Source organism: Callithrix jacchus, chromosome 8 (assembly GCF_049354715.1).
Source record: "Callithrix jacchus isolate 240 chromosome 8, calJac240_pri, whole genome shotgun sequence".
NCBI classification, from domain to species: domain Eukaryota; kingdom Metazoa; phylum Chordata; class Mammalia; order Primates; family Cebidae; genus Callithrix; species Callithrix jacchus.
In genome coordinates this window covers 78,418,501-78,490,589 of record NC_133509.1, presented here as the reverse complement: position 1 = coordinate 78,490,589, position 72,089 = coordinate 78,418,501, and positions in this window count along the sequence as shown.

Below are 72,089 nucleotides of genomic sequence, written 5' to 3'. Positions count from 1 at the left end.
TGGCAAAAGAATAATATCTGGAATATACAGGGAACTCAACTCAAGAAGAAAAATTCAAATAGCCCCATTAAAAACTGGATGAAGGATGTGAACAGACATTTCTCAAAAGCAGCCAACAGACACATTTAAAATGATCAACATAATTAATCATCAGTGAAATGCAAATTAAAACCACACTGAGATCTCATCTTATTAATACATCAGTCAGAATGGCTTTTATTAAAAAGGCAAAAAACCCCAATAAATGTTAACGTAGAGGTGGGGAAAAGAGAATGTTCATACACTATTGGTGGGAATGTAAATTATTACCACCTCTGTGGAAAACAGTATGGAGATACCTCAAAGAACTAAAAACTGAACTACAATTTGACCCAGCAATTCCGCTACTGGGTGACTACTCAAAGGAAAATAAATCATTATAAGAAAGACACCTGCAATTTTATGTTTATAATAGCACTACTTATGATAGCCAAGTCATTGAAAAAACCTAAGCATGTTTGCTTTTGTCTTCTCTGATGCCTTTATGCTTCCCTAAGTACTCCTTCTTAGATAGAGTCAATGTCTTCCAGCTCTTCCAGCTATAATTCACTGTTAATAATTGATTCCCATGGTGGATGTGGTGAGATGGCAGAGAGAGACCATGCTATAAATGTAAGAAGATTATATGTCAGTTAAGTTTATGTGCGTCTGTTTCTCTGGACTGTGGCCTTCCCAACTATTTCTTAGCTTTCACACTCCTAAAGGTGATACAGGAAGACTAGAAGGTTCTGGAGACAAAGAAATTCCCTTATCTCAGGTGCGATGAGGCTCTGATAAAATCTCCCTACACTTCTTTCCCAGAGTAAAATTGTGTAAAAATTTGTGGTGTAAAAAGCTGTAGGTATATTTCACAATGGCCATTCTTCCTTTCCCCCTTCCAGTACCATAAGGAGAGTTTTCTTGGTTCTTCATGATAATGAACCTGATAAGGTTCTTGAAAAATAAAACTAACCAAAGAACTGGGTCCCCCCTTTAATAGTAATCTGCAGGAGTTTCTCATTCTAATTCTAGTCTGTAGTCAGTCTCCAGATGTTATTGAAAATAACTAACTCTGGAAACTAACATGTTATCTTATTCAAGCTCTTCTAGCTATAGCCATTAGCAATAGTAGTGCCTAAATGACATTTTCAAAATTTTTTTTTTGCAATAACTCAGTCTATTATTGCTACATTTTTTCCTCCTAGAAACTACAAAATTTTCAAATAGCACTTGAATATGTGGAGCTATTTAATGAAAGATGTGTTCAAGATATTAATTTATTTTATATTATTGTAATAAAAGAATATAACAAAATATCAGCAATAATTATCTTAAATTTCCTTTTAAATTTATATTTATGAGCTGGAATAAACTTCCTATAATCTCTGAGTCAAGTATAGGTAATAAAGAATTTAAATGTAGGGGTTTTAATGTTGCATCTTAGTGTAAAAATACAACCTATCAAACCTTACCTAGCCTGGCTGTGTCACCCAGGCTGGAGTGCAGTGGCTCCATCTCGGCTCACTGCAACCTCCACCTCCTGTGTTCAAGTGATTCTCCTGTCTCAACTTCTCAAGTAGCTTGGATTGTAGGCGCTTGCCATTATGCCTGACTAATATTTGTATCTTCTTTGTAGAGATGGGGTTTCACCATGTTGGCCAGGCTAGTCTCAAACTCCTAACCTAGTGATCCACCTGCCTCAGCCTCTGAAAGTGCTGGGATTACAGGCCTGAGCCAAAGTACCCAGTCCTGAATTGTAATTCTTATTAGCTATTGTTGGAAAAAGAGCTATTTAAGATTTGTGTCAGCAATTTTCTTTTATTACAATGAGGATTACAACATACCTTATAGGATTTTCAAAGATAAATTCACATAATCACTACACAATTATAAACTGCCAACTCCGTACCAAGCCCTATTTTAGATCCTAGATACATACCTATAAAGAAAATAGATAATCCCTACTCTTTTAGAGTTGAAATAATAGTGAAAATAGGTAAATAATAAATATACATGTAGCATCCAAGCCACTAGTACATACTGTACAAAAGAATAAAGCAAGGTAAAGGGACTAAAACTAAATGGGGCTGCTACATTAGATGCAGTTATCATGGGACATCTTCCTTTTAAAAAGAGACCAGAAAGTGTGTGCAAATATCTTGATGCAGGAGTGTGCTTAACTATTTAAAGATTAGCAAGGAGGCAAAAGTGGCTGGATCAGAGTTGGCAAAGAGAGAGTTGTTGAAGATTACCTAAGAAAGGTAACAGGGGAAAGTGCCAAGCCTTATAAAGGGATCATATGGAGTTTTCATTTTACTCTTAATCAGGAAGAGAAGTATTTTAAGAATTTTACTCTAGAAAGATAACATGATTTGCCTTGAGATTTTAAGGAATTGTTCCTTTGGTTGCTTGAGGAAAGAACTATAGAACAAGGGTAGGTGCAGCAAGATCAAATGGGAAACAATAAGAATGGTCCAGGAGGGACATAATTGTAGCTTAGACTAAGCTGCTGGAAGTAGAGGTGATAAGTACTGGATTCTGAATATATGTTGAAATAGAGCACATATGATTTGTTTAAAAATGGCTCTGAGAATTTTTACCTGAGTAACTATAAGAATTGACTTGACATTTAGTAAGATACAAGAGATCGGGGCAAAGAATAGGACTTTGAATGAGGAGGGATATGCACAGTCTGGGGATGAAACATGGAAAGTACCCAGACACGACCTGTCTCATAGAAAGGATAAAATAATTATCAGCAATTCTTTTCAGACCAGACATGTTATTTCCATTCTTGTGTAACTTTAACTTTGCTCTTGCTCCTTGCCATATCAAATTCTTCATTTTGGAAAAAGTCAATTTTAAATTCATTTCTAATCTTACCCAAATAAGTTTATTTTCTTTCTATGAAGACCTTAAATATATGTAATCTGCACAGATTTTCTCACATGTGATTCTGTGTTGCTTCTGTTTTATTCTCATTCAAGGTATTATACATTGTGAATGTGTGTGGGTGAGTGTAGAAAGGCATATCTCATGCCTCTAAAACTTTTGGAGGGTTGGTATCAGGCACAACAACAATTAAAGCCAAAAGCAGAACAAGGGAGCCATCATCATTTTCATAACAGAATTTGTTTCCCTTTGGGAACACTTGCAGATGTTTAAATGTCAGCTGTGGTGATAGCTATGGATTCAAATATCCACTAAACAGTGCTCTAAGGTAAGATGGAAAAGGATGATTCTCTCTGTAGGAATATTTGTTAGATATTTCTGATATATATACATTTATATATGTAATTCTTACATGTTGTGAGTTTATTGCCTCTTCCAGCTTAGATGTTCTCTGGTTAAAACTCATATATATGATTCAAGATGATCACACCATTGTCCACTCTCACACCTACACCCATAACTGCAGGGCCCTGGACAGGCAGTCAGTTCATTTGCTGCTATTACGACTACTCTTGGAACCAGCTATTTCAGGTGTACAGGCTGGGCCTTGCATGCAAGTGTCTTCCTGGCCAGGAATAAGAAAGGAAGTGTTAGAATGAAACAGGGAAGGAGGGAAAGCTAACTCAAGGTACATCATTGAGCTAGTTAACTTCTATCATTTTCCTAGTTTGTAAAATTAAAATTCTGTTTCTGTTATCTGCATTTCAGTGAGACAGCTGTCTCCTAAAGCTCATTTCTTAGTGTTTTACTGATTATCAGGATGGCTAGTGAGTAAGTGGATTAAGGTTTTAAAAGTACAATTATCATAGCTGACTTAGTATTCTGTGTGTCATTAAAGTTTGTTTTAGCAGGAATGGTCTATGTCAGCACATTGGAATTGAAGTCATTTCTTTTACTTTGAAGAGATATGTAATTGGCTGCATAGGCTGGTGATTTTAGAAGGATTTAGAGAACCATGAGTTTACTTTCCCAAGAGTTCCCCCATATTTTCAAGCCCTAAATTCTATCATTGAGATTTTTTTGTAACCTAAGTCTTTTATCCTCTATTACAATGTAAATAATATATTCTTTATACCCTAATGAATTTGTGCTAATTAGGTACTCCATTCAAATCAAGTTTTAATGTTGACAAGAAAGGATGAGGCTGTGCATGAGATGACCTGGTATCATAATCATTCCATTGATTATGGAAAATGACTGCTGATGTTTCAGTGTTTCCTAGAGCTCCCATTAAAGAAAGGGAATACTTCCTTCATCTCTTGAGAAACTAGAACAAATGGCTCTTACAAGGGAAGAGAAAAATGAAAAAAAACAAAACAAAAACAAAACCTTCTGATGGTGGTTCAGTAATTAACCTAAAAATAGAGTACTTTAAAGAGAAAAATCTAATTCTTAGTTTCCTGACTTATCCTACCAAAAGAATTTATTGTTTTATTGAGCACCAGATTTAAACACAAGACAGGTTTGGAACAAGAAGAAGCAACAATGAATGTTACACATTTGCCAGCAGGAAACCATGTATCACAAGTTCCTTTTTCCATTGGCTAAAATATCTTTCAGAACCAAATCAAACATACTCTAAGTCTATTCTTGTTTACAATTCTTCAAAAGAGCTTTGTAGATGATTTTTTGTTGTTTGTTTGTTTGTTTTTTTAGACCAATTATCACTCTGTCACCTAGGCTGGAGTGCATTGGTGCAATCTTGGGTCATTGCAATCTCTGCCTCCTGGGTTCAAGCTATTCTCTTGACTCAGCCTCCTGAGTAGCTGGGATTACAGGTGTGCACCACCATGTCCAGCTAATTTTCATATTTATAGTAGAGACAGGATTTCACCATGTTGGCCAGGCTGGTCTTAGACTCTGGCCTCAGGTGATTCACCTGCCTTGGCCTCCCAAAGTGCTGTAATTAGGTTTTTAAATTGTATCTTTTCAGTACATTCAAAACCTCTTAAGGCAGGGCTTACATTTTATATTCTTAAATCTTGAGAGATAGTGCTAAGGCTGGTACATATTATATACTTGACAAAAATTTTTATGAAAAAATGAATCAATGAATAAATGAAAGTAAAAGAGGAATGGGTGAATTATTTGTTTTAAGATAGAATAGCACAGAATAATTGTGAATCGTTTAAAGCTACACATTGATTGACTGGAAGAAGAAAAACATTGATTATTGTTTAAGTAGTAAACCAGAATGCCTGTGCATTTTATGAAGTTCTGTAAAAACCTTTGAAATGAGGTTAACATTGTCCCAGAATTCCTGGTTTCTACTTTGTAAAATTGGCAACATTTTACCTATAATAGAGGATTGTTATCAAAACAAATTAAATGGTAATGTGAAAGCTCTTAAGGTATTATGTGATTTGCAGTAAGTGCATAAAAACATTTATATTAAAAACATTTATTTTAGCATTAGATTTTACAGTTAAGTCTTTATCTCAAGTTGATTTTTGTATGTGGTGGAAGGAAGGGACCCAGTTTCAATCTTCTGCATATGGCTGCTCAGTTATCCCAGGAGCATTTATTGAATAGGAAGTTCTTTTTCCATTGCTTGTTTTCATTGACTTTGTTGATGCCCAGATGGTTGTAGGTGTGCAGTTTTATTGTTGGGTTCTCTAGCCTGTTCCATTGGTCTATGTTTCTGCTTTTGTACCAGTACTATGGCATTTTGTTTAGTGTAGCCTTGTAGTATAGTATAATTTGAAGTTGGGTAGTGTGTGCGTGGTTTTTTTTTTTTTAGTTTGAATTTGAATTCTTTAATAGGCTCAAAATAAGTGTCATACAGAGTGTTTATTCACAGGCTTGAATGAGAATTGAAGAAATTTTGACAAATTTAATACCCATCTGTGATTAAGTCTGGCAAAATACAGGTCCTTGAAACAGACATTTTGAGTTTTATAAAACCGTACAATTCTTCCAAGTGATCATAATCCAATTTCTCGTTATAGGTACTTTAAAGCAACTTTAAAAAAGTCACACAATTACACCTTTAAGATTACAGTGTTTAATATAAACTTACATTTCTACAGCTAGCAGGATAACAAATGAGTTAATGGGACTCAGACTGCATCCAGGAGAATGTTATTGGGCGATACCCTTATTATTTTTGCTTAAGATTGCTTTGGTTATTCAAGCTCTTTTTTTGGTTCCATATAAATTTTAGATTTTTTTCCCCTAATTCTTTGAAAAATGTTATTGGTAGTTTGCTAGGGATAGCATTGAATCTGTACATTGCTTTGGGCAGTATTGCCATTTTATTGATGTTGATTGTTCCTATCCATGACCATGGAATGTTTTTTCACATATTTGTTATCTCTGATGTTTTTGAGTAACGTTTTGAAATTTTTGTTTCGGAGGTCTTTTACCACCCTGGCTAGCTGCATTCTTAGGTATTTTATATTTTGTATGTGTGACTATTGTGAATGGGACTGTGTTCTTGATTTGGCTGTCAGCTTAGATATTGTTTGTTGGTATATAGAAAAGCTATTTATTTTTTGAACATTAAAACCCTACAGGATAACATAGGAAATTCCATTCTGGACATAAGGTGGGATGAAGATTTTATGAGGATGAAGCCAAAAGCAATTGCAATGAAAACACAATTTGATAAGTGGGATCTAGTTAAACTAAAGAGTTTCTGCACCCCAAAAGAAACTATCAACAGAGTAAACAGACAACCTACAGACAGGGAGAAAATATTTGCAATTTATGCATCCAACAAAAGTTTAACATGCAGAATCTATAGGGAACTTAAACAAATCAATAAGCAAAAATCAAACAACTTCATTAAAATGTGAGCAAAAGGCATGAACAGACACTTCTCAAAAGAACACATACACTTAACCAAGAAGCATATGAAAAAATACTCAATAACACTAATTATTAGAAAAATGCAAGTAAAAACTACAATGAAATACCATCTCACACAAATTCGAATGAATATTATTAAAATGTCAAAACATAATAGGTGCTGGTGAAGTTTTGGGGAAAAGAGAATGCTTTCACCGATAGTGGAAATATAAACTAATTCAGCGACTATGGAAAGATGTTTGGAGATTTCTTAAAGACCTAAAAACAGAGATACCATTTGTCCCAGAACTCCAATTATTGGGTATATACCAAAGGAATATAAATCATTATACCATAAAGACATATGCACACATGTGTTCATCACAGCACTCTTGACAGTAGCATAGAAATGGAATCAACCTAAAGGCCCATTAACAATAGACTGGATAAAGAAAATCTGACAGATATATACCATGGAATACTAAGCATCCCTAAACAGAATGAAATCATGTCATTTAAAACAAAATGGATGTAGCTGGAGGTCATTATCCTACGTGAATTAATGCAGAAACAGAAAATCAAACACCTCATGTTCTCACTTATAAGTGGGGGTTAAGCCCTGAGTGCACATGGACTTAAAGAAGAAAACAACAGACACTAGGGATGACTTGAGGGTGGAGGTAGGGAGGAGGGTGAGGATTGTAAAACTACCTGTTTAGTGCTATGTTTATTACTTGGGTGATGAAATAATCTGTACACCAAACCCCTACAACACACAATTTACCTACATAATAAACCCACACATGTATCCCTTATACCTAAAATAAAAGTCGAAAGAAAAAAATTGTATTCATATAGTTTAAGTAGTCACTGTTTTTATGTTATATAAACATTTAATAGGAATTATTCCTGATTATGTATAGTTTCAAGTTGAAACTTGGAGGGTCTTTTAGTCTAGAAATAATTATCTTTCTTCATTTCTGGAAAACTTTGCCTGGAAAACATAAGCATAGGCTTATGTATAATGTATTCTAATATTTGTTCAAAAATTAAAAGCTATTTAAATGATCTCTCTATTTGATTTGATATTCTCCTGTCTATTAAGTGGTGGTAACATATTTAAAAGGTCATATATATCAAGTGTCTAGTTTTTTTTTTAATTTTTTTAGGGTAAGTATAGTTCAAATACATGACTCATTTAATAGAATTTACTTTATTAAGAACCTCAGATTTCTATAATAGAAGATGTATTCTGGCAATGACAATTGTAAGAGCAAGAAAGAAATTGTGCTTCCAACTGCATTTTTAGAATTCTTTCAGGTACGCTTATGCTCTCAGTGTCTGTGGACCATGAGTAGTTGTATAGGTATGTGGGAAGAAAAAAAAATGTTAGAAGAAAGCTGTAAGTGGAAATGAAACCTTATTGATCCTCAGCAAGATTCTTTTTATTACAAACTTTTCAACTCTTCTGAAAATCTGGGCCAGTTGAAGTGAATTCAGAAACATCTCTGGTGGGTTTGCTTTGTTCAATAAGAATAACAAGTGAAAGCATTTCTCCCACCTAAGATAAAGAATGACATACTACCTTTTGTTGATATTGTGTTTTTAGTTAGCACTGGAGATAAGCATTATCTTATACTTCAAGGGATATAATAGAAACATATATGCTGGATGTGAAAAAATAAAATACCGTAATGTTCATTCAAAAATATTTATCAAACATCTATTATGTGTATCACTTTATGAGCCAGGAGTCTGAGGGAATATGAAGCTATAAAATCATAATCCTCAGCTTCAAGAGCTTACATTAAATTAGAATTGACAAGGAACAATGGAAAAGGAACAGTAAAGGGCTACTGATGAAATGTTTGTAGAAGCAGTGAGATTACTGTTTTCTGAGAAATCTATGGATGGATTAATGAAAAATTATGTAGATGTAGATCATATGAACTCAAAAAAATTTTAAAAAGTATAACTGCTTGCAGTGTTTCTACTGTAAGAATTGCAGTTTTATAATATGTATTTTCAGAAAATATACTGCGTAATATTTTACATTAATAAGATATTAATTAATTAATTAATAATGTTAATATGATTAACAATTTGTATGTTAAAGTTATTTACTGCATCATAATATTTTCAGTATGCTATCATGTTTAAGTGACACTGATCACTGTGCCTGTGTGACTGGCATTTTTTTCCCTCCCTTTCTTTACAAGTAAGGAAAATGAAACTCAGTGAAGTCACATTCACAAAGCAGGAAAAAGCATATGTGTCTCTTTATGCCCAATCCAGCATAATAGAACTGCTATGTGACCTTAGTTATGTTGCCAATTTCTTTAATGACTAAATTTTCTTAGTTATTAAAAAAGACTAAGGGGATAAAAACAGTAGTTGCCTCACAAAACAGTATGTCAGTTACAGTACTTTCAACTACTAATACCAGAATGGTGGTTCAGCTAACATAGACATTGATCATTTTTCACTCAGATGTTTAAAGATATATGGTTCTAGGTTTAGCTCATCGAAGTTCCAGAGTTATTTTGTCTGTTCACTGTGCCATTATCAGGGTGTTTATGACATCTTCTAGTCGGCCCACATACCTCGTATAAGCATCATGCCGTATACCTTGTAGGTAAGGGCTGTACTATATATCATCCACTTGCTCTTCCAGATCTTTTTTTTTTTTTTTTTTTTTTTGAGACAGAATCTAACTCTGCCATCCAGAATGGAGTGCAGTGGCACAATCTTGGCTTACTGCAGCCTCCGCCTCCTGGGTTCAAGCAATTGTCCCATGTCAGCTTCCCAAATAGCTGGGACTATAGGAGCACCCCTACATGCCTGGCTATTTTTTTTTGTATTTTTAATAGAGATGGGGTTTCACCATGTTGACAAGACTGGTCTTGAACTTCTGGGCTCAAGAAATCCACCAACTCAGGCTCCAAAATGCTGAGATTACAGGCCTGCGCTACCTCACCCAGCCCCAGATCCTCTCTTGACCCTTCTCTACTCATTCTGTCCCACAGGAGGGTGAATGGAATGGCCTACTTCTAACTGTGACTGATTTCTGATTCATTTTAGCTAATGAAATCAGGAGTTTAAAAGTAGAAACGCAAGTGATGTTGGGATATTTATTTCTCATTGCTTCCTCCTTACAGATCATGTGGCTTGGATGTTAATAGCACCAACATAGCTATTCTTACCAGGAACTAAACACTGGGACCTCCTTTGCTGCTTCACAGAAGCTCTTCTCTTGAAAACCTCCAGTTACTTCACTCTCTCTTGTTCATAATAGATTACTTAGAGAACTACAGTACTTACTATGCCAATAACTTTGTACTACCTATTCTGGGCTGTTGATGCTCTGTATCTATGTAGTCTTAGAGGCTATTACTCAAGCAATTTTTTCTCAAATAATGTATGATTAGGAAGACTTACCTAAATTCTCATAAAATAGCCATGAATAGACTTAAGACAATTTTGCACCACCAAAAGCAGTAACAGGCAATCAAATTATAGAACCAGAGAAAATTAACTATGACATAGATAATTAACTATGACATAGATTTATTCTAGATATACAGATAGATATAGATCTATCATTATCTTTCTACCAAAACCAAGATACCGAGGTAACTCCTGAAGTGTGTACTTCATGATATAAAATAAAAACTACCTAAAATGCAAAATAAACTAACGTTATCCACCATTAGCCCTGTGATTCAAATCTTTAGGTCCTAAACAAATTTAAAACTGGATTGCCCACCAACTTTTGTGAAAAGTAGCTTTATAGACTACTATTTACTTCATTCTAGTTGCCTTAAAAACCGGTAGCAACGTACTTTTCTGTCTGTTTTAAGCACTACTATTACAAGGCAAAAGCAACTTAGCAATTTGCTTTAAACAACTGTTGTTCTTAGAAGACTGGGAAAATAACTAAAGTAGCATATTTTTTAAAATACAAATAACTTGCTTATCATCAAAACTTGCTTCAAGACTCACCTTGCCATACCCACTAGGTTACAAGTAATGTCTTGTAAATTTCTTAATGTTATACCTTGCAAAATCCACCTTAAAGTCTTTCACCCCAGTCTTTAAGTCCCCTTAAATGTATGTCCCTGACCTTACTCCTCTTCGGCATGACTAAGATCAGTCAATGTAGTGTTCTCTCTCACTGCAGTACGCCTAATAAACTTCGTTTTTTTTTTTTTTTCTGGTAAATTTTTGTGTGTGTTTGTGGGTCAATATTTGACAGCCTTCTCCTTACCCTAAGCTCTGCTACCATCTTACTCCACCAAGATGGAGAATGTAAATCCTAGAATAAAAGCACATAAGAAGTAAGGACTTTGAGGAGTTGGATCAATACATTCTGTGGTTTTAGATTTTTGTGAGTGGGTCAAGTATAGTAGGGAGTGTTGATTAGAAAAAGGACCAGTGTAGCAGTTTACATGTGTTTGAAAGTACAGGTTTTCATGTATTAACATTGTCTCAGAGCATCAAACCAACAAGAGCTCAAGGATAGGATAAAAATGCAACTGTAGTATATTTTACTAGAAAAGGAGAATTAGACTAAGATATGTGTACCTCAACCTGACTTCAAAGTGTAGATCTAAAAAAGGTACCAACCTACCCACTGAGTGTTGTATAAACAGAGCAATCTGCAATTCTCTCACACTTTTCTGCCAAATACCTATTGAGCTTAGATAAACATTAGTTAAAAATAGAGGAGAAAAATCAAACACTGAATTTTTAAAAATGGTGTTATTTTCAGAAAAGATTAGCATATCAACACTGAAATCACCCAGGAAGTTTAAAAAATGTAACAAACCCTGTGGTTTATATTATAACTTCATTAATCTGGTTTAGGTCCTACTTGCAATATGCAGCTAGGATGGAGAACTCCAGAGCTGGAACAGAGGTCAGCAAACTATAGTTTGTCGGGCCAAATCTACCCTATCACCTGTTTTTGCACAGCTCATCAGCAAATAATATTTTTAAAAACTATAATGTATTGAATAACACTGTAAAGACTATTTCAGGAACACACAAATATTATAAGAAATTCAAAGTTTAGTGTCAATAAATAGAGTTTTTTGAGGATGTAACCACTTTCATTTGTTTACCTATTGTTACAACAGAGTTGAATAGTTGTGACAGAGACTGTATAGTCTGCAAAGCCTAAAATATATAAGCTAGACCTTAACAGAAAATGTTTGCCGATCTAGAAGATTCAGAGGAAATGCAAATTTCTAGGGAAGATCTACTGCATAATTGAGAGTAAAATATTAGAAACTCATTGATGTATTAGCACAGTATTACTTAACTTATAAATTGATAATAAAATTATGTGGAGAAAGAACACTAATTCATTATCAAAAGGCACAAATAAGAAATAAAAATAAAGTTGAATCCAATAAGAAAGGCAAGTAAGTAAAATGCAATAGAGAAGATTGACATATTTCTGTCCATGCTTGTACATTGGCAAATCAAAATTTTACTTTTCTTCACTGTGGTTTCTGTTTTACAGCAATGGAAGTATAGAATGAGAAAACAAACAGCAAAGGCACCTATATCCAGCTGGCAAAAAAACAGGTATTTTCTGATAAACTTGCTTCTGTTCAAGGTTCCAACATTCTGGAAGCTGCATCCAATGCATTCACATTCCTTGGATCACTTACCTTATCCAACCACACCAATTTGTATTTTGTGTGATCTGCATTAAAGTAATGTTATTAACTCTGTACATCATTGCAGTTCTAAGCCATCATTTCAGCAGTGAACATGAATGCATTAGGGTGTCGAGGACCAGTTTTCCCCAGCAACTCTATGTGTCCCCAACAGAAACAATGGCAGTGATTAGCAGGTCATGCTACAGAGTAGATTAGATGTCTGTCCTCTTCACATTTAGAAATAGATGTTCTAATTTGGTAATAAGCCTGCAAGTATGTGGACAATTTGAAGGTGGTGAGAGGCAAGAGACCTTAGCAAACAGTAGACTTGCTCTTATTATATAGAAATGTAACTTAAAGCAAATAATTTTTTAAATGAAAAATATACAGCTATATTTATATATGTTACTTCAATTGATAATTTATATATGCCATGCTATATTATATAGTTTTTTTTTCTATTTATCTTTTCTTCTGCTGTTAGGAAAAAAAGACTTAAATGAATATATAAAACACACATCTTTTGTAAATGTGTTTATGGATTGTTAAAATACAAACAGATTTTATCTATAAAAAGGTATAGTTTGAGACAAAACTATATATTTGATTTGATTAAATTTGTAAGCTAATTGTTTTAAAAAGTTTAGGGTTACATTATACTTTTTTTTCTGTCTGACTTCGTTAAATGCCAATGTTGTATTTGCTTGTCAGCTATAATAATGAAATGCATGAAAAGTGGAAAATATATATTTGATAAATCACAATGACTTCCTGATTAGGAAACTATACAGACTGAATTAACGTATTTCAAAAACCAATATTCTGTGGAATATTGCCATGGAAAAGAAAGGAATGATTGTCAGAGAAAGTTGGTATGACATTTTGTATAACTTTAGGTGACCTTTCAAAGAAAGTCTTACAAAGACTTTTATTCTAACACTAATTACTACTCACAATTATCAAATTTTGTAAAGTTCCACATGAATATAGGCTAAAAAAACCTGACTCTACAGGGGGTGAAATCAACTTACCACTATAATATTATGTCTTCTTCCTGCAATGAAGAAAAGCTTCTGTTGTTACTTTTTATTTTTATTTTAAGTGCAGGATCAAGTACAGGTTTGTTATATAGGTAAAATTGTGTCATGAGGATTTGTTGTACAGACTCTCTTACCAGCCAGGTATTAAGCCTAGTACTCATCAGTTGTTTTTCTGGATTCTTTCCCTCCTCCCACCCTCCACCCTACAAAAGGCCACACTGCGTTGTTTCCATCTATGTGTGCTCACCATTTAACTCCCACCTAAAGTAAGAACATGCAGCATTTTGTTTTCTGTTCCTGTGTTAGTTTTCTGAGGATAATGGCCTCCAGCTCCATTCATGTTCCTGCAAATGACATGATCTTGTTTTTTAAGGCTGCATAGTATGCCATGTGGTATAGGTATCACATTTTCTTTATCCAGTCTATAACTGATGGACATTTAGGTGGATTTCATGTCTTTGCTATTATGAATAGTGCTGCCATAGACAAATATGTGCATGTGTCTTTATGCTAGAAGGATTTCTATTCCTTTGGATATATATTCAATAATGGGATTGCTGGGTCCAATGGTAGTTATGTCTTTAGATCTATGAGAATTTCCAAACTAACTTCTACAATGGATGAACTAATTTGCACTCCCTCCAACAGTGTACAAGAGTTCTGTTTTCTCCACAACCTCCCCAGCATCTGTTGCTTTTTGACTTTTTAATAAAAGCCATTCTGACTAGTGTGAAATAGTATCACATTATGGTTTTGATTTGCATTTCTCCAATGATGAGTGACGTGCTTTTTTAAAATGTTTGTTGACCATGCATTCATCTTTTAGAAAGTGCCTGTTCATGTCTCTTGCCGACTTTTTAATGTGGTTTTTTAAATATAAATATGTTTAAGTGTCTTACAGATTCTGGATATTAGATCTTTGTTGGATGAATGGTTTGCAAAATTTTTCTCCCATTCTGTAGGTTTTCTGTTTACTATGTTGATAGTTTCTTTTGCAGTGCAGAAGCTGTTTTGTTTAATTAGATCCCATTTGTCAATTTTTGCTTTTATTGCAATTGCTTTCAGAGTCTTCACTATGATATCTTTGCCCATGAATACATCCTGAATGTTATTACCTAGGTTGTCTTCCAGGGTTTTTATAGTTTTAAGTTTTACATTTATGTGTTTAGTTGATTTTTGTATATGGTGTAAGGAAGGGTTGCAGTTTCAATCTTGTGTATATGGTTAGCCAGTTATCCCATCACCATTCATTAAATAGGGAACTCTTTTCCAATTGCTTGCTTTTGTCAGATTTGTCAAGGATCAGATAGTGTAGGTGTGCAGTCTTATTTCTGGGTTCTCTATTCTTTCCATTGGTCTATGTGTCTGTTCTTGTGCCAGTACCACAGAGTTTTGGTTCTATACGAATTTATAAATAGTATGTTCAAAAATAGTATGTTCTAGTACTGTGAAGAATGTGAATGGTAGTTTAATGGGAATAGCATTGAATCTATAAATTGTTTTGGGCAGTATGACCATTTTAATGATAATGATTCTTCCTATCCAGTAGCATGGATTTTTTTCCGTGTCTTTGTGTCTTCTCTGATTTCTTTGAGCGCTGGTTTGTAATTCTCCTTGTAGAAATCTTTCATGTCTTTAGTTAGCTGAATTACAAGGTATCTTATTCTTTTTCACAGAAATTGTGAGTGGGAATTTATTCCTTATTTGGCTCTTGGTTTTACTATTATTGGTGTATAGGAATGCTAGTAATTTTTGCACATTGAGTTTGGATCCTGAGAGTTGCTGAATTTATTTATCAGTTTAAGAAGCTTTTGGGCTGAAATGATGTGGTTTTCTACATAGAGTGTCATGTCATCTGAAAACAGAGATAGTTTGACTTCTTCTTTTTCTGTTTGAATGCCCTGTATTTCTCCTGTTGACTGATTGCCCTGACCAGAACTTCTAATACTATGTTGAATTGGAGTAGTGAGAGACGGCATCTTTGTCTTGTGCCAGTCTTCAAATGGAATGCTCCTACCTTTTTCCCATTTAGTGTAATATTGGTTGTGGGTTTATCATTGGTGGCTCTTGTTATTCTGAAGTAGGTTTCCTCAATACCTAGGTTATTGAGATTTTTTAAAATGAATAAATGTTGATTTTATAGAATGGCTTCTCTCTAATTATTGAGAAAATCATGTTATTTTTGTCTTTAGTTCTGTTTATGTGCTAAATCACATTTAATGATTTGAGTATGTTGAACCCGCCTTGCCTCCAGGGCCTAAAGCCTACTTGATCATGGTAGATAGTTTTTAAATGTTTTTCTGGATTTGGCTTACCAGTATTTGGTTGGTGTTTTTTCATAGATGTTCATAAAGGATATTGGCTTAAAGTTTTATTTTTGTATTGTATGTCTGCCACATTTTGGTATCACGACGAACCTGGCCTCATAGAATGAGTTAGTAAGGAGTCCCTTTTCCACAATATTTTGGAATACTTTCAGTAGGAATGGTATCAGCTCTTTGTACATCTGGTAGATTTCAGTTGTGAATCCATCTGGTCCTGGGCTTTTTTTGGTTGGTAGGCTATTTATTAGTGCCTCAATTTCAGAATTTATGATTGGTCTATTGAGGGATTCAATTTCTTTCTTGTTCAGTCAAGTGAGGTTGTGTGTGTCCAGGAATTTATCCATTTCTTCTCAGTTGTCTAATTTATGTGCATGCAGGTGTTCATAATATTTTCTGTTGGTTGTTTGCATTTCTGTGGTGTCAGTGGTAATATCTCCCTTACCATTTTTGATTGTGTTTGTAACATAGCATTAAATGTAATTAAACATTAATGGCAATTATCAATAAAAATAATATAAATGTCTTAGACTTTTTGCTACTGGATTGTATTTAAGCTTTGGTGCCAATATATTTTACAAATATAAGCCTTGAAGTCGAAGACAATTCCAATAAAATAATTAAAAAATTCACAACCTTAGAATATCACTCAAGTAATTAGTATCAAAAGTAGGTGGGATAAAGAAGAAAAATCTGGCTGTCATTTATATGTGTAAAAACATAAGAAGTTTTAAAACGTATTCTTAAGTTAAATTTCACTGCTTTTAGAAGATAGTCCTCTAAACTGAAAATAATATCCGTGAATATCTTTAGCCAAATTTTGGTGTTTAAATCTTAAATTGCAGAGTAAACATATAATTTATTTATTTGTTTGTTTGCTTGTTTGTTTATTGGGGGTAAATCCTTACATTCTATTTTCAAAGACAGGTTTATAAGTGAGTCTTTTGTCTTTTACAACTTTTGCTGACCTTATTCTTTCCATTTGTGGGCATTTAAACATTAATATTTCATAATACCAAAGTGTAAAATATTTAAACTGCTTCATTTCACACAACTATTTTTTAAGATCCTTCAGAAAAACTCTGGTGCTAATGTTTCCTGGAATGCTCATTTCATATATAGAACTGGTGCGTTAAATAGATTATTGAGAATTCACTTTGATCATATAAATTACACACATTTCATTATACAATTTTAAGTTAAATGTTTTAGAAGTTAAGTTATCCTGAATGCAATCTGTAATATGCTGTAAAATTATCACTACAAATCCTAAAATAGTTCACATATTTATGATATTTTGTGAAATCTAACTTGTAGTCTATAAGAAAGGCCATTCATTTATGTATCGCAAAGAATAATAAATGTATCTATTGTATATGAATCAAGAATATAAAAATCTACCATTTATAGAGATGTTAAAAGTAAAAAAAATCCATCTTAAAATTTTAACAATAAAAATAAAATATTTTATCAATATTTTAGTTACATATGATCTACTTAGCTGAAAAATATAGTCTTCAATATTTGTTTAGCAACTTTATTTTTTAATTCATGTGTTTTATTTTTTGTTTTGAATTTTTGATTAGTATTATATATTACTTCTTATACCTTAAAGCAAGCTCATATTTTCTTCAGCTCTACCACAATAATCAGTTTTTTTGAAGAGGCCTTTTATTGACAGAAATGACAGGTTTATTCTTTAGTTAGAACTGTGTTCATGTATCTGATAAATTTATGCAATGGTAAAGCAAGAGACTTTCTATGAGATTCATGCTATATTTAAAACACACTAAGTGTGACTGGCTTCAAGATAAAGCAGATGCTTTTCTTTTTCAAGATTATTAGTCCTTAAAGATATTTTGAATAGAGGCTTTAAGTATTACTCAAATTGGCCCCCTCTAAAAGTAAAGTTCTGATAAGAAGACAGCATTAACCATATAAAATGTATTTCATTTGGTTATAAATGGAGTAGCATCCAGACATGATTTAACCTTTTTGTCAGCAGCATAGTAACTATATCCTTTCTGTGTTATACCCAGAAGGGCAATTTGTTCTCTAAAGTCAGATGAAATAATTATTGACAACTTTTGGGTATTCCAAATGGAGAGATCTGACAAATATGTATGTGCATTCATAACTTATAAAACACTGTGCTGCTAAAACTAGATTCTCCAACGTCATGGAGCTTACAAATATATAAGATGGAGAGGATTTTGAAAGAACGATGAGAGAAGGAAATTGAAATTTTCTGGAAAAGAAAATCATTTTGGGAAGTGATAGGCTATTATCTTCCAGGGGTAGACGGGGTGAAGAGAGAGAATCCAACTGGGTTTTATCTTATAGTAATGATTAGAAGTTTTTGACCATGAAGTTGAAACAAAAGGAGGTGTTTGGGAAGATGGCAATGTTTAAGAAAACTATGAACTATTGTGTGGTTCAGGTCTAAGATAATGAATTTGGAATAAGGAAGTAGAGATGAAGGAAAAGAAAAAGCTTAATGTAATAGGTATTTGAAAAAAGCATTGTAGGATTTTAAGAAAAGTAAATTATATTAAGACACTCTAATATATTATTTGATGAGGTAGTCAATAGATATTTATATAATTTATCCTGGTTTGCCATTTTTTTCACAATCCACAGCAAAATTCTTATTGAGATACATAAGCTTTTCTTTTGAATTGTTGGAGTGAAGAACAGTTACAATATAGTCTGCATTTTTATATTTCTAAAAGGTATCTCAGTATCTTTTATTTGTAATTTCACTACAATTTTAAAGATATAAATATTATTCTGTGATAAATTTATTGACAAAACAGCTTATGGCTTGCGATAAAAATTTAGAGTAAGCATAAGACAAAATTATGTCTGGTCTGGGAGCTAAAAATGCCACTTGTGTTATACAAAGTTGAGAATTTAAAGCAAGCTTGACTCATGTAATATCTTTAAACTATGAGTAGTGGTGATGAGGATGTCAGTGGAAAAGACTAGCACATATAAAAATATGCCTGCTTCAATATTATATCTATTGTCAAATGAGATTTATAAAAATGTTCACTTATGACCAATTGCTTACAAATCACGCCTTCTTGGTAAAATAGCAACTAACATTTTCATTAACCAATGACTAAATCAGAATTAGAACTAAAATCCATTTGCATTTTTCTAATCATATTGGGGTAGTTCATCTGATGGCCGCAAACAAACCCCAAATCTTTCTAGCTCAAAACAGGGGTATACTTCTTGCTCACACTGAAATTCATCTTGACTTTGTTGGTGTTCTGTTTTATGTTAAGCTCACTCATGGAAGCAGACTGAGTCATCATAAACAGCAGCTGTCATTATGGAAGTTGGAAAGAGCAGAAGAATCATGCACTGGTTCCTAAAAACTTCTTTCTAAAAATGACACCTATCAAATCCACATGCAGCTCTTGCCTAAAATCAGAGCAAGATCCAGGGCACAGCATATTCATTCTCCATTAATAGCACACAACACGTACGGGTCTTAGAGTACAGACAACTTGAGTTAGATCTGTTATATAAATGGCCTAAAGATGGCCGATTCATATTAGTCCCTATGTTGTACTTCTTCACAGCAATCGAAGACTGTGAGCACAAAGCCAGCCAGCACCCAACTCAAATCCCTGCTTTAAATATAGTCCCATTTAAAATGTGTTTATCCATTTAGCACCTGTCTTCTTTTTATAACCTGTGAAACTGCACCCAATCTGCTGACCATAGATTTGATAAAATCTGTAGCTATAAATGACCCCAAACCACTGCAACCTTTCAGAACTCTCTGATCCAGAGACTCCTGACCTTGCTGCTGAATGGCATGGCCTGTCTCCCTTCCCCAGGGAGTTGTCCTCTCCACGTCCCCTTCAGGATGGTGGCCCCATTCCACTCTCTCTGAACGGTCTCCCAACAAAGCATGGGTAAGATAATGTTATTTTGTGTGTATTTTCCTTGATCATCCCCAAACACTCAATACTCAAGCTTATCACAAGATCCTCTGACTTTGCTCTGAAATTTAGGCACCCCTTGCATGCCTGAGTCACAGTGGATCTCTCTCTCAGATCTTCTGCCACATCCCTTGTGTGCCTGCTCCTTGATATCAGATCTGCAGTAGTCCTCCAACAACCTCCTGTGTCAACCCCACTAGGGGCTGGCACTCTGGGACATGTAAGAGGCCAGCCTGTTGCCCATGGAGCAGCTCGGTTCCTCTCCTCCACATGTGCATGTTAGCTCTTGCCGCCTGCTCAGAGATCTCAGACCCACAGTATAATTCCATCGACATCCTACACTGGCATTGCTTGGAGCTGGAACTCCAGGACATGCAAGAGGTTAGCCTGTGACCCAAGCAGTCAGTGGAAGACTGTGTAAGAGATTTGGCAAGCAGGTACAAAGTCTCCTTGTTTCTGATACCTCAGGAATTTTAAACTTTCATACTAGCCTCTGCCTCTACTTCATCTTTAAGAATGCTTACAATTCCTCCTTGTTTGTCTCTATGTGGCTGTCTCTTCCTTTCATACTATACCAAAGTGAAACAATCTATATGACTGATTTCAGTGAAGAGAAGCATGGCACCTTTTGAATTCCATTTAATTAGTTTGCTTTGTTTTCTCAGCTCTCTCATGGATTAAACAAATATAATTTTATAGATTATTCAAGTTTTTCTTGTTATGGTTATTAATATTTGATTTTTCTCTACTTCCAAAGAAGTAAAAGTGATTCTAGATTTTTAATTTGATTTAGTAGTTGCAATGACTGTGTTTCTATGACTGTGAGATGAGTGTGCTTTTCTTTAAACATTAATGCTTAACAACTTACTAGTTATGTCTTTTGATTTAGAAATCATCCCATAATTTTCTTACACTCAAATGTAAGTAACATAACTTTTGAAAGAAGAGCTTGTGATTGTTTGGGTTAGCAAGCTATTTTAAAACTAATTTTTACCATTTAGTTTATGCTGAGAAATAATAATAAAAGAAAACTTACAGGGTAGATACCCAGTTTTGTAGTTGAGGAAACTTATGTCAACCCATAGTAAATTAGACTTTAAATTAGGGCTTTCAAACTCCAAAGGCTATTACTAAATTATCCTGTCTCAAATCATAATAAAAATAAAATTATGATGTCCCAATATAGTAGTTTACTATAACCCATACTTTAAGAAAATATTACATGAAGAAACCAGAAAATCAATTATAAATTGATGGTTCATCATTATTATCACTTATGGCACATATATTTCATTCATAAATATATATACATTATATATTTGAGTTATATATGTATATTTACATTTTAATTTTAATTTTATATAATTTTATTTCCACGAGTATGTAAAGCTCCAAATTTAACAAATTTATTTTTTAAAATAATAATAATGACATTCCATTGCAATATCAGTGATACACAAGAATTATTCTTGAAGACAGTGATATCACTAGGCAGTTGCTACCGTGCATGTGCATAACACTGACATCAAAGCCAATCTTTGTAGAGTTAGAAATGTTAATTTATCCATGAAAAGACAGCAATCTCTCTTAAACACAGTCACCTGTTTCTGTTGTGTGACCTTGTAAGAAAAGTCAGCATTTCAATCAGGGTAACTATAGTGTCACCCAAATTTTGAAGTTTCACTGGGAAAATAGAAATTATTTAGCTTAAAAAGGAACAACTAATTTTTGGAAGGACCAATGAGAGGACCAAAATCCTTTCAGACAATCTTACAGGATATTAGTTTTTTAACATTCTAATAATTACACTTTTAGTGTTTAGAAACGGGAATTTTTCTGTGTAGGAAAACAAATGGTATCTTACACCATAGTCATATTTTAACATTGAAATTATTAAAATAATGAAAGCCAAATACCAAAATTTATTTGCAATAATGATTATTTCTATATTGATCTGTTGTTTAATAACTATATTTAGATGAATTAAAAATTTATAGAACAGAGCCCATGTAAATATCCCATGCACTGTTGCTCATTTTATATACTTACAAAAAAATGACCATATAGCAATTTATGGTGAAATTCTAAAGTCACGGAAGGAAATTCTCTTATTTCTTGAATAGCAATTTGATTCCAATGTTGGAATTTTATAGTTTTGAGTGAATACAATGTAAGTGTTTAAAAATTTTGTCTCACAAAATTGATCTTTTCAAACTTAGCCAAATGTGTTGGTACAAATATGTTTTTGTCTGGCTTCATATATGGAAACAAACCATACATGTAGTTATTTTCTAGCCAGTTTCTGGTGTATATAGGGAATTTACGACTTTACATGTTGTGTAGCTATACTTGATGTTCTTGAGTTTTGGGGGCTATAATAAGAATAATATTTTTGGTAACCCTCCTACGTCATCTTTCCCTATTTCTCAACCTGTTTCTCTGTTTGCTTGTAATTCAAGATTTGGGAAGCTGTTCAATGGAATAGAGCAAATCTCTTGTGGAGAAGGGGCAGGGGCTGTGACAGAAGAGAAATTCATGAGGGCAGGATGAATAAGTAGGAATGGGAGTTTCAAGTGCCCATACTTCTTTCTGCAACAGGCTGATCTGGTTGTTGGACTGGAGATTGCTGCAAACATGTCCTGATTTGCTGTTAAGACCAGTGTGTCCCGTAATCCAAACATGTATTGTGGAAAAGAGATTATGAAATAGAGGCAGGAGGGACAAATAATTAGACACATGTGGACTAATCTCCTCTTCAAAGTTAGGGGTTTTTCTTTCTTTTTTTTTTTTTTTTTTTTTTGAGATGGAGTTTCGCTGTTGTTACCCAGACTGGAGTGCAATGGTGCGATCTCGGCTCACTGCCACCTCTGCTTCCTGGGTTCAAGCAATTCTCCTGCCTCAGCCTCCCCAGTAGCTGGGACTACCGACGTGCACCACCACGCCCAACTAATTTTTTTTTTTTTTGAGACGGAGTTTCGCTCTTGTTACCCAGGCTGGAGTGCAATGGTGCAATCTCGGCTCACTGCAACCTCCGCCTCCTGGGTTCAGGCAATTCTCCTGCCTCAGCCTCCTGAGTAGCTGGGATTACAGGCACGCGCCACCATGCCCGGCTAATTTTTTGTATTTTTAGTAGAGACGGGGTTTCACCATGTCGACCAGGAGGAGAAGAAAAAAACCATTCTTTCCCAGTTCCTATTTAGAATGCTAGGACTAGTGCCCTGCCTCAGAAATTTGGACAGTAGTGGCACAGGGAAACATGCAAGACAAAGACTGAAGGAGAACTTCTGACTCTACGTGCCTTAGTATTCCACATAGAGAATCAGGAAGCATTCACATTACCAAGTGAGGGGCAGGAAGTTGCTAAGAGAACTGGTGAACCAACAGAGTCTTGAAGTTGGAAGAAAGAGGCTTTTCTTTTGCAAACAGAGATACACAGCTGGGAACTTATACATAAGTAGTGGATAGTAACACATTGGCCCTAACGGCATATCAGGACTTGTTTGCAGCAATCCGCAGTCCAATAACCAGATCAGCATGCTGCAGAAAATAGTATGGACAATTGTAGCTCCTGTTTTTCTTCCCAGTCATGGAATTATTTATGCTGCCTGCTCTTACATATGCAAACAAGTGTCCTCTTGGAGAGGAGCAGTTGGGTAGTATTTATCTTACTGAGGCTGAATTTTCTGCATGAGAGCCTTTAAAATAGACAAAACTTCAAGTTCACAATGTTCTCTAATACCCAACAGAAAAAGTGTTTACTTAAAAGATTTGATTTAATTTGTTACAGAATACAAAATACAGTACTTTTTTTAAACATTTGTTTATTCATCTGAGTCCTAGTGAGAAAAATTTTCTACTCTGTTGTAATATCACATCATTTACCTATTTTATATTTTTTTCTCTGTTCCAGTAGATACACTTATTTTCATTTAATGTCTGTGTGTATTGCTAAAAAGCACTGAATAGAAATGATAATATTAGCATTAAGTCATTCCTTATTTGAAGGTGGAAACTTCCCTAACAGAGCAATACATGTCTCTGTTTATGAGTTGTGAACCCTCATATTCTCTTAGATGACATTCACCTTGATATTAACCTCTTGGATAAATGTAGTTCTCCTTGTCACTGTTCTCATAGGTTACTGCATATATGCAATATTTGGGCTTATACTATCATACTCTAAACTGGGAATTTTAGCCTGTGCCTTCCACTGGGACAGTGACTCCCTGAGTGTAGAACTTTGGTTTTCTGTGATATTCAGTCCCTGATGTGGTGCTTATCACATGCTCGATGTTAAATATATACTTGGTAAATATTAAATATATTTAAACCCAGAAATACAAAACCATATCCAACCAGATTTTACACATATATTTTTTCTTTTTTCAATCTATTTGGGTAGGTTTCAAATACTTCTTTAAATTTTACTCTATGGAAGTTTTTTTTTTTGTTAAAATATTTATAAAAAGCCTCCTACCAATAACATAATTTATATTTATTTATCCAAATATTCCAACTAGCTTTAGAAATATAAATCCATTTACTTCATATGCTTAAGAATACAACAAATTGGTGTTTTGAGGATACGCATTGTATTCTAAAGTGGCAGCATTGTCTGAAAATAGACTTTATAAATGTACAGTATTATTATTACACTGTCATTCGAGATTACATTAGAATGTAATTAACAAGAAAGATGATGCACCATACTGCATTAATCATCTCTGTATTTGGAGATATATATATATATACACACACACACACACACACCAAGGAAGCAGAAAGTTAATAAGTACTTTAAGTTAATGAGAATTTCCCTAAATTCAACTATACTTTCTCTGACTGATTTAAATTTCACTTCAATTACACATCATCTTTTCATTTTTTATAAATTCTGTTTGTGACATTTCTAAATTAAAAATTAGATGAGAATTTTAGATGATTTAAAGCAATATTTTTAAACATATTACATCAATCTTCTGAGTTGCTTAAAAGCAAGATGTCATTCTCTACTGCTTGATATGATGTATATAATTTATGATACTCTGTGAATAAGGAGAATACACAGATGTTTTTAAATGAAATAAATCTTATTTAAATTAAAATCAATATGTTGAGTTGAGTTTAGGAGCAACTAAATAAGTAGTAGAATGTAATTTAGAAAGCACAATGGCACATTCAGGAATTATTTGAGGTGCTAGGCACGATACAAAAGGTGCTGAGAACACAGACATTGTAGAACTGTAACAGGCCAGCTACTTTAACCATTTGGTTTTCATTATGTAAAGTAAGTAGATTACACAAAGAATACCTATAAATTACTTTTCAGGTTTAAGCATTTCATTCAATCTGTGGGAAAGTTATAAACTGTCATGCACCAAAGCAAAAATTATTAGAAAGAAGAAGCATGTTAAAAACTCTAAAAACTCATATTTTTTAAGGAAGGAGCAGATCTTGTTTACTCTTTATCTTTTCTGGAAATTATTATAAAAGAATATGAATGAGTTAACAAATTGGCAGATATTATATATATAAAACTTAATGAGCTATTTAGCAATTTAGAAGAAAAGTTTATTAATAGCTTCAGTAGATTATTTATAGTTTTTAGAATTTGAAGGTTGACAAATTGCATCTGTAATTCAAGTAAGAAATAAAATTCATAATGGAAAGTTATGTCTTTGAAGAGTCAGGATGTTACCGTTCTGTGCCCATGAAGTTCAGTTAACAGAGACTAGAAAAATACTCCTTTGATTTTTCCCATTATATAAGCAATGCATGCTCATTATCCCTTGTTAAAACTACACACACATAAGAAAAAATGTTAGATTTATAGATTAATAGTAACATGGAATAAATTCCTGACATTCTCTCTTTCATATCCTTCTCTGAAATTACAAAATGGAGATGAAGAAGTTTAAGCATCAGGACCATATTTCAATTCTCTCCTAACTACTGATTACAATTGGGGTAGAGAAAAAGGTGTTCCTGGAGAAAGAAAGAAGACCAGGTGAGCTGGTCTAATCTCTTTCTAAACAGTCTGATAACTGAACTTTTGGTAAGAAGACCAGTGATATTTGCTAGTAGGAGAGTCCTCACCTATAAGATGCTTTCAGCAGGATATCTGTAGCTTAGAACTGCTTATGGTAACCAGACCCAAGATCTACGGATTAATGGAGCAAGTCTTCCTGACAAATGTTGTATAGTCTGGGTGTACATATAGATATGAATGGACATGTTTTATATTCTAAATGTTCTTCTTTTTCTGACAGGACGTGCAAACCTCCTTTGAAATTTTATCAAGTATTCTGGACCAGAGAGTGTGATGCAGAAAAGAAGGATCTGGGAGCCATGTGTGATGCCTTTGACCTCTCTTTACTTCATGTGTGCCTCCTCCTTTCCTCTATCTTTGAAACTCTAACTTGACACTGTTTCTTCTCCTTTGATTTATAGAAACAATGCCTCCAGCACAGTTTGACACAGGATTTCCTGGTGGTGACAGTGGTGGTGGTTCCTCACCTTCTCCAATTTCAGATTATCTGCAGTCAGACTGTGGGTAACTTTTAGTGTTAAAAATACAAAGGATGACAATTCCACTTATCAGTCAAGTAGAAAAGAAAAGTAGAAGAGGGAATCATATGTTTGAGGAGTCAGTATCTTCCTGTTTTAAGCACATATTGAAATTCAATATTGACAGACTTTAAAAAAAACACTTTGTTGATTTTTCCAGTTCTAGTTATATGAGCGAAATGTGATGCGTTTTTTATCTATCAGTACAGTTGATGAATTTGAAAGAGCATGTTGTATATAAGGTATAAATTAGTCAACTAATGCCAAAAAGAGGGAAGATGGCATAAAATAAAACTGTTAAATATGAAGAGATATAAAACTGGGGGTTTAAAATAGTGAACAAATAGGATAGGAAAAATGATTTGTCAAAAATAATCTGAAGTGAAGCATCATTCTTGGTATTTATATTCAAGATAAATTGTAGATGAACAATAAATGATTAACTGGGTCAGCTAAGGTTGCCTTTTTATTATTTTTATTTTTATTTTGAGACAGCCTCTCTCTTGACTCACTGCAACCTCTGCTTCCCAGTTCAAGTGATTTTCGTGCCTCAGCCTCCCAAGTAGCTGGGATGACAGGCGTGCACCACCATGCATACATAATTTGTTTTTGGCATTTTTAGTAGAGACAGAATTTTGCCATTTTGGCTAGGCTGGTCTCAAACTCCTGGCCTCAAGTGATCCACCCACCTTAGTTTCCCAAATTGTTGGGATTACAGATGTGAGCCACCATACCTGGCCAGGGTTACTTAAACTCTGCACATTCAAAGAAAAGGCAGGAACTTGATAAGATCCTGGGAAATAACTTCTGAACCCTTGAAATAGTCTTCCTGGTAGAAGTGTTTTTGTATGTTCCAAGACCTTGGGCAAGTCTGATAGTTTATGCTAATCAAGTGATTAATGATGAATGACTATTTTTGTATGCCTGAGGATTTGAGCCTGTCTGTATCAGCCTGACCTCTGGAGGCCTGGAGACTGAGTAGTAAGTTTAGTTACATGGGACTCTGCATGCCTAAGTGACTGATTCTCAAAAAAAAACCCCTGGATACCAATGAATGGTTGAATGTGTTTCCCTGGTTACTCATATGTGTTGGTAGGAAAATTAAACACTGTCCCTTAAATTCTACAAGATTGCTTTTGGTTTCTGCCAAACTTCACCCATATACCTTTTCCCTTTACTCTTTTTATAATGTATCTTTTTACTATAATAAGTCATAACTATGAATACAGAAGCTTCTCTGAGTTCTCTGGGTCCTTACAGTGAATCATTAAAACTGAGGTTGTTCTTCAAGATCCCCACACAACATATATCTTATTCCATTAATTACACGAAAATTTAATGGTTTTCAATGATATTGATAATAACAACTATTAATATAGAGCATGCTACAACTGAGCTGATACATATGTGTGAATATATATATATATTATATATATATAAAGGAAATATGTATGTATCTCCTTTAGGGTTGGTTTGCAAATATTTTGATTCCATATCTCTTAATTACCATATGCAAATAAAATAACACAGTGTGGTTCTGCTTTCATACCTATTGCTCTGATGCCTGCAGTATCACCCTATTAGCTACTCTGTTAATTGGCATCACCAAGGAACCTCTAGAGCTCTTCAAAGCAGATTCTGAGGAGAAATCATTCATGTTAAGGTAAACAAGAAGAAAAGTAAGTCAATAGTTTAGCTTTTGATAGTTGCTCTGATGAGAAGCAAGTGCTGCACAAAAGTAAATGTGGAAGGTGAAATGAGGATGATAGTGCCCAATCTGATTCCAAAGTTTGAGAAGCTGTGTAGTGCTTGAGTTGCTTGCACACAGCCCAGTAAGCAGATGTTAGTTAATAATGAAATAAAAATATTATTTTTCAAGCATGTTTATTACTTTTTCAAATGGAAAGTATTTAATGATATAAACACGTATTAAATTATTCGGGCCCACCACTGAATAAACTATTAGGCATTTAATAGGCCTAAGGGTGCAGGGTAAGAAATGAAAACTAACACTATGTTTCTGTGAAAACAGAAAGTTTTGGAACATCTTATCTAAGGCCTTTGAATAATATAAAATATCAGGCCTCCCTACCTCTGGTGTATTTAACCAGAATCTATATCTCATGGGACCCAACAGAAATTTAACCATCACTTATTCTGAGGATGTAGAGCTACGTTCTGATGATGTAGCCTGTGATTGTTTGGCTTATTGATTGTAGATCTCATGAAGTTCAGCTTAGTGATATTGTTTATATTCATTATGGTCAACTGATACAGTGTTTTACATCAATATTTTTCTTGTAATATTATATATGATAATACCACAGGTTTCAAAGAAATTGTAATCTTAAGACTCCTTATTGGAACCAATTAGCACTTAAAATGTTTATTATGAAAACTCTTATTGTTCATTAATTCATGCATGCTCAGTTAAACTTTAATGAGGTTATTTATTTAGTTCTATTGACAATAGGCTCTTTATATTCTCCATGTGCCTTTGATGGTGAGTATTAATGAACTAGAGTAAAATAGTTCTGTTAAAAGAAAAGAACTTCCATGTGATTCTTTGATCTATGAAAGAATTGCAATTTTGTTACTCATTAGCTTACAAATGTTGAGAGTAAAGGGCACCATTAACTCATTAGCTTACAAATGCTGAGAGTACGCGGCAGAGAGATGTACTCCTGGCCCAAGTGTGGGAAAAGGAAAAGATTATAGAAGAGTGTTAATCAAAAATTAGCTATATAGATGAATAATTCTGAGACATGCTGTGAGTAAAAGTTATATAATAAAATTATTTCTAAAAAGCAGAATACAATGTATTTTAATGATTAATAATCCACATTTTCATATTAAGTGCTGTGGGTAATTCAAAGGTAAATAAACAAATTAAATCCTATTAAACTCAGTGAATGACTAGTCACCTATCCTCAATGAGTCTATATTGAGTGTCCATGATGTATCAGTCATCACGTAATGGTGACGATAAGAAGGTATCACCACTATCCTTCTGGAGAGAGGCAGTTTATTAAATGAGCTGATTATATTTTTTGCCACAGTGTGATTTGACATCATGGGTGAGGTACAATCTGATTCAGTCTATAGGTATCAGAAAAAATTTGAAAAAGAAAAGAGCTGGCTGGACACAGTGGCTCTTGCCTGTAATTCCAGCACTTTGGGAGGCCAAGGTGGGGGAATCACCTGAGGTCAGGAGCTTGAGACAAGCCTGGCCAACATGATGTAACCCCATCTCTACTAAAAGAACAAAAATTATTCGAGCTTGGTGGTGTATACCTGTAATCCCAGCTACTCTGGAGGCTGAGACAGTAGAATTTCTTGAAGCTGGGAGGCGGAGATTACAGTGACCCAAGATTGCACCACTGCACTCCAGCCTGGATGACAGAGTGAGACTAGATCTCAAAAAAAAAAAAAAAAAAAAAAAAAAAAAAGAAAAAGAAAAAGAAAAGACCTGAGATCCAAAATATGTGTGTTTTTGTGACCACACATGTGCATGTGTACACTCATGAGAGATAAAGAGAAGGAGAGTGAAGGAAAAAGAGAAAGTGAAAGGGAGAGAGAGAGATTGGAAAGGGAGTTGGGGATTTAGAGTGGGGGAAGAAGTACAGATGGAGATTGCATTAATTATTTATTTGTTGTCTTTCTCCAGTAAAAGGTTTATAAAATAGAAAGTGTTTGGTTTCCTTTCAGATGATTCCTCAGGTAATAACATTGCCTAGAAGATTTCAGGTGCTGAAAAAATACTTTTTGAATAAAATGAACAAGTGAATTTTCAGTCAAGTTCAGCATAGATTGAAAGATATGTGAGATTAAAGCAAATTAGGGTGGATAGTGTAAACCAGCTCTTGATTTGTTATCATCTATTACAGACGGAATGTTTGTGCCCCTTCAAAATTCATTTTAAAGCCTTAGTATCCAGTGATTTGGATATGGGTCCTCTAAGGAAGTAATTTAGTTTAAATGAGATCATAAGTGTTGGACCCTGATCTAATAGGATTAGCATCCTTATAAGGCGACACACTGCACAGCTCTCTCTCCTCTCTCTGTCTCTCTCTCTCTCTCTCTCCCTCTCCCTCCCCACCCCCATCTGCCTCCCCTTTGTCTCTATCTTTCTGCCTATACATTGAGAAAAGACCATGTGAGGACATATAGAGAGAGTAGCTGTCTACAAGCCAAAAAGAGAAACCTCATTAGAGACCAAATTTGATGGCACCTTGATGGCACCTTGATCATGGACTTGTAGCTTCCAGAACTATGAGACTATATATATATATATATATATATATATATATATATATATATATATATTGTAATTTAAGCCACCTAGATTGTGATATTTTTGTATAGCAGCTGAGTAGACTAAGGCATTATGTTTCATAATTTAGTATATATTTTATTGCCATATGGGGGGCCATCTAAAAGTTTTAGGCAAGAGTGTTAAAAATCGCTGGCTGCAATGTGGAAGATGGTTATAGGCGGTTATGGAGAAGCAGTCGTAGGAAAGTTTAGATGTAGTGTAGAGGAAGATGGACATAATTTTGTATCTAATTACATAAGAATGAAGAATTCCTATGTTTTAAATTTGTTAATTAAATGCTCAACAGTAACATTCAAATTTGGGGTTTGGGGCAAGCTGAATGGCTCCGTGTTGCTCGTGTTGAATTTGATGTCGTTATGCAGTATCCAAATAAAGACCCCCAAGAAACACTTGTACATATGTCTGAAACTCAGAAAGAAGGGTAATGGGATATGTACAATTTCTCCTCATTGGGTTATAGACATGAATTCAAGCCATAGATAAATTTTTTAAAAAGAGTAGAGAAGAGGAACTAAAAGAGATCCCTAAAACAAAAAAAAAAAATTTAATATTGAAAAAGGACAAACACAAAGCTTACAGTGAAATACGTCCACTCATGGATTCAAAAGATAAAACTAGGGGACTTTTGAGGAACATTTGTTTAAGCTAATTTTCAAAATGGAAATATGATAAATGTTATCAGATTAGACATAGTATATTTCTTCTAAAATATGAATACAAACACCTCTTCCTTTTGAATCTATTGCAAACTGAAAACTGTGACAGTCTATATTTCAATGTATATTATACTTATTAAAATTTAATTTCAAAACAAAGAAAATAAAGCTACTAGGAGTATCCATCTCAGCTTTTTATATGTAGCAATCATAAAATGGAAAAATATTTTACTTTTCAGGGGCATTCATTATCTAAAATCTCCTTAGCTTACAACACTGACCTTCTTCCTAAACATGATTTTATAGCCCCCTATACAGGTGTAGGAGTCAAATGTTTGTGATGAAGGACTATGTATGTCATAAAGTATTGTCAATTATTTAAAAAACAAATATTTTCTTATTACAGAAAATAAAGCTGTAATAAATTTTTCTTTTTATAGATATTAGAGTGGGAAAGAAAAGAGCATTGAAAAAACTGGTGAGTAAACAAATGTTGAGTAAAGCCTTAATCCTAAGACAACCTAATCACATAATAAAACAATAATAAACCACATAACAAAACAAGGTGAAAAAAGTGACTGACTTTATAATAAGCATATAGTGATTTGCGTATTCTATTTTAAATTTATGATTTGAATATATTTTATTCTTTACACTTGCATACTTTATATAGAGAGACTTCAATTTTAAAAACTATTCTAGGATTTAATATCGTTTTATATAGTTAACAGCTTCCAGTTTAATTAAATTACATCTAAGATTTAATATAGTTTTATATACTTAACAGCTTCCAGTTTATTTGAATGCAGCCTTAAATATATAGCTTACTCTAACCAAAAACACTTCTTAATCAGAAGACAGACAATAACTCTTAGAATTTGTTGTCGTATGTTTGTATCTTTGTTCGAAGAGAGGATCTCATTCTGCTGCCTACGCTGAAGTATAATAGCACTATCTTGGCTCACTGCAACCTTTCACTTCCACCTCAAAGGAAAAAAAAAGCTATTCTATGTAGTTTTTACATAGAATAGTTGACAGGACATAGGAAGAGAAATTTGCAGAAAGCCTTTTTTTCTTTCTATTTCAAAAGCCACATTGTCATAGGATCCTTAGGGTGTCACTTTTCCAGCCGGAAACCTCTGTCGTCCATGGTGCCTTTGCTAGAGTTTTGCTTGGGCCCAGTGGGCTCATTCCACCCTTCGGCCCAGCAGGTTTTGCTCAGCCACACTACTGGCCTTGATCCCATGCCTGACAGGGGTGAGCCAGGTGCAGGTGCAGAGCAGCAAGGGGTGTGTGAGTGAGTGAGCATGGGGTCCAGCCACTTTGCACAGCCAGGCAGGTTGGCTGCTACAGTGGGGCGAACAGTCCCAGGTGTTGGCGCAGGTGCCAGCTCTGTGCAAGACTGTGGCTGGATAAGATGTGCTGCAAGTGCCTTCCACTGCGGGCACCGGAATGTGGATGAAGGGAACACAATGCATCTCAGAAGCCTGGAGATGCCAGGAACCACAGAACCCCAAAGAAGGTGTCACAGCCTTGGCTTGGAGAGCATCTAGGTCTGGGGTTTCCAAAGGGCTGCAGTGCATCTTTTTTGTTGTTGCCTGAACCATTGTGATCAGGGCTGGGGCAGGGAAGGTATTTCAGCCCATTTGTGTTGCAGTTTTTTCAGTTGCACCATTCAGTGGGTCCCAAATTCTTTTCCTGCATCCAGGAAGAATGAGGTATGTGGACAATGGAGAGTGAGCAAGGCAGAGAGGAGCCTTATTGAGTGACAGAACAGCTGTCAGGAGACCTGAAGTGGGTAGCTCCTTTCTGCAGGCAGGTCATCCTCATAAGTGTCCAGCTCTCAGCAGACGGGAGACTCCTAGTAGGTAGCTCCTTTCTGCAGGCAAGCCATCCAGATGTGGTGTGAATCTGGCTGAGTCTGGGGGTTTGATGTGCTCAGAATGAAGAAAGTGCGTGTTGATTTGTCCATGGGCAGCCATGGAGTCAGGGGGGGTCTGAAAAAGCACCATTCGACTGGCTGAATGGTCATCAATGAAGTTCTCACTCCAGGCTGTGGATTTCACCCAGAACTAGCAGCCTGGACCCCAGGCCTCAGGCTGTTCCTGTCTTGAAGAAGAGGTTTCACCAGGGACCCGCCCCTTCCCGCCTAGAAACCGGTCTGCCTTCTGCTACCATCAGCATGCCATCCACAGCATCCAGGATCTGCATGCTGGGGGATGCCTGCAGGCCAGTTCTGAGCTGCCCTTAACCTCACCCAGCCCTCTTCTCTGCTGGTCGGTGCCCAAAGTCTGAAGGGGTTCAAGGAAGTGGGTGTGTCAGCTTAAACTATATGAGGTTATAATTTTTTATGTAATAAAATTTATATGCATCATGCCATATGTAAGTAATAGCAAGAGAAATAATGTTGTTTGTTAATATTTATGGGAGAAGATATATGAATTCATTAAAAATTACTAAATATTCTCCTAAACCTATTTTGCCATTCTCAAAATGTCATAGAAAATGGGTGATATGGTTTGGTTGTGTCCCCACCCAATCTCATCTTGAATTGTAGCTCCCAAAATTCCTATGTGTTTTGGGAGGGACCCAGTGGAGATAATTGAGTCACAAAGGCAGTTTTCACCCTACTTTTCTTGTGATAGTCTCACAAAATGGTTTTATAAGGGGTTTCTTGTTCACTTAATTCTCATTCTCTTTTTGCCTGCTACCATGTAAGATGTGCTTTCCACTATCTGCCATGGTTGTGAGGCCTCCCCAGTCATGTGGAACTGTGAGTCCATTAAACCTCTTTCCTATATAAATTACCCAGTCTCAGGTATGTCTTTATCAGCAACGTGAGAACAGACTAATACAGTAAATTGCCAACAGTAGAGTGGGGCACTGCTGTAAAGATACTTGGCAATGTGGAAACAACGTTGAAACTTGGTAACAGGCAGAGGTTGGAACAGGTTTGAGTGCTCAGAGGAAGACAGAAAAACAGAAAAGTTTGTAACTTCCTAGGGACTTGTTGAATGGCTTTGACCAAAATGCTGATAATGATGTGGACAATGAAATCCAGGCTGAGGTGGTTTCAGATGGAGATGAGGAACTTGTAGGGAACCAGAGCAAAAGTCACACTTGTTATGCTTTAGCAAGGAGACTAGTGTCATTTTGCTTCTACCCTAAAAATCTTTGGAACTTTGAACTTCAGAGAGATGATCAGAAATTGGAACTTATGTTTAAAATGGAAGTAGAGCATAAAAGTTTGAAAAATGTACAGTCTGACAATGCAATAGGAAAGAAAAATCTACTTTCTGAAGAGAAATTCAACCTGGCTGCAGAAATTTGCATAAGTAATGATGAGCGAAATGTTAATTGCTAAGACAAAGGGGAAAATGTCTCCAGCGAATTTCAGAGGTCTTCACAGTAGCCCCTCCCATCACAGGCCCAGAGATCTAGGAGAAAAAAATGATTTTGTGGTGGGGCCTAGGGCCTTCTGCTGTGTCCAGCCTAGGGACTTGGTGTCCTGTGCTTCAGTTGCTCCAGTCATGGTTAAAAGGGGCCAAGACACAGCTTGGACCATGTCTTCAGAAGGTGCAAGTCACAAGCCTTGGCAGCTTCCATGTGGTGTTGAGCCTGCAGGTTCACAGAAGTCAATAACTGAGGTTTTGAACCTCTGCCTAGATTTCAGAGGATGTATGGAAACTCTAGGCTGTCCAGGTACAAGTTTGCTGCAGGAGAAGTGCCCTCATGAAGAACCTCTGCTAGGGCAGTGCACAGGGAAATGTGGGGTTGATGCCCTCACACAGAATCCCCACAGAGGCACTGCCTGGTTGAGCTGTGAGAAGAGGACCACCATCCTCCAGACACCAGAATGATAGATCAGTAACAGCTTGCCATAGACACTCAATGCTATCCCATAAAAGCAGCTGAGAGGGAGGCTGTACCCTGTAAATCCAGAGGGGCACAGCTGTCTGAGACCATGGAAATCCACCTCTTGCACCATCATGATTGGGATGTGAGACATGGAGTGAAAGGAGATCATTTTGGAACTTTAAGATTTGACTGCCCCACTGAATTTCCGAGTTGCATGGGGCCTGCAGCTTCTTTATTTTAGCTAGTCTCTCTCATTTGGAATGGGTGTCTCTATCCAATGCCTATACCTCCATTTTATCTAGAAGAGAAATAATTCATTTTTAATTTTTACAGGCTTATAGGCAGAAAGGACTTGCTTTGTCTCAGATGAGACTTTGGACTGTGAACTTTGGAGCTAATGCTGAAATGAGTTAAGACTTTAAGGGACTATTGGGAAGGAAGACATGCTTCATTTTGAAATGTGAGGATTTAAGATTTGAGTTAAGACTTTAAGGGACTATTGGGAAGGAAGGCATGCTTGGTTTTGAAATGTGAGGATATAAGATTTGGGAGGGGCTGGGAAAGAATGATATGATTTGGCTGTGTTCCTACCCAAATCTCATCATGAGTTAGAGCGCCCATAATTCCCATGTGTTGTGGGAGGGATCTGGTGGGAGATAATTGAATTATGGGGTTGGTTTCCCTATACTGTTCTCATGGTAGTGGATACGTCTTATAAGAGTTGATGATTTTATAGGGGTTTTCCATTTCATTTGTCTACCATTCTTTCTTTGCCTGCTGCTATGTAAGATGTGCCTTTCACTTTCTGCCATGATTGGTATGCCTCCCCAGCCACGTGCTACTATGAATCCATTAACTTCTTTCCTTTATAAATTACCTGGTCTTGCGTATGTCTTTATCAGCAGCATTCAGAATAGTCTAATACATTGTGAGACCCATGTGTTTCCTAACACATCCAGGAATAAGAAACACTGCTTGTTATAAGCAATATGTGAGAATTTTTACTTGGAAGACTATCTTTGGGACAAATTAGATTTGCCATGGTTTCCCTGACTTTCAGATTTCTAAAGCAATAGTCTAGTTTTGGAAGAATTCATAATTTCTAAAATATTTATTAAACATTTATTTAATTGTTAAAGTGTGACAATTAATTGGTTAATAAGAGTTAACCCAGGTGTTCTGAAACCTAAGAGTTTTACAACTTTGATGGCCTGTTTTAAACAGAGGATGTAAAATTATAAAGACTAATTTAGGTAATTTGTGTCCGTTTATTTTTTATTAAGAAATAAAATGACAACAAATTACAAATTGTAAAATGCTTATTAATACCACAAGCTTCATAAAAATCGGAAAAAAAATAATTGCTACATGAATCTCCTAATTTCTAATTGTTAAAGTATTTTTGGCTTACATGCTCAGATTTCCTTTTCATATAGAAACAATTTTGAAAACTTTACGTATTTAGAGCAGTTTTTGGTTTACAGCAAAATTGAGTAGAAGGTACAGAAATTTTGCACTTATCTCCTGCTCCAGTGTCTGCATAGCTGTTCCCATTGTGAACATCCCTTATGAAAGTGTTATATTTGTTACTGTTAATGAACTTAAATTGACATCATAATCATCCAGAGTTCATAATTTCTTTTCATTAGGTTTCATCCTTGGTATATATTTTATGGGTTTGAACAAATATACAGTGCCATGGATACAAAATTATAGTATTACATATAAAGTTTTTACTACCCTAAACTTTTCTCTGCCATGAATCTTACCTCTGTTCCCCTAAACCTTGGCAATCATTGGCTATTTTTTTCTCCATATTTATTCCTTTTTTTCAGAATGTTATATAGTTGGAATCCTCTTATATCTTATATGAGATGGCTTTTTTCACTTATTATTATAGACTTAAGGTTCCTCAAGATTTTCACATGGCTTGATAGCTTTTTTTTAACACTTAATAATGTTACACTGTATAGATGTGCCACAGCTTGTTTGTCCATTCACCTACTAAAGATTATCCTGATTGTGCCCAAGTTTTGGCAATTTTGAATAAAGCTGCTAAAAACATCTGTGTGCAGATTTTTGTGTGTACATTAGTTTTCAAATACACGGGTAAATGTCAAAGGGCACAATTGTGGGATATATGCCAAGAACATGTATAAATTTGATTTGTATTTCCTCAATGACGAGTGATGATGATAATTTTTCATATGTTTGTTGGCCTCATATATGTCTTCTTTTGAAAAGTGTCTATTCATATCTGTCACCTACTTTTGAATGGGGTTGTTTGTTTGTTTTTTTTTTCTTGTAAATCTGTTTTAGTTCTATGTAGATTCTGGATATAAGACTTTTGTCAGATGGGTGGACTGCAAAAACTTTTTCCCATTCTGTTGGTTAACAGTTCACTCTAGTAATTATTTCTTTTGCTTTACAGAAGCTCTGGCGTTTAATTAGATCCCATTTGTCTATTTTGACTTTTGTTGCCAATGCTTTTGGTGTTTTAGTCATGAAGTCCTTGCCTATGACTGTGTCCTGAATGGTTTTGCCTAGGTTTTCCTCTAGAGTTTTTATGGCCTTAGGTCTTATGTTTAAGTGTTTAATCCATCTGGAGTTAATTTTAGTGAAGGGGGCCGGAAGGGGTCCAGTTTCCGCTTTCTGCACATGGCTAGCCAGTTTTCCCAACACCATTTATTAAACAGGGAATCCTTTCCCCATTGCTTGTTTTTGTCAGGTTCGTCAAAGATCAGATGGTTGTCAATGTCCTCAAGGACCTAGAAATAGAAATTCCATTTAACCCAGCAATCTCATTACTGGGTATATAGCCAAAGGATTATAAATAATTATATTATAAAGACACATGAGCATGTATGTTCATTGTGGCACTGTTTACAATAGCAAAGACCTGGAACCAATCCAAATGCCCAACGATGATAGACTGGACAAGGAAAATGTGGCATATATACACCATGGAATATTATGCAGCCATAGAAAACGATGAGTTTGTGTCCTTTGTAGGGACATGGATGAATCTGGAAACCATCATTCTTAGCAAATGGACACAAGAACAGAAAATCAAACACTACATCTTCTCACTCATAGGCAGGTGTTGAGCAATGAGAACACATGAACCAAAGACGGGAGCACTACACACTGGGGTCTGTTGCAGGGCACTAGAGGAGGGACAGTGGAGGTTAGGGAGGTTCAGGAGGGATAACATGGGGATAAATGCAAGATATAGGTGACGGGGGTTGGAAGCAGCAAACCACATTGCCATGTATTTACCTATGTGACAATCCTGCATGATCTGCACATGTACGCCAGAACCTAAACTGCAATAATAAAAAATAAGAAAAAAGAACATGTATAAAATTGTAAGAATCTGTCAAACTATCTTCCAAAGTGGATATACAATTTTGCATTTCTACCAGCAAAGGATAAAAGTTTCTGTTGTGCCACATTCTTGTCAGCATTTCGTATCATTAGTATGATAATTTGTGGCCATTCTAAGTGTGTTATGGTATGTCATTACTGTTTTAATCTCTTTTTTTTCTGATGAAATATGATGCAGAGCATCTTTTCATATGTTTATTTGCCATTTATATATCTTCTCTGATGAGTTGTCTGTTACTGTCTTCAGCGAATTTTTTTAAACCAGATTTTCTTATTGTTGAGTTTTAAGAGTTCTTTGTATATTTTCTTTTTTTTATTTTTTATTGCATTTTAGGTTTTGGGGTACATGTGCAGAGCATGCAATACAGTTGCATAGGTAAACACATGGCAGTGTGTTTTGTTTGCTTTCTCCCCTTCACCCGCATTTGGCGTTTCTCCCCAGGCTATCCCTCCCCACCTTCCCCTCCCACTGGCCCTCCCCTTTTCCCCCAATAGACCTCAGTGTTTAGTACTCCCCTCTCTGTGTCCATGTGTTCTCATTTTTCATCACCCACCTATGAGTGAGAATATGCGGTGTTTCATTTTCTGTTCTTGTGTCAGTTTGCTGAGAATGATGTTCGCCAGATTCATCCATGTCCCTACAAATGACACGAACTCATCATTTCTGATTGCTGCATAATATTCCATGGTGTATATGTGCCACATTTGCCCAATCCAGTCTATCATCAATGGGCATGTGGATTGGTTCCAGGTCTTTGCTATTGTAAACAGTGCTGCAATGAACATTCGTGTGCATGTGTCCTTATAGTAGAATGATTTATAGTCCTTTGGATATATACCCAGTGATGGGATTGCTGGGTCAAATGGAATTTCTATTTCTAAGGCCTTGAGGAATCACCAGACTGTCTTCCACAATGGTTGAACTAATTTACACTCCCACCAACAGTGTAAAAGTGTTCCTTTTTCTCCACATCCTCTCCAGCATCTGTTGTCTCCAGATTTTTTAATGATCGCCATTCTAACTGGCGTGAGATGGTATCTCAATGTGGTTTTGATTTGCATCTCTCTGATGACCAGTGACGATGAGCATTTTTTCATATGATTGTTGGCCTCATATATGTCTTATTTTGTAAAGTGTCTGTTCATATACTTTGCCCAATTTTGAATGGGCTTGTTTGTTTTTTTCCTGTAAATCTGTTTGAGTTCTTTGTAAATTCTGGATATCAGCCCTTTGTCAGATGGGTAAACTGCAAAAATTTTTTCCCATTCTGTTGGTTGCCAATTCACTCTAGAGACTGTTTCTTTTGCTGTGCAGAAGCTGTGGAGTTTCATTAGGTCCCATTTGTCTATTTTGGCTTTTGTTGCCAATGCTTTTGGTGTTTTGTTCATGAAGTCCTTGCCTACTCCTATGTCCTGGATGGTTTTGCCTAGATTTCCTTCTAGGGCTTTTATGGTGCCAGGTCTTATGTTTAAGTCTTTAATCCATCTGGAGTTAATTTTGGTGTAAGGTGTCAGGAAGGGGTCCAGTTTCTGCTTTCTGCACATGGCTAGCCAGTTTTCCCAGCACCATTTGTTGAATCCTTTCCCCATTGCTTGTTTTTGTTGGGTTTATCAAAGAATGTATGGTTGTAGATATGTTGTGTTGCCTCCAATGCCTCTGTTCTGTTCCATTGGTCTATATCTCTGTTTTGGTACCAGTACCATGCTGTTTTGATTACTGTAGACTTGTAGTATAGTTTGAAATCCGGTAGTGTGATGCCCCCTGCTGTGTTCTTTTTGCTTAGAATTGACTTGGCTATGTGGGCTCTCTTTTGGTTCCATATGGAGTTCATTGTGGTTTATTCCAGTTCTGTGAAGAGAGTCAATGGTAGCTTGATGGGTATAGCATTGATTCTGTAAATTACTTTGGGCAGTATAGCCATTTTTATGATATTAATTCTTCCTAACCATGAACATGGAATGTTTCTCCATCTGTTTGTGTCCTCTCTGATTTCGTTGAGCAGTGGTTTGTAGTTTTTCTGAAGAGGTCCCTTATGTTCCTTGTGAGTTGTATTCCAAGGTATTTTATTCTTTTTGTAGCAATTGTGAATGGCAGTTCATTCTTGATTTGGCTCTCTTTAAGTCTGTTATTGGTGTAGAGGAAGGCTTGTGATTCTTGCACATTGATTTTATATCCTGAGACTTTGCTGAAGTTGCTTATCAGTTTCAGGAGTTTTTGGGCTGAGGCAATGGGGTTTTCTAGGTATACTATCATGTCGTCTGCAAATAGAGACAATTTGGCTTCCACCTTTCCTATTTGAATACCCTTTATTTCTTTTTCTTGCCTGATTGCTGTGGCTAGAACATCCAGTACTATATTGTATAGGAGTGGTGACAGAGGGCATCCTTGTCTAGTGCCGGATTTCAAAGGGAATGCTTCCAGTTTTTGCCCATTCAGTATGATATTGGCTGTTGGTTTGTCATAAATAGCTTTTATTATTTTGAGATACGTTCCATTGATACTGAGTTTATTGAGGGTTTTTAGCATAAAGGGCTGTTGAATTTTGTCAAATGCCTTCTCTGCATCAATTGAGATAATCATGTGGTTTTTGTTTTTGGTTCTGTTTATGTGGTGCATTACGTTTATAGACTTGCGTATGTTGAACCAGCCTTGCATCCCCGGGATGAATCCTACTTGATCATGATGAATAAGTTTTTTGATTTGCTGTTGCAATTGGCTTGCCAATATTTTATTGAAGATTTTTGCATCTATGTTCATCATGGATATTGGCCTGAAATTTTCTTTTGTTGTTGGGTCTCTGCCGGGTTTTGGTATCAGGATGATATTGGTCTCATAGAATGATTTGGGAAGGATTTCTTCTTTTTGGATTATTTGGAATAGTTTCAGAGGAAATGGTACCAGCTCCTCTTTGTGTGTCTTGTAGAATTCGGCTGTGAACCCGTCTGGACCTGGGCTTTTTTTGTGTGGTAGGCTCTTAATTGCTGCCTCGACTTCTGCCCTTGTTATTGGTCTATTCATAGTTTCGGCTTCCTCCTGGTTTAGGCTTGGGAGGACACAGGAGTCCAGGAATTTATCCATTTCTTCCAGGTTTACTAGTTTATGTGCATAGAGTTGTTTGTAATATTCTCTGATGATGGTTTGAATTTCTGTGGAATCTGTGGTGATTTCCCCTTTATCATTTTTTATTGTATCTATTTGGTTGTTCTCTCTTTTCTTTTTAATCAATCTGGCTAGTGGTCTGTCTATTTTGTTGATCTTTTCAAAAAACCAGCTCTTGGCTTTATTGATTTTTTGGAGGGTTTTTCGTGTCTCAATCTCCTTCAGTTCAGCTCTGATCTTAGTTATTTCTTGTCTTCTGCTGGGTTTTGAGTTTTTTTGATCTTGCTCCTCTAGCTCTTTCAATTTTGACGATAGGGTGTCAATTTTGGATCTCTCCATTCTTCTCATATGGGCACTTATTGCTATATACTTTCCTCTAGAGACTGCTTTAAATGTGTCCCAGAGATTATGGAATGTTGTGTCTTCGTTCTCATTGGTTTCAAACAACTTCTTTATTTCTGCCTTCATTTCATTGTTTATCCAGTCAATATTCAAGAGCCAGTTGTTCAGTTTCCATGAAGCTGTGTGGTTCTGGGTTGGTTTCTGAAATCTGAGTTCTAACTTGATTGCACTATGGTCTGAGAGGCTGTTTGTTATGATTTCTGTTGTTTTGCATTTGCTGCGCAGTGCTTTACTTCCAATTATGTGGTCAATTTTAGAGTAGGTTTGATGTGGTGCTGAGAAGAATGTATATTCTGTGGATTTGGGGTGGAGAGTTCTGTAAATGTCTATCAGGTTTGCTTGCTCCAAGTCTGAGTTCAAGCCCTGGATATCCTTGTTGATTTTCTGTCTGGTTGATCTGTCTAATATTGACAGTGGAGTGTTAAAGTCAATGAAATAAAATGGGAAACCAAGATCAGAGAAAAAAGTGCTAAAAGGAATGAACAAAGTCTCCAAGAAATGTGATACTATATGAAGAGACCTAACCTACATTTGATATTTGTACCAGAATGTGACGAAGAGAATGAATTCAGCTGGAAAATACTCTTTAGGTCATTATCCAGGAAAATTTCCTTCACCTAGCAAGACAGGCCAACACCCAATTGCAGGAAATACAGAGAACACCACAAAGATATTCCGCAAGAAGAGCAACCCCAAGGCACATAATCGTCAGATTCAACAAGGTTGAAATAAAGGAAAAATACTAAGGGCAGCCAGAGAGAAAGGTTGGGTCACCCACAAAGGGAAGCCCATCAGACTCACAGCAGATCTCTTGGCAGAAACTCTACAAGCCAGAGGAGAATGGGGGCCAATATTCAACATCCTTAAAGAAAAGAATTTTCAATCCAGAATTTCATATCTAGCCAAACTGAGCTTCAGAAATGAAGGAAAAATAAAATCTTTTGCGAACAAGCAAGTACTCAGAGATTTTGTCACCACCAGGCCTGCTTTACAGGAGCTCCTGAAAGAGGCAGTACACATAGAAAGGAACAACCAGTACCAGCCATTCCAAAATCACACTAAATGCTAAAGAGCATCAACATAATGAAGAATCTACAACAACTAATGGGCAAAACAGCCAGCTAGCATCAAAATGGCAGTATCAAATTCACACATAACAATATTAACCCTAAATGTAAATGGACTAAATGCACCAATCAAAAGACACAGACTGGCAAATTGGATAAAAATCCAAAACCCATCAGTGTGCTGTATCCAGGAAACCCATCTCACATGCAAGGATACACAAAGGCTCAAAATAAAGGGATGGAGGAAGATTTACTAAGCAAATGGAGAGCAAAAAAAGCAGGAGTTGCAATTCTCATCTCTGATAAAATAGACTTTAAAGTAACAATGATCAAAAGAGACAAAGAAGGCCATTACATAATGGTAAAAGGATCGATACAACAAGAAGAGCTAACGATCCTAAACATATATGGACCCAATACAGGAGCACCCAGATTCATAAGGCAAGTTCTTAACGACTTACAAAGAGACTTAGACTCCCTCACAATAAGAGTTCTTTGTATATTTTCAACAAAAGTCTATTATCAAATTTTCTTTCGCAAATATTTTGTCCCATTTTGTGGTTTGTCTTTTCAGTGTCTTACTGTCTTTTTCAAAGCTAAATTCTGAAGGAGAGAAAGTTCTTTCTAACTTTTTAAATTATGAATTAATGCTGATATTTGTCAAATTCTTTGTCTGCCACTGTTGATATAATCATGCAATTATTTTAGCCTGTTGATGTAATAAATTGCATTAATTTATGTTTAAATGTTAAACCAAGCTTATATACCTTGGTTAAATCCCACTTGGTCATGGTGAATAATTTTTTTTTATGAACGTTGTTGTCGATAGCTTTGCTATTTTTTTGAGAATTTTTTCTTTGATAATTTTGAGAGATATTAGTCTTTAGTTTTCTTTTCTTGTGTACCTTTGCTTTTTGTGATTACAGCAGTGCTAGTCTTATAAAATAACTTAGCAAGTAGGCCTGCCACTTCTACTCTCTGAAACAGATTATAATCAATATAATTTTATGTTTAAATATTTGATGGAATTTATCAATAAACTCATCTCATGCTGGTGATTTCTGTTTTGGAAAGGTATTATTTATTCAGTTTAGAATAGATATAGTCCTATTCAGACTATTTCTTCTTGTGTGAGTTTTTTGGCAAATTGCCTCTTTTAAGAAAATGGTTTATTTTTATCTAGGTTTTCAAATTTGTAGGCATAGAGTTGTTCATCATATTGCCTTTGTATCCTTTCAGTGTTCACAGGATCTGTAGTGATGCTCCTGCTTTTATTTCTGATATTAGTAATTTGTCCTCTCTTTTATTTTTTAGTCTGATTAGAGATTTATTTTATTGACCTTTTCAAAGAAAGAGCTTTTGATTTTCTCTATTGATTTCCTGATTTAAATTTTATTGATTTTGTTTTTAATTATTGTTATTTTCTTGTTCTTCCTTTGGATTTAATTTGCTCTTTTTATTTAAATTTAATTTATTACTTTTTAAATCATTTCTAATATATTTTAATGCTATGGTTTTCCTTAGCACTGCTTTCATTCCATCTCACAAATAGTAATAAATTGTGTTTTTATTTCTATTTAGTTCAAAATATATTAGATGTTCTTCTTTGACCAATTTGTTGTTTAGGTGTGTGTTGTTTAGTCTCCCTATATTTGGGGATTTTCCAGTTATCTTTCTGTTATTAACTTATCATTTAATTCCATTGTGCTCTCAGAGTAGACATTATATGATTTTTATTGTTTTAAATATGTTAAAGTGTGTTTTATGGTACAAAATGTGATCTATTTTTGTGAATGTTACTTGTGAGCTTTAGAAGAATGTGTATTATACTGTTGTTGGATGAAATAGTTTGTAGATGTCTATTCTATTCAGTTAATTAATCATTTTGTTAATTCAACTATGTCCTTTCTGATTTTCTGCCTTATGGATCTGTCAATTTCAGACAAATGGGTATTGATGTTTACAGTTATGATAGTGGATTAATTTATTTTTTTTTGAGGTACTATTAATTTTTTCCTTATGTTGTTTGATGGTCTGGTTTTCGGTGCACACATCAAGAATTTTGATGTCTTCTTGGAGAAATGACTCTATATTATTATATAACACTCTTTTCTATCCCTGTTAACTTCCATTGCTTTGAAGTCTGCCTTGTCTATAATTAATACAACTATTTCTGAGTTCTTTTGATTCGTGTTAGCATGGTATATTTTTATCCAATCGTTTCCTTTTAATTTATATGTGTCTTTATATTTACAATGGATTTCTTATAGAAAGTATATAACTCGGTTTTGTTTTTTGACCCACTATGACAACCTCTGTCTCTTAATGTGTTCAAAGTGATTATTGGTATAGTTAACAACTTCCATACTTGTTACCTTTTTCTATTTGTTTCCGTTGCTCTTTTTGTCTGTTTTGTTTTCCACTCTTTTTCGGCATTTTGTGGTATTCAATTGAACATCTGATGTGATTCAATTTAGCTATCTTCTTACCATATCAGTTATGCATCCTGTTTTTTAGTTTTCATGTTGATTGCCCTGGAATTTGTCATATGCATGAATAAGGAATCCAAATCCACTTTCAAATAACATTATAAAACTGTACATGTAATGTGAGGATTTCTAATAACAAAATAATTCTAATTCCTCTCTATCCCTTGTATGATTGTGGTCATTTATTTAATTTGTATATATATGCATACATATAACATATAAGTACAATATACTTGATTATTGTATTAGTACATTCTCACACTGCTAATAAAGACTAACTGGAGACTGTGTTAATAAATAAAAAAGGTTTAATTGATTCACATTGAGCATGTCTGAGGAGGCCTCAGGAAAATTACAACCGTGGCTAAAGTGGAAGCAAACATATCCTTCACCTGGGAGCAGCAAGGAGCAGTGCAGAGTGAATGGGGGGAAGCTCCTTATATATCCAACAGATCTCTTGAGAATTCAGTATCATGAGAACAGTATGGGGGAAAGCATCCCCCTAATTCAATTACCTCCACCTGGTTCTGCCCTTGACATGAGGGGATTACTTCAAGATGAAATTTGAGTGGGGACACAGAATCAAACCATATCAATTTTGTATGTGTCAACATAAATAATAGAATATACAGTTAAATTTGTTGCTATTTTTATTTTGAACAAAATTTTGTTAGATTAAGTGTAAGAAAAATTAAGATTTTAATTTTACTTCATTTATTCCTTCTTTGATGATCTTTCTTCATCCAGATTTCCAGCTTATATAGTTTTCCTTCTTTCTAAAGAAATTTAATATTTCTTACAAGGCAACTACCGGCAACAGATTCTATCATTTATTATTTGTCTGAGGAAGTCTTTCTTTTTTTTCACTTTGGAAATAATTTTTTATGGTACAGAGTTCTAGGTTGGTGTTTCTTTTCTATGAATAGTTTAAATATTACAATCCGTTTTGTTCTTGCTTGCATTTTTTGAGAAGTCAGATGCAATTATTTTATTTTGAGGTAAAGTGTCTCTACCTTCTGACTGCTTTCAGTTTTTTTCTTCTTTTTTTATAGTTAAAAAATGATATTCCTGGGTATCATTTGGAGTTTTGTTTTGCATTTATCTTGCTTAGATTTTTCCTGTTTTTTCTTTGTTTCTTCTTTTTTTTGGGCAGAGGAAGCATTTGATTGACTTTTTATAGTCTTACTTTTTCTGTGAGCTTATATCTCTTGAGTGAACTTTGTCAGTGTTTCTCAGTTTTTTCTCTTCCCTTCAGTGGGTAAGGATTGTTGCAGTGGGCAGGAGTTGGGTTGTTCTGTTCTCTGAAATGGAAGGTTACAGCTGACTGAAATCAGGCATTTCCCTTACTTGAGGTTAGTTAGGCTCTGATAATGCACCTGCAGGTTAGGTCTTCGTTAACTACTTTCTCCTGAGTCGGGCCTTGTTAAGAAAAACAGAGTGCTATTGTATATTTCCAGATGGTTCCTTTCTCCTGCCTTTGCCTGAGCACAGGGGATTTTTCTCTGACACTTTGGGAACCTGCTTGAAGTTCTGAAGGTAAAACTCACAATATTATGCTCTCTCCTTGTGACTTCGTCTTCCTGGGACTTTTTAACTCTCAGCGTTGTCTGCATTAACTCTAGAGCAAATCTTCGATTACGGTTGAGGTTTTCCTATCCAGGCACTGTTTCTTTTTTTTTTTTTTTTTTTGCTGATAAGTCTCTGTTCCTATAAGCCATGACTTTCTGCGTTTGCTTGTCTGTCTGTCTAATCTTGAAGACAGCAGTTTTCCCCATGTTGCCATCTGTTATGGATCCAAGAAGAGTTGATTTTTTTTCTGTTCAGTTTATTACTTGTTAGAAGAGTGTTGACTTCCACACATACATAGAAATGGAAGTCTGTGACTGATTTTATGATACAGTTTTCTATAGAGAAAATAGAAAGGTATTTCAGTGTTTCCTCTATTGTGTTGGTCAAGATTTGTTTTTTATTATTGAGATTTGAATCTGTTTATGGGCTTGTTCACTGTTTGTAACAGTACTACAGATGTCTGATGTATAAACTAAGAATTCCGTTAAATTCTCTTTTGTATAATTTCCCATTTAAAAATGTTAAAGGACTGTGCATACATAGTACATATATTGCATTATTTAGTATATTTCTACCAGGAGAATTTGACTAGGAGTTGCTTAGAATGAAATCTTCCACTTTTAATTTTGTTCATAAAATTATTGAAAGAATTTTCATCATTAACTTCTCATCTTATTCATTTCAAATCTTATTTCTCTTCCACTGTGTACATACATGCAATGCAAAATGTGACAGGGCATATTCCATCATGCAGAGTTCTCAGGCCCTGTGCCTCCATCTCTTGATGCTAGGTAAGGTGGCATAGAGACAGCCATCTCTACCAGATGCTTACTACAAATCTAATTTATGTAAAAGTCACTAAAATTCACATTAGGACATTAAGCTACACCTTAAATAAATGTAGCATAAATTCAGCTTTCACTTCCTGGATCCTCAAAATTTTCAAAACAACTCTAGCAATGTGTGATAGTTTATAATGAACAGGAATTTCACCTGATTGCAGTTTAATTTTATCCTTGCAAAATTAAAAAAAAAATGTAGATCACATGAACACATTGCTAAGATTTCTTCCACACTACAGAGGTGTTCTGTGAAAATGAGAAGCCCTGAAAGTTTGCTTCAGTAGCTTCACATTAACCTACTAGAATTTTATTCTTAACCATAGACTTTTAGTTACTAAAAACAGCTTTCTAGTAACAATAATACATAATATCCCTCAGTGACTGGCTAGGTGCTTAATTATAGGCTGAAATATGGGTTATTTTGTATGAGGAAATAATTGCTACAATTATCTTTAGAACTAACATGCATTTAAATGAAATATTTTTTTTAAAAATGTTCTAATTGTCTTGATTTTGAAAAATTTCCAAATCTCATTCTTATGGAAATCACAATTCTTACAATACATGAGTTCTTAAGAGAAATAATTTTAGTGATGACTAATTACTAGAATGTCAAACATAACGTTTGCACTTTATATTTTCCATTTATAAATAATGTTTTCCCTAAGAATCAAATTTATTGTAAAATATAAAAATGATCAGAAATTATAAATTAAAATACATGTAAAGTTTATTTAAAACAGGACTATACAAACTTTCATTTTTATAAGAATAGCCTTATTTTAAATAAATTGCTCAAGTATCAACTGGTATAGTACATAGTTTTTAAAAAGTTATGTTGCTTGAGAGTACAATCTTACAGTTTATACACACCAAAACCTATTTGTCTATTACTCATGCACTTACTTGTATAAATAAGTAATGGGAAGTGAATTCATATAAGCGATAAAAGGATTTGATAACACTAGAGTTGGCACCTTTTGGCTGTAACAAACTGAAATAAATCCTTAGTGACTTGGAACATATTTTCACTTCAGCATTAAATTTAGTGAAGTTTTCTCTTCTTATAAGCTTTAAGGTTGAGCTTAGTTGTTCATTTATTTCTATTCCATAGTGAATATTGAGAGCTATTTTCAGAAATCAGATCTACACTCTCAAAAGATAAATATTCTAAACAAATACAAGAAGCCTTCCAAGGGAATCTTGTAGGCTTATGATAACTAGTTGTGTAAAATAAATAAATAAATATAGATACATTAAACAAAAACTCACTGCTATTGAAGATTTTTCTTTGAATCTGTAATGACTTCCTCATTGTGATTTATGGTTTTAAAATATGTCTGAAAAGGAACAAAATATAAGGGTAATTCTTTTTAAAACCTGACAGCTGTGTTCAGGCTTTCTTCTTAGTGTTGATCATGGCATTAGGGCATAATTTCTTCAACATAAAGAATTTCTAATATAATTCCAAAAAATACAGATTTTATCTAAACAATTAAAGTTTTCCACATTATTGGAAACAACAAATAGGCATAAAAATGGATTTTTCTGTACAATAGCTTAAAATGTGTACATAATATATTAATAAGAGATGTATAACATCCAAGAACTATATTTCATCCCAATGCCTTTATTTTATAAAATATTTGTCTTTGCATCAAATGAGGGCAGTATTATGTGTGGCCAAAGAGCAGCATAAACAATTCAATGAAGTAGAAACATTTTTATTATCAGAGCAATTTATATAGTACAAAACAAAAAAGGTGTAGTGACATGAAAAAGTATAGTCAATTATATATATGCTATGTACTGAATAACTAGATCTTAAAAGTATTATATTATTAAAAATATACATTAAAGTGGTGTACATTAAGTAGGTGATACTAGGAAGCCTTCATAAATATATGCATGACTACATCAGTGAATCAGAAACATATTTCTTTAAATTTTTGAATGAAGCCTATTAATCTCCACTTGCATGATTACTAATAAAGAGAACAATCTAAGGCTATGTGAAAATTACCAGAATGAACAGCACTATAAAAATAGATGGTTCTGGTTTCTGGAATTTGGTGGAGTCTTTCTCTGAGTACAGCAGTGGTTATAATCTGAAATTAGTCTGCCGAAATGCAAGGACAGCATATTACAGTGTCTTCTATGGCCAAAACAATAACATGAATGTGTGAAGACAAGTTTTCAAGTTAGGAAATTGTGGAGACTGTGGTACAGAGAACATATCCCAACTAAAAAATACTTAAATATATTATTTTAAATATTGTACTGCTGAGGGCTAAAGATAGATCATGCATCTAGAATTTATTATTTCTACCATGATGACTCATTTAAGCATGGGAAATGTAAGCATGTTTCCCTTTGGATATGTTCTACAGGCTGGAGACTATATGTATCCATATTAAAAATTATTTTAGTGCCGGGCGCGGTGGCTCACGCCTGTAATCCCAGCACTTTGGGAGGCCAAGGCGGTGGATCACGAGGTCAAGAGATCGAGACCATCCTGGTCAACATGCTGAAACCCCGTCTCTACTAAAAATACAAAAATTAGCTGGGCACGGTGGCGCATGCCTGTAATCCCAGCTACTCAGGAGGCTGAGGCAGGAGAATTGCCTGAACCCGGGAGGTGGAGGTTGCCGTGAGCCGAGATCGCGCCGTTGCACTCCAACCTGGGTAATAAGAGCGAAACTCCGTCTCAAAAAAAATAAATAAATAAATAAATAAATAAAATATAAATTATTTAAAAATCCATTTTCAAGGCATAATTTACATGTATTAAAATGTACTGAGTTTAACTGTTCAGTGAGTTTGACAGATATATATATCCATGTAACCATCACACAATTTAAAAAGTATGTACCATTTACATCACCTCGTGCTAAATAATTTCCCTCATGCTGAACATGAGGGAGATCATGTTCAGCAGATCCCTACTCCCAACCTCTATCCTTAGTCAATAAATGATCTGGTGTCTGTCACTGTAATTTAGTCTTTAAACGATTTTTATTTAGAGACAGGATATTGCTCTATCACCCACACTGGAGTGCAGTGGAGCAATCATACAAACTCCTAGACTTAAAGAATTCTGATGATGCAGGATTTTTTTTTTTTTTTTGCCACTTTGCCAACCAAGGACTTCTATGGCTAGTGATGCCCCCCACTCCTGTCCCCAGGCCTCGCTTGGCCCCAGACCTACTGCTGGTGGCACCTCACCCACTCAGTCCACGTGGACTGGGTCTGGTGTGTGCACTGGCTTAGCCCATGGCTGGACTGGGTGTGCCCCAGCTTGCCTATGTTATAGGTTGCACCTGCCTTTTGGAGTTTTGGAGCTTTTGTCCTGAATCCAAGAAGAATGAGGTTATGCTGACAATTTGAAGAGTGAGAAGGGTGGAGAATAATTTTATTGAGTGACGGGTCGGCTCTCATCAGTGAGGGAATGCGTGGTGGTCCCCCACCCCCACTGTCAGGTGGTTTCTCTCTCAGTCTGGCTGGGGCTGGGACTTTTAATGGACTCAGAATGGGGAGTGTGTACTGGTTGGTTTGTGAGTATGAAAAAAAAGGTTAAAGCAAAGACACCACTCAAAGGTTGGCATACAGTGTAGAAAAGCAATTAGAAAAGGGTTGGTATATGAAAAATTGGTGAAGGGTGGGAGTCAATCAGAGGAAAGTATGCCTAATGGGGACACAAGTTCTCAATCCAGTCAAAAACTTAACTTGTAGTTCGGCTTTCAGGCTTTAAATTGTCTTCAGCTTGGAGGTGGGGTTTCACTGGGGACCTAACCCTATCTGCCTAGGCATTTGGCCGCCTCTTGTCACTATCACTCCTGTCTCAGCCTTCCAAGCAGCTGAGATGATAGATATATATCACCACTCCTGGCTGTTTGTTGACTTGGTTTTTATTGTTTAGAAACAGACTCCCACTATGTTGTTAGAGGCTGGACGCAAACTCCTGGGCTCTGGCTATCCTTCCTATTCAACTTCCTGTGTAGCTACGATTACAGGTGCAAGTCACTATGCCATGTCGATTAGTCTTGTCTTTCTGCAATTTCATAATAAGGGAATCATGTAGCTTGTACTCTTTTTTCCTTTGGCTTCTTTTGTTTAGTGTCTTGTTTTCAAGATGTTGAGTGTGTCAGTAATTTGCTGAATTTCATTGCTGAGTATTTTTCCATAAAATAAGCTTAATGCAGTTTGTTCATATCTTCTCCTGTTAATGGACTCCTAGTCTATTTTAAATTACAATCTGAAATTAAAAAAAAAAGTTGCTATAGTCATTTTTATACCAGACTTATTGTATATATGTTATTTTGGACAGGGTGTATACCTATGAATGTAGAGTCATCTGTTAAAGATATAAACAACTTTATTTTAAAAATGGTCAAACCATTATACAAATGGTTGTTCTGTTGAGCAACAAATGCATTTGAGTTCCTTTATATATTCGTCAATACTTGATGTTGTCTGTTTATTTAAAAAATTGCTATATTAGTTAGTGACTAGGAGGTGTTGATGATTTAAGCATATTTATTTGATAAATAATGTTTAACATCTTTTCACATGCTTAATAGCCATTTATAAAAATGCAACTATGCAGAATGTAATCACTGTACAATATCTTTTCTTCTGAACTCAGCATAATTCCATAGAAAACCATCCAAATTGTTTAAATCTATAGTTTGGGTTTACTGCTAAGTAGCATTACATGTTATTACTATGTATATTCTATGGTTTGTTTATGTACCTGTTGAAGGGCTTCCAGATTATTTCTTGCTTTGAATCATTATAAATAAAGCTACTATGAATATGTTTGTATTGGTTTTATATGAGCAAAAACTTCAATTTCACTAGGATAAATGCAAGATTCAATTACTGAGTCATATGTTAATTGCATGATAAATGTTATGAGAAACTGCCAAACTTTTATTTTCAGTTTCCAGATATTAGTGTATAAAGTGACATTTATTTTTGTGTTTTGATCTTGTATTCTGCTACTTTACTGCACTTATGTATTTATTTCTGGAACATCTTGAAGATTCTTTGGTACTTTCTATGCAAAAAATTATCTCACCTTCAAATAGGAAAAGTTTTAATTCTTCTTTCCAATCTATTTGGTTTTATGTCTTTTTTTCTTATTTCAGTGACTAAAATTTTCAATGATGAAAATTTGATGAAGGGTGGTGAGGGTGAATATCTTTACCTTGTTCTCATTCTTAGGGGATGACAAATCATTCTTTCACCAGTAATTAGGATATTGTAGGTTTTGGGGTTTTTTAAGCTGATTTTATTATATTTAGGTAATTTCCCTCTGTCCCTATCTTGCTGAGAGTTTTTATCATGACTTTGATATTGAATATTGTCATTTTTCTGCATTAAGTTAATTAATACAATCTTAACATGTTTCTTCTCTAGTCTGTTTGTATGGTGTATTATACTGATTGATTTTTGAAAGTGTTGCTAATCTTTCATGCCTGGAATAAATCCTACTTGGTTGGTTGTGGTATGTAATTTTGTTCATACATTGTTGGATTTGATTCCTAATATTTTGTTGAGAACTTTTTGTGTCTTCAGTAGTGAGAACTATTCATCTATGTGTTTTGTTGTTGTTGTTCCTATTTGTTCTTTCTAATTGGTTTTTGTATTCATTAGCCATTCACTTTTTCATTCCAACTCCACCAAGGACTACACTTCCCAGCCTCTGATAAGCATCATACTACTCTATCTCCACAAGTGGAATTACTTTACGTTTCATCTCCCACAAATAAGTAAACATATGTGATGTTTATCTTTCTGTTCCTATATTATTTCTCTTGATATAAGGATCTCCAGTCTCATCTATGTTGTTGCAAATGACAGAATCTCCTGCTTTTTCATGGCTAAATAGCACCCCATTGTGTAAATATACCATGTTTTCTTTATCTATTTGTCTATTGATGGACATTAAGGTGGCTTCCAAATCTTGGTTATTGTAAATAGTGTTTCAATAAACATGAGAGTACAGATATGTACTCAATATGCTGATTTCCTTTTTTTTTTTTGGATATATACCTAGCAGTAGGAATGCTGGATCACATGGTAGTTGTATTTTCAGTTTTGTGGGGAACCTCCAAGCTATTTTGCAGAGGTCACATTAATTTACATTCCCACCAGCAATGCGTAATTGTTCCCTTTCTCCGCATCTTCACCAGCATTTGTTATTGCCTGTCTTTTGGATAAAAGCCATTTTAACATTGGTGAGATGATGTCTCCCTGTAGTTTTGATTCTCATTGCCCTGATGATTAATGGTGTTAAGCAACTTTTTCTATGCCCATTTGTCATTCATATGCCTTATTTGAGAAATGTCTATTCAAATTCATGTTTTCATCAGGTTATTACTTTTTTCTATAGAGTAGTTTAAGCTCCTTATATATTCTGGTTATGAATCGCTTGTCAGTTGGGTAGTTTGCAAGCGTTTTCTCCCATTCTATAAATTATCTCTTCAGTTTGTTAATCATTTCCTTTGCTGTGCAGAAGTTTTTTTGACTTGATGTGTTTCAGTTTGTCCATTTTTGCTTTGGTTGCCCGTGCTTGTAGGGCATTGCTCAAGAGAGTTTTGACTAGGGCAGTGTTCTGGAGATTTTTACCCCATGTTTTCTTATAGTAGTTTCATAGTTTGAAGTATTATATTTAAGTCTTTAATCCATTTTGATTTTTTATGTAGCAAGAGATGGGGTTTGGTTTCATTTTTCTGCAGATAGCTATCCAGGTTTTGCAGTACCATTTATTGAAGGGACTGTCTTTTTTCCAGTATGTTTTTGGCATCTTTGTTGAAAATGTGTTCACTATTGGTGTGTGGATTTATTTTTGGATTTTCTCTTCTGTTACTTTGGTCTGTGTTCCTCTTTTATGTCAGTATCATGCTGTTTTGATTACTGTAGCTCTGTAATATAATTTGACATCAGATAATGTGATTCCCCTGGTTCTGTTATTTTTATTCAAGATAGTTTTGGCTATTATGAGATCTTTTATATTTTCATATACATTTTAGAATTTTTTTTCTGGGAAGAATATCAGTATTTTTGCAGGGATTGCATTAAACATGTAGATTGCTTTGCATAGTATGGATATTTTAATAATTTTTGATTCTTCCCATCAGTTTCAATTTTGTTGTGTCCTTTTGTTGAGAACTTTTTGTGTCTTCAGTAATGAGAACTATTCATCTAAGTGTTTTGTTGTTGTTGTTCCTATTTGTTCTTTCTAACTGGTTTTTGTATTCATTAACCATTTTCAGTTTCTTGTGTCACTATATTATAGTTTTTTAATGTAGAAATTTTTCACTTTGCTAAATGTATTCTTATATATTTTATTTGTAGCTCTTGAAAATGGGATTATTTTCTTTATTATTTTTCAGATTGTTTGCTGTTAGCATGTAGAATTTTAACTGATTTTTTATGTTGATTTTTATCCTACAACTTTACTGAATTTGTACATAAATTTTACTAGACTTTTGGTGGAGTGTTTAGGTTTTTTCAAATATAAGATCATATTATCTGCAAACGAGAATAATTTGATTTCTTTCATTCCAGTTTGAATGCCCTTTATTTCTTTCTCTTGTCTGATTGCTTTAACCAGGATTTTCAGTGCTGTTTTGAATAACAGTGGTGAAAGTGGGCATCCCTGTTATGTTTCAGATTGTGAAGAGAGGCTTTGTTTTCTCTGTTTAGTATGATACTAGCTGTGAGTCTGTCATATTTGGCTATTATTGTGTTGAGGTATGTTACTTCTGTAACTCATTTTTTTAGATTTTTATTGTGAAGGAAAATTCAATTTCATCAAATAACTTTTTGCATTAATTGAAATAATAAAAAATTTCCTCCAATTCTGTGGGTTGTCTGTTTACTCAGTTGGTAGAAGCTGGAGGCCATTATCCTTAGCAAACTAATGCAGGAACAAAAGTACTGTATGTTCTCACTTATAAGTGGGAGCTAAATGATGAGCACACATGGACACATAGAGCAGAACAACACACACTGGGGCCTACTGGAGGGTGGAGAGTAAAAGGAGGGAGGGGGTTGGAAGAAAATAACTAATGGGTACTAGGATTAATACTTGAGTGATGAAATAATCTGTACAGCAAACCCCCATGACACACATTTACCATTATAAATAATTTGCATGAGTACATTAGAACTTAAAAGTTTTAAAACAAATTTAAAAAGGTTATGCACCCTGCCCCTTATCATAGATAAGCAATAAAGTCTTGCAAATAACAAGAGAAATGATTATATGGTTTTTGTGGTTTATTCTGTTGACATACTGTATCACATTGATTAATCTGCATACATTGAACTATCCTTGCATCCCTGGGATAAATCCCACTTGGTGATGATGAATAATCTTTCTAATGTGTTGTTAAATTTGGTTTGCTATTATTTTGTGGATGCATAGAAGAGGATTTTTTTGCATTCATGTTAATCAGGGATATTAGCCTGTAGTTTCCTTTTTTTGATGTGTCTTTGTCTGGTTTTGGAATCAGGGTAATACTTACTTTATACAACAAATTTAAAATGTTCTCTATTCCTCTGTTTTGCAGAATAGTTTGAGTAGAATTGGTATTTCTTCTTTAAATGTTTGGTAGAATTCAGCAGTAAAGCCATTGAGTACTGCATACTTATTTGCTAAAAGAAATTTCATTAGAGTTTTAATATCATTACTTGTTATTAGTCAGTTCAGGTTTTGGATTTCTTCATGGTTCAATCTTGGCAGGTTTATTCATTTCTTCTAGGTTTTCCAATTTACTGACATATAGTTGCTCATGGTAACCACTAATATTCCTTTTAAGGTCTACAGTATCAGTTGTGATGTCACTTTCTATCTCTGATTTTACTTATTTGGATCTTTTCTCCATTTTCTTAATCTGGCCAAAGGTTTGTCAATTTTGTTTCTCTATTCAAACCACCAACTTTTACTTTTCATTTCATTGATCCTTTGTATTTTTTAAGTTCAATTTTATATCTTCTCTGATCTTTATTTGTTTTCTTAAACTAATTTTGGGTTTGGCTTGCTCTTGCTTTTTAATTTTTTAAGTGCATTGTTGGGTTTTTTATTTAAAGGTTATCTACGTGTTGATATAAGTGCTTATTACTATCTAAATATTTCTGTTAGCACTGCTTTCACTGGATGCCACAGGATTGATTTGTTGTGTTTTTATTTTCATTTGATTGAAGAAATGAAACAACGATAATTCAGGGGCATAGTGCTTAATTTTCTTATATGTATAATTCTCCTTGTTACTGATTTTTTGTTTTATTTCACTGTGGTCAGAAAAGATGCTTCATATAATTACAGTTTTTTAAATGTTGAAGACTAGTTTGTGATCAAACATATGGTGTATCCTTGAGATTGAGCCAAATATGGAGGAGACAAATGTGTATTCTGCAGTTGTTGAATGAAAAGATCTGTAAATATCTATTAGGTTTATTTATTCTATAGTGTAGAATAGTCTATAGTGTAAATTAATATAGATTAAGTCTGATGTTTCTTTGTTGGTTTTCTGTTTAGATAATCTGTCTGATGCTAAAAGTGGAGTGTTGAAGTCTCCAGCTACTATTGTATTGGAGTCTATCTATTTTTCGGTAAACAATATTTGCTTTATATATATGGATGCTCTAGTTTGGTATAAATATACCTTTGTAATTAACATATATTTTTTCTAAATAGACCCCTTTATTACTATATAAGGACCTTTTTTATTTTTTATAGTTTGGCTTAAAACATATTTTGTCAGATACAAGTATAGCTACCCCTACTCCTTTTTGGCTTCCATTTCTATGAAGTATGTTTTTCCATGCTTTTACTTTTTTGTCTATGTGTGTTTTTACAGGTGAATTTGTTTCATATAGGCAAACAAATCATTCAGTACTTTTTAAAATTCTTTCAGCCACTCTATGTATTTTGATTGACAAGTTTAGTATATTTACATTCTATGTTATTATTAATAAGTAAAGACTTATTCCTGCCATTTTATTATTGATTTTCTGGTTGTTTTGTGATCCTCTTTTCCTTTTTTACTTTCTTTCTATCTTCCTTTTAATTAAGGTGATTTTCTCTGGTAGAACATTTTAGTTTCTTTGTGTGTGTGTGTGTGTGTGTGTGTGTGTGTATGTATCTGTTACTAGTTTTTAATTTGAGTCTACCATAAGGCTTCAAAATATTGTATTATAACCCCTTATTTTAAACTAAGGACAACTTAACACTGATTATATAAAGAAACACACAAAGAGAAAACTGAAAAAAAAACTGTACACAATATTGTCATCGTTCTGATTTTTAAATTTTTGTTGTTTTTATTATATCTTATTCTGCCTATGTCTTGAAAAGTTGTTTTGGTTATTATTTTTAATAGATTCCTCTTGTAGTCTTTCTACTCAAGATAAGAATAGTTTATGCACCACAGTTAGAGTGTTGTAATATTCTGTGTTTGTCTGTGCACTTACTATCACAGTGTGTTTTGTACCATTAGATCATTTTTTATTGCTCATTATGTCAGTTTCTTTCAGATTAAAGATTTAGCTTTAGTGTTTCTTGTAGGAGAAGTCTGGTGTTGATGAAATCACTCAGCTCTGGCTTTGTAGAAAAAGTCTTTATTTCTCCTTCATGTTTGAAGGATATTTTCATTGGATATATTATTCTAGGATAGAATAATTTTTCCTTCAGCATTTAGATATGACATGCCACTCTTCTTTAGTCTTTAAGGTTTCTACTGAAAAGGCTGCTGACAGACATATTGAAGCTCCTTTGTATGTCATTTAATTTTTTTCTCTTACTGCTTTTAGGATGCTATGTTTATACTTGCTTTTTGGGAATTTTACTATGAAACATCTTGGGTTATATCTGTTTGGTGTGCTATAACCTTCTAGAACTTGAATATTGATATCTTTCTCTTGGTTTGGGAAGTTCTCTATATTATCAATTTGAATAAACTTTCTGCCATGATTTCTCTCTCTCTATATATATATGTATATCTTCTCTTTAAGAGCAATAATTCTTAGACTTGCTTTTTGGTGACCATTTTCTAGACCCTGTAGGCATACTTCATTTTTAAAATTCTTTTTTGTTTTATCTCCTCTGTGTATTTTCAAATAGCCTGTCTTCAAGCTTACTGCTTCTTACTTCTGCTTGATTAGTTCTGCTGTCAAGAAACTCTGATACATGCTTCAGGAGGCCGATTACATTTTTCAGCTCCAGAATTTGTTTGATTCTTTTTAATTATCTCAATCACCTTATTAAATTTATTTGATAGGATTGTGAATTCCTTTAAGTAATCTTGAATTTCACTGAGCTCCCTGAAAACAGCTATTTTGAATTTTCTGTCTGAAATTCACCTATCTCTGTCTCTCAGGGATTTGTCACTGATGTCTTATTTATTTTGTTTGGTGATGCTATGTTTTTCAGGATAGTCTTAATGCTTGGGAATGTTTGCTGGAGTCTGAGCATTAAAAATTTATGTATTTACTTTAGTCTTCAAAGTCTTGGTTTGTTTGTACTCATCCTTCTCAGGAAGCCTTTCCAAGTATTCTAAAGGACTTGGGACTGTGATCTAAGTCTTTGGTCACTGCAGCCATATCTGCATTAGGGAGTACCCCAAGCCCAGTAATACTCTGACTTTTGTAGACTTGTTGACATACTGCCTTGGTGGTATTGGGTGAAATCTGGGAGAATTCCCTGAATTACAAGGTACAGATTCTTGTTATCTTCCCTTACTTTCCCCCAAACAAATGAAGTCTCTCTCTGTGTGTTGAGCAGCCTGGAGCTAGGGAAGAAGTGATACAAGGACCTCTGTGGCCACCATCACTTGGACTGTACTGGGTCACACCAGAAACCAGCATAGCACTGGGTCTCACCCAAGGTTCATGATCTGGCTACCACTTATGTTCATTCAAGATCCAGGGGCTCTACAATCCAGCCAGGCTTATGTGTTTTTCTTCTAAGTGGCAAGATTCTTCCAGCTTCAGGCAGGTCCAGAGATGCCATCTGGGAGCCAGGGCCTGGAGTCAGAAACCTTAGGAATCTACCTGTTACTTTATTTTACTGTGGCTGAGCGGGCACCCAGTCCACAAGACAAAGGTCTTCCAGCTCTTCCCTCTTCTTTTATCAAGCAGAAAGTTCTCTCCCCCTGGCCACTACTGCCCTGGGTTTCTGGCAAATGCTGCCTGGTTACCACTGATCTTCATTCAAGGTCCAAGAGCTCTTCAGTCTGCTTGAGGTGAATGCTACTCATCCAGAGTCTCTCCCTTCGGGGCAGTGGGCTCCCCTCTGGCCCAAGGAAGGTCCAGAAATGCTGACCAGGGGCCAAGGTCTATAATCAATGACCCTAGGGGCCCACTTGGTGCCCTACCCCTCATTGGCTGAGCTGGTAATAAAGTCAAGGTCCCCTTTACTCTTCCCTCTCCTTTCCTCAAGCAGAAGGATTTTCTCCCCATAGCCACCACTGCTGGGAATGGGCTGGGTCACACCTGAAGCCAACATAGCTCTGAGTCTCACTCAAGGCCTCCAGTGTGCACTGCCTGGCTACACTGGCTCATTATACAGGGCCCAAGGGCCCTTTAGTCAGCAGGTGATGAATCCTGGGTTCTTCCCTTAAAGGCAATGCATTTCCTTTTGCCCCAAGGAATGTCTGGAAGTGCCATTTGGGAACTGGGGCCTGAAATGCAGGCCTTAGGAATCTGCCTAGTGCCATATTCTGCTGTGACTAAGCTGTTATCTAAGTTGCAAAGTCTTCTTTCCTTTCTTCTCTCAAACAGAGATAAGAGGTCTCCCTCAGAGCTGTAAGCTGTGCTGCCTGGGACTACGGGAATGGTGATGCAAACACTTTCTTGCCCACTCCAGCTGGTAACATGCATTGTAAGTCCACTGGCTCTGAGCCCAGCACAACATTGGGACTTGCCCAGGAATTACCATCCCTGGGGCTGAGATTGCCTTTTTAGTTTATTTTAGGACTCCAGAGCACTTTAGCCCACAGTGGCAGGGCTTGCTGGCATTCAGATTTTGGCAGCTGGAATGAATGATTCACCTCTGGCTGGGGCTGATGTAAATGTTTCTTCTATGTGTGCCAGCTGAGTTCTGCCCCCTGTTGCTTTCCACTGTGAGAGGGCTGTACTGAGTTCCAATGGAAAGTCCCACAATCACAGAAGATGGGGCAGGTGTGGTGTAGGTGATTCAAATCTGTCCTTTCTATCCTCTTCAGTTCCCCTTTTTAAATATGATGTGAAAAATCAGGTACTGTGATCATTCACTTGATTTTTGGTTCATAGGAAGGCACTTCTAGATGTGGATAGTTGTTCAATCTGGTGTCCCTTTTGGGAAAATGATGGCTGAAGGTTTCTACTTGGCTATCTTGCTCCATCCTTGTAAAATTTTTCTTAATAAACAGAAAATAATAACATAAAACACTACCTGTGAACAAATACAAACTAAAAACAGTAAGCATTTCAATGGAAAACTTAAAATAATAAAACTAATGCATTATAATATGGGAGCATTTTCTTCTTTACTTTAATTTTGGCAAGCGTTTCTTAAGCAGGATACAAAAAGCACCAATTATTAAAAGGGCAAGAAATAAATAATTTATTTCATCGATGGGCTTTCTAGACAAAGGTTTCTTTTGACATTTTTAAAGGAGCAGAATATGCATGGTTTTCATAGTTGAAACTGATCAGAGCTTAGCAACTTCTTTGAGGGAAACATTTAAAATTCAATAAGAACAGAAGCCTAAAATACAACAAAAATGAAAAGAATTCAAGTTGGGTAAACTGGAATTGTTAAGAAATTGGAAATTACAATTAGTTACTCTCTGTAAATATCAGATTGTTAGAGAATGGAACATCACATGCAGCAACGTGCTAATGGGAATCTACGTGTACTACTGGCAGGAGTATGAACTGTACATATTCTGACAAATAATTTGTTGTTTTAGGCCATTCTTGCATTACTATAAAGAAATACCTAAAACTGGGTGATTTATATAAAACATTGTTTAACTGGCTCATGGTTCTGCAGGCTGTACAGAAGCATGGTACTGGGCAGCTGCTCAGCTTTTGATGAAGCCTTAGGAAACTTGCATTCATGGCAGAAGGCAAAAAGGAAGCAGGCATTTTGCATGGTGAAAGCAGGAGCAAGAGAGAGAGTGTTGCAGGTGGGAGTATCACACACTTTTAAATAACAAGATCTTGTGAAGAATCACTGTCATGAAGACAGCACCAAGCCACGAGGAGCCCATCCCATGACCCAAACATTGCAAATATTCCCTCATTTTCTCGTAGAGGTCATATTCCATTATGCAGTTTGAGTTGCTTATTTGAAATATTTTCAGCTCTCTTAATTCACATTTCAAATATGTAATCTGAGAAGTACTATAATTATACAGATTGCTCTTCTTTCAGAAAAGAAGAGTAACATAATGTAACAAAATGTTAGAGGTTTTTTTTTTGTTTGTTTCAGAGGGAACTTGGTATAAATTTCAACTCTACCCCTTTCTACTAGTTTCCTTGAGCTTAAATTTTCTGTCTTATAAAACGTGAATGACAATCTCTAGGATTTCTAGAGAAATTTTTAGAGAAAATATCTGTGAATGAATATGTTCCTGGATTATAGTGTCCAATACAAGCCAGTGAGTATTTCATCTGCATAATTATCTCCCAAGAAGATATTTTTAACAGTCTCATCCTAAAAAAAGTAAATATGGGGCAGGGTTGCTGGAATTACATTAATGAACATAGAAAGTGTGACCCATTTGCAATGCAAACATTTTAAATAGGTAAACTATCTATGAGGCATCAGTGAAGTAACTGTTGGGTCTGTGCATAAATCTGTTGCTAGTTGGTAAATGTTATAGGACTGTAAGTTATTCTAATGTGAAATCTTAGTGGGAAGATTTTAATGACGCAACTATTTTCTTCAATAAAATAGCAATTAGCCTGACTAGTATTGTACTAATTGTTATTAACATGGGATATTGACAGTGCTTAAAAGCTGAGTAGTGAGCCATTCAAGAAAACATATTACAAGAGTCCTTCCCATATACAGTGCTGATGATCATACTATGCAGAAAAGAACATTAAATCTAAATGTTTCTAAACTTTTTAAAAATTAATAGAATAGTTTTAGATTTACAGAAAAATTGAGACGATTATATAGAGACTTCTCTATACTACCTCCTCCCAGCCACCTTCCCTATACACATTTCCCCCTATTAGTCACATGATGCATTAGTGTGGTGTGTTTGTCACAATTAATGAATACATTTTGATATTATCAACTAAAAATCATTTAACCATTTGTCCATTGATGGACATTTACATTGATTCCATATCATTGCTGTTTTGACCATTGCTACAATAAACATGGGAGTGCAAGGGTCCCTAATGCACTGATTTTGTTTTCTTTAGATAAAAATACCCAGTAGTGAGATTGCTGGATCCTAAGGTAGTTTCAGTATTAGTTTTTAAAGAAATATTTATACTGTTTTGCATAATAGCTGTACTAATACATGTTCCCACCAACAGTGTATAAGCATTTCTTTTCTTCTGCATACTCACCAGCATCTGTTATGTTTTTGTCTTTTTAGTAATAGCCATTCTTACTGGGGTATGATGATACCTCTTTCTGTTTTGATTTGCATTGCCTTGAAAATTAGGGATGTTGGGCATTTTTCATATACCTCTTTGCCACTTGTATGTCTACTTTTGAGAAGTGTCTATTCACCGTCTTTGTCCACTTTCTAATAGGATTATTATTATCTTCTTTACTGTTGAGTTGTTTCAATTCCTTGTGTATTTTGGATATTAATCCCTTGTTAGATGAATATAGTTTGTAAATATTTTCTTCCATTTGGCATGTTCTTTCATTCTGTTGAGCAAAAAGAACAAAACTGAAGACATCACACTACCTGATTCCAAAATATATTATAAACTATAGTAACAAAAACAGCATGGTATTGATACAAAAGTAGACAGAAGAACAGAGAATGCAAAAACAAATCCACATATTTATAGCCAACTAATTTTTGACAAAGGGGCCAAGAATATGTAAATGAAAAAAGTACACCATTTTCTTTCTTTCTTTTTTTTTTTTTTGAGGAGTTTTGCTCTTGTTACCCAAGCTGGAGTGCAATGGCACGACCTCGGCTCACCGCAACCTCCACCTCCTGGGTTCAGGCAATTCTCCTGCCTCAGCATCCTGAGTAGCTGGGATTACAGGCACGCGCCACCATGCCCAGCTAATTTTTTGTATTTTTAGTAGAGACGGGGTTTCACCATGTTGACCAGGATGGTCTCGATCTCTTGACCTCGTGATCCACCCGCCTCGGCCTCCCAAAGTGCTGGGATTATAGGCGTGAGCCACTGCGCCCACGCAAAAGTACACCATTTTCAATAAATGTTGTTGGGAAAAGAAGATATTCACACCAGAAAAAAAAAACGAAACAAGATTCCATGTTTCTCCATCTACAAAAATCAACTCAAGATGAAGTAAAGACTTAAATGTAATACTTGAAACTGTAGAAGTACTAGTAGAAAACATAGGGGAAACACTTCAGAATATTATTCTAGGCAACAACTTTAATGCTAAGACCTTAAAAATATAGGCAACATAAATAAAAATAGACAAATGGGACTATATTACACCAAAAGGATTCTGCACAGCAAAGGAAACAAAAATAAAATTTAAAGAGAAAAATTATTCAGAGAAAGCCATTAATAATGAAAGCAAATGTATAAAATTTATGCAAAAATATAAAATTGCATACAAAGTTAAATTTAACAGTCAATCCAGGAAATATTAAAAATCCACTGGGTAGTAATGTTTTAGAATGTATTTTTAAGGAGTTGATGTTTTTAATCTCAATCTTTTTCTAGAGGATAGAAAAATAAACACATTTCCTTAAATAATTGTATATGGCTATTTAAACCTCAAACTTAAACTTTAGCAAAGGAAAGTATAGGAAAAATCGTAAATTATAAAACACAATCATATTCCCCTCCCTGTGCCTGTGTGTTCTCATTTTTCCTGGAAACCTATCACTCCTTTTTATCAACTCTGTACGGAGGGCTTAATCAGTGCAATGAAACAAGTAAAAGACACAAAATAAAAAAGATTAAAAAGAAATAAAGAAGTCTTCCATTACTTATAATTAATACGATTTTCTACATAGAAACATTCTTCAGGATAAAAATGACTTTCTAAAAGATAGAAAATTGTCTTGATACATGAAAGAAATAGAATTGCTAGAGAGGATGTGGAGAAATAGGAACAGTTTTACACTGTTGGTGTGAATGTAAATTAGTTCAACCATTGTAGGGGACAGTGTGGTAGTTTCTCAAGGATTTAGAAATAGAAATATCATTTGATCCAGCAATCCCATTACTTGGTATATACCCAAAGGATTATAAACCATTTGTCACATGCAGACATATGTTTACTGCAGCATTTTTCACAATAGCAAAGAGTTGGAAGTGACCCAAATGCCCATCAGTGATAAACTGGATAAAGAAAATGTGGCACATATATGCCATGGAATATTCTGCAGCCATAAAAAGGATGAGTTCATGTCCTTTGCAGGGACATGGATGGAGCTGGAAACCATCATTCTCAGCAAACTAACACAGGAACAGAAAATCAAACAGCGCATGTTCTCACTCAGAAGTTGAAGTTGAACAATAAGAACATATGGACACAGGGAGGGGAACATCAAACACCATGGCCTGTCAGAGGGTAGGGGGAAAGGGAGAAATAGCATTAGGAGAAATACCTAATGTAGATGACGGGTTGTTGGGTGCAGCAAACCACCATGGCACGTGAGTACCAATGTAACAAACCTGCATGTTCAGCACGTGTACCCCAGAATTTAAAATATAATAAAAAGAATTTATATGCATAAGCAATAAGAATGATATATACACTTAAATGCCTTTTCCTTGCTGGTGGTAGGTTTCTAAAATTTTTAAGAAAAATGTGTAAAACTTTTATAGAGAAAATTTTAAGACTTCATGGAAAACACCAAAGGTAACATGTACATGGATAGGAAGAGTCAATATTTAAATGATCACAATTCCCTTCAAATATATATTTATATGTAATTATTTGTAATAAAATTAGATTGTAATAAATTTACAGCATCTCTTTGATGCTAAGCTAGATTCTCCAGAGTAGCTGTCTTCATTCACACCAGAGCTCAGAGAGGTAAATTGTTATTTTTCACTCAGGCTATACCCATAAGACATTTAAGTTCTCTGTGTGATAGGTTTCCTAGTATTTGGATTACAAAAAGTATGCAATGTATGTAAAACAGAAAGATTTGAGCTTTAGATTGAATCAAATATGTGATTTTACAAATATCAGCACAAATTTGGAGAGAAAGATTAAAAAATTGCATGGGGTTTAACCCTGTACTAAAACAGATCCTTACAGGATAACCTAAAATCTTCAGAGGTGAAAATGAAACTCTTCTTCAGTGGAGCAAAAGTTAAATTAAATCTGATTTAATGAAAGCAGATTTGTTGATCTTACTGGAATATTACTGCAATGTCCAGTAAGACGACAATCGACATAAATGGTTTTTGTTCTGAGAATTTCATTTTGGAAGTCTTAAGTATGCAATTTTTAACCATCTTGAGAAGGAAAAACAATAGAACTAACAAAGTGTATTGTTTTGGTTTTATTTTCCATGGTTGATAATCTCAAATACAAATGTAAATTTTGTACTAGATGCTATTAGTAGATTATTATTCCAACAGAGACACATTTCTCAACAAACTATTCAAACTAGAACCTTCCTATAGGACTTTTAGTCTCTTCCTCCTTGAAATCAGAAAGTTGAAACTGGTCATGACTGTGATGTTCTTTTATTCAACCCCTATAAACAATCTTTTTTGCTTTATTATTCTTCTTCTTATTTTACTTTAAGTTCTGGGATACATGTGTATACATATGCCATCGTGGTTTTGCTGCGCCTATCAACCTGTCATCTAGGCTTTAAGCTTCACATGCATTAGGTATTTGTCCTAATGCTCTCCTTTCCCTTACCCCCACCTGCCAACAGATCCTGGTGTGTCATGTTCCACTCCCTGTGTCCATATATTCTCATTGTTCAGCTCCCACTTATGAGTGAGAACATGCAGTGTTTGATTTTCTGTTCCTGTGTCGGTTTGCTGAGAATAATGGATTCCAGCTTCATCCATGCCCCTGCAAAGGACATGAACTCATTCTTTTTTAGGGCTGCATAGTATTCCATGGTGTATACATGCCGTATTTTCTTCTTTATCCAGTCTTTCATTGATTGGCACTTGGGTTGGTTCCAAGTCTTTGCTACTGTAAATAGTGCTGCAATACACATACCTGTTCATGTGTCTTTTTAGTAGAAAAATTTATAATCCTTTCGGTATATACCCAGTAATGGGATTGCTGGGTCAAATGGTATTTCTGATTCCATATCCTTGAGGAATTGCCACACTAACTTCCACAATTGTTGAGCTAATTTACACTTCCACCAACAGTGTAAAAGCATTCCTATTTCTCTTCATCCTTGCCAGCATCTGTTGTTTCCTTTTTTTTTTTTGAGACGAAGGTTCGCTCTTGTTACCCAGGCTGGAGCGCAATGGCGTGACCTTGGCTCACCGCAACCTCCACCTCCTGGATTCACGCAATTCTCCTGCCTCAGCCTCCTGAGTAGCTGGGATTACAGGCACGTGCCACTATGCCCAGTTAATTTTTTGTATTTTTAGTAGAGACGGGGTTTCACCATGTTGACCAGGATGGTCTCTATCTCTTGACTTCATGATCCACCCACCTTGGCTTCCCAAAGTGCTGGGATTACAGGCATGAGCCACTGCACCTGGCTTGTTTCCTGACTTTTTAATGATCACCATTCTAACTGTCATGAGATGGTGTGTCATTGTGGTTTTGATTTGAATTTCTCTAATGACCCATGATGATGAGCTTTTTTCATGTTTGTTGGCTGCATAAATGTCTTCTTTTGATATGTGTCTATTCGTAAACACCTAGCAATACAACTTAAAAAGGACGTGAAGGACCTCAGAAATGAGAACTACAAAACAGTCCTCAAGTAAAAGAGATCACAAACAAATGGAAAAACATTCCATGCTCATGGATAGGAAGAACCGATATCATGAAAATAGCCATACAGCCCTAAGTAATTTACAGATTTAATGCTTTTTCCATTAAACTGCTATTGACTTCCTTTGCAGAACTAGAAAAAAACTACTTTGAATTTCATATGGAGCCAAAAAGCCCATATAGCCAAGACAATTCTAAGCAAAATGAACAAAGCTGGAGGCATCACACTACCTGATTTCTAACTACACTGCACTACAGTAACCAAAATAGCATGGTACTGATACCAAAACAGATATAGACCAGTGGAACAGAGCAGAAGCCTCAGAAATAACACTACACATCTACAACCATCTGATCTTTGACATACCAGACAACAACAAGCAATGGGGAAAGATTCCCTATTTAATAAATGGTGCTGGGAAAACTGGTTAGCATATACCAAAAATAGAAACTGGAACCCTTCCTTACACCTTATACAAAAATTGACTCAAGATGGATTAAAGACTTAAATGTAAAACCTAAAACCATGAAAACCCTAGGAGAAAACCTAAGCAATAGTATTCAAGACATAGGCATAGGCAAAGACTTCATGACTAATACACCAAAAGCAATTGCAACAAAAGCCAGAATTGACAAATGACATCTAACTTAACTAAAGAGCCTTTGCTCAGCAAAAGAAACGATCATCAGAATGAACAGGCACCCTACAGAACGGGAGAAAAATTTTGCAGTCTATCCATCTAACAAATGGGTAACATCCAGACAATACAAGGAACTTAAACAGATTTACAAGAAACAAACAACCCATACACACAAGCTTAATCTTCCAAATTTCAGGAGGCACGATAGAACCTATCATTTCTTAAGAAAACACATACAGAAGGTCTTGTAAAGCCAGCCTGGTGGTAATAAAATCTCTGAGTACTTGCTTGTTCATAAAAGATTTTATTTTTCCTTCTATTGTGAAGCTTAGTTTGGCAGCATATGAAATTCTGGGCTGAAAGTTCTGTTCTTTAAGGATGTTGAATATCGGCCCCCACTCTCTTCTGGCTTGTAGGGTTTCTGCTGAGAGATCTGCTTAAGTCTAATAGGCTTCCCTTTGCGGGTAACCTGACCTTTCTCTCTGTCTGCCCTTAGTATTTTCTCCTTCATTTCAACCCTGGTGAATCTAACGATTATGTGCCTTGGGGTTGCTCTTCTTGAGAAATATCTTTGTGGTGTTCTCTGTATTACCTGGAGTTGACTATTGTGCTGCTTTTCTAGGTTCAGAAAGTTTTCCTGAATAATTTCCTGAAGAGTATTTTCCAGCTTGGATTCATTCTCTTCATCATATTCAGGTACACCTATCAAACGTAAATTAGGTCTTTTCACATAGTCCCATATTTCTTGGAGACTTTGCTCATTTCTTTTTATCCTTTTTTCTCTATTCTTGTCTTCTTGTTTTATTTCATTAAGTAGGTCTCCAACCTCTGATATCCTGTTTTCTGCTTGATCAATTCGGCTATTCAAACTTGTGCATATTTTGCTAAGTTTTTGTGTTGTATTTTTCAACTCCATTAGTTCATTTATATTCCTCTCTATATTGTCTATTCTTTTCAGCATTTTGTCAAACCTTTTTTTAAAGTTCTTCGTTTCTTTACATTGGGTTAGAACAAGTTCTTTTAACTCCCAGAAGTTTCTTATCAACCAGCTTCTGAAGCCTACTTCTGATAATGGCACACAGTCCTTTTCCATCAGGGCTTGTTCCGTTGCTGATGAGGAACTATAATCCCCTGTAGAGAGAGAGGGGTTCTGATTTTGGGTATTCTCAGCCTTTTTAGGCTGGTTTCTTCCCTTTGTTATAAATTCATCCATCTGTTGTCTTTACAATTACCGCCTTTCTAGTTGGGTTTCTGAGTGGATGCACAGTTTATTGATTCCCAGCGCTGGAATCCAAGCAACCCACTGCTCCGGCCAAAACAGCAGTGATAAGACTGATGGTGCTCTTCTGCCTAGGAATCTCCTCCCGTTTACTCTGCATGAAGAGCTGCCATGCTGAGGCGCTGGCAAAACCATTGCACCAGCCACAAGAGTTGCGCTGGTGACCCGTGGGACCCCTCCTCGGGAAACTTCTGGTCCATGAGCAACGAAAATTCATCTGAAAGTGTGGCATCCTCTTGTTCTCTGCGCTTTCACTGGGAGCTACAATTCCAAACTGTTAGCGATCAGCCATCTTGGATCTCTCTCCCAATCCACTCAGTTCAAATGAGAAACATGTAGAGCTGACCACTATGTATTTCAATGGATTGAGCTTCAGAAGTTTAGACCTAACCCCTAATGTTGCCAAATATTCAACAAACTTTAAAATAGGTGTAGAAGTTTGTATTTCATGCACATACTTCACTAAAATAATAATAAAGGTTGTATTTTACATTTTTAATTTTTTTGTGTGTATACAAAGTTTTGTCCATTTATCTGTATTTGAGTGGCTCAGGAAAGCAGAGATTTGGGGAAGAGCATCTAATAATCACTCAATTTAGAAAACAAAGTACAGCCAGATTAGCACTGGCTACGGACAAATTTATATGAAACCACCATTTTTGTAATTATTTCAGGGAGAGATCATAGCACAGAAATGTTATCTAGACAAGATGAACAAACAGGTTTTGCATATGACAAGCTCTGCAGCAAGCCAAGCCTAGAAGCAAGCATCACAGATAATTTCAAGAAAGCTTCTTATTCTGATAAGAATCTTCAAGGAATGAGCCCAATTTGTCTAATGATTACACAAGCATACCTTATCAATTCGTTACATTTCAGTCTTTTCCCAATTTTTAAAACAGTGCTGGTTTAAGAATGGTTGTTTTCCAACTCTAAGAACCCAATTCATGTCTATGTAAATAGTTAACGACATGATGGCTGAGAAAATCTGTGTCTTCCTTGATAAATCTAGCTCCTGCTTTGATTAGATGATGTCTATCACACAAATTCTGAGGTGTGCAATTATGGAGGTCTATTATTCCTGGGGAGTTGGTGAACAGAGAGTGGTTTATTTGAATATATCAAGATATTTATATTGAAAATTTAAAATGTCATAACAATGTTTATTTTATGAAACACCACTGCTGACTTTCATTCCTGAAATCCAAAGGGAATATTACAATTCAGAATGGCTAAAACGCTGACTTGGGCTCTAGTCTGTTCTCAGACTTCTGCATACTTTTATCCTCACCCTCTGATAGTAATTATCTGTCTAACTTATACATCCTGCTGTATGATTCATGCAATAGAATTCTGGAAGGCAACATGGCAAGACATGACCTCTTGGTCCAATTCTGGCCACAGCAAGTGTATCCTGGTAACATGGATCATTTATTGTTACTGCACCCAAATGGCTAGAGGGAAGAATTCTGTTTAAATGCATAGTTGTGTAACATGAATCATTTAGTGTTGCTGTACCTTTATAGCTGCAGTGAAGAATTCTGTTTCTTTAACGTTCGTGGTAAAAATATAATGACATTTTTATATTTAAAATGTGTAGAAAGGCACATGGTGTAGAAAGATATATGGCCCATAAAGAGCCAAAGCTGTTCAATATCTACTACCCATTGAATCTGTCAAACAGGTGCACCATTTACTTGGTGCTGAGTTTATTAAGAAACCGAGTGCTAATTCAATTCATTGCATCCTACCTATATTTAGACATATGGACAATTAGGATTGGGGCAGAGTAGTTAGCATTCTACACATTGTAGATAGCCCCTTTCTGTTAAAGAGCAAGAACAAGAGATTATTAGGGTATGTATTATTGTCAGGAAATTCTGTTTCTTGCTATCAATAAGCTTATTGCTATTAATTATACTTCCTTGGAGTCTTATCTCTGTTAAGAAACAATTACTTTGCTAATTAATTGAATTCTTTCTCTAGGATTCTGATATCTAATTGTCAGTCTACTGTCTTATTCGGCATG